We start from the raw sequence: 72089 nt of genomic DNA on the forward strand, positions 1-72089 counted from the left end.
ATTCGTTTTACTCAAATATATACTACAAGTTCTACCTTGTTACAATTATGTGATCTCTTCTCTTTTGAATGAGATACACCTGCCATCTTCTCTAATCATTCCTCTTATCATCATCCTTCAAAATTTTGCTTAAAAATTAAATCTGCAAAGATATCTACTAAAACATTTCTCATTAAGTGGTGCATGTTGTTTCCTTTATTTAATTTATTGAAGTATAGTTTCTTTGAGGATTAAGACACTTTTTTTTTTTAATCGTCATATCTAAAGAATGTGCTCACATGGTTTGGTTGGACTTGCCTGCCTGGATCATTTGAATGGCTCAGGTGCTGGGAGTCCAGGGTGGGAATGAGGGTCTGTGATCCTGTGTACCTTGTTGTGATGCCTGGATACATCCTGGAGTGTGTTGGGCAGATGGCCAAAGGATATTAGCTGGGTCCCATGGGGGATGGGAGAAGAGATGTGGAACTCTTGGACTTTGCCACCTGGGAAACTTCTGGTGATGTGTCAGGCATCGAGGACTCCCAGGTCAGTAGGATGAGCCCTTGATCTTGAGGCTTACTCTTGTGGGGCTTGCTTATATTGTAGGGAGGCTTAGCCTACCTGTACGTATGCCTGGGGTTTGCTTCCAGGGGACCTCTTTTTGTTGCTTAGGTGTGGCTTCTCTCTCTCTGGGGGCTGGGCTCTGCAGGTGAAGCCATTGCCTTCCTCCTTGCATCCAGGGATGGAGGTTTCCCTGGGGGTGTGAGATGTGGCTCCAGGGGATGAACCTGGCTCTGGAGCTGTGGGATCAACAGTGCCATCCTGGCCGTGGGAAGCAGGGGTGGGGAAGTATGACAGGTGCGGTGTCAGTGGCTGGGAGAGTGCAGGTGGGGTCAGGGAGCTACTCTGGGGGCTGCTCTTGTACGGGTTTCGGCTGGACATTGCTGCCTGTGATGGTTTGCCAGACCCCAATCAGGGTCTGGAGAACCCTTAAGGCTTTGTGTGGAATTCTGTAGGGATTCCATGCACTATGAATGCTTTCTGGGGGCCTGAAACCTCCAGATGGGTTCCTGGGTCAGATGGGTCCTGGAACTCAGTGGTCTAGCCTCTCCAGGGTACCAGTTGGTTGCATCCCCCTGTTCTGTGTTGCCAGCAGCCCCTTCCAAATGGGGAGTTTGGAGTGGACATGGCTGGGGTGACCCTCGGGGTGGGAGAAGGATTGGAGAAGATGGTGGATTTGTACAGGGAGGGTAGGGTTTGGGGGATGTGTGTGATTGCTGAGTCATTATATTGATGCTTATTTTGGTCTCCTGTGTCTTGGAGCAGCTAAGGAGTTGTGGGGTTGTGACCCATGCCTGACTCTGGGGTCTGTTCTTCGGCTGGTTGTTACAGTGTGTTTGACGTTTGTTGTTTTTTTTTTTTTGCATATGTGTTATTTTTCATAAAAAAGAAAAAAAAAGTCAATTGTGATGATGAATACACACCTGTGTGGTTCTGTGAACCATTGATTGTACACTTTGGATGATTACATGGTATGTAAATATATAAAATTTATCAAAATAGCATTAAAAAATTTAAAAAAAGATGTGCAGTCAACAACTCACAGTGTCAGCATGTAGTTGTGCATTCATCACCACGTTTAATTTTCAAAACTTTCCATTAATGTGTATGTTTTTAATGGATAAATATGGCATTGTTCTATCTTCTATACGGTATTCTTACATTTTCACTCAGTACCATGTTTTTAAAGTCGTCTATGTTATTTTCTACACATTGAGTTTGAACTTACTAACAAGTGCATATTATTACTAAAGAGAAAAATAATGTTAATAAATATTTATTTAATGAATACATTCTAAGAATTTCAAAATATTTTTGGTTAGTTGAAAATCAGTTTTACAACTTCTGGAAACATGTTCAATAAGTTACCTGTGTGTGACTTTGATTTAATTAATCTGAAAGGGTTCTCTTGAAATAAATATTCTACATTCATGTAAAGGCAGCTTAATCTAAAATAGCACTTCCTATTTTCCTTATTTTTTTTTGTTTTGCTGAAAGCTAGCTATAAGAACAAAAGACCTACTCGATTAAAATAGCTTGCCAAAAATTACCTTGCCCAGTGTTATTGGAGACAACTCTTCTGCTTCCCTTAAAATCATTCTAAGAGGTAAAACTTTATAGAACTAAAATTGAGTAGATTGAAATGCTAGTGGTCAATGAGAGGGAGAGGTAAGGGATATGGTGTGCATGAGTTGTTTCTTTTTTCTTTTTTCTTTCCTTTTCTGGAGTGATGCAAGTGTTCAAAAAAATGATCATGGTGATGAATGCACAACTCTGTGATAACATTGTGAAACACTGATTGTATTCCATGTATGGAATGTTTGTATGTTAAGAATGTTTGTACATTTGTATGTTGTTTTACAATAAAAACATTTAAAAAAACTTAATAGAATTAGACTTTAATGTATATGTGGTGAGGGAATGGGCTGTTGTTTTTGTCATTAAACACAGCTAACACAGCTCCTGATCTTCCAATAGCTAGATATGCTTCAAGATTATGGATCTTCTAGATTGAGGAATTGTCCTTTGATTACTAAACTGTCTGGATGAAGCATATAGAAGTTTCAACCATATGGACATCCTTTGAGAACTCATTTGACTTTATCTGGAAGATCTAATTTTTAATGGGTCATAAGCTCTGTAGGACAGGGACAATATCTTTATTGGAAACATATTATTTCTAGCATTTAGCACAATATGTAAAAAGGTGAATAAATGAAGGTAGGGAAATATTTCTGTAATCTCATTCATTTGTTTCATTGATCAATTTTCTTAAACCAGGGAAATTTAAAATTATTCTCTTATATAACTTGATGCTTGAAATGATTCCATAAGTTAGATTTCATTATTGTTATGTTATAGATGAGCATAAGAGGCCTACAGAGAATAAGCAGTTGTTTAATTAACATTGAAAGTAAGTGCCAGAAGTTGGTTTTGAACTCAGTTCTAGTCAACTCCAAAAGTCAAAGCATTAAACCAATTAGCTTCAGAACCTCTCTTAACAGTTTTCATTAACACTGAAAACTGTTTGACCAGCCAATGAACTTTTCATTTTCCTCTGTCTTTCCAACTTCCTCTTCCCTTTTTATTCTGAACTTTATGATGATCTGTATAGCTTTGTTGGTTTTATTTTACCTGCTATACAGGATTCCAATATCAAGTATATCATGGTTTACTTTCTGAGTCTCTTGTTGATGAATATTTTGTTGTTCACATGCTTTTTTATTTTCTAACAAAATTGAATGCTTTGATGAATAACATTGTGCATGTTTTCTTAAGGATATATTGTGTGAAAGTTTCACAAGGATATATATACCTACAGGTGAAATTTCTGATCTTATATATGTACATATGAGAGATGTCATTACATTGCACTCTGAAGAGTTTGAAGCAATTTACCCTCCAACTAGTGGTGCATGAGTTTTCACATTTTTCTATACTTTGTCAATACTTGGTATTATTGAATATTCATTATCTAGCCAAAAAGTGCTTTCTGTTTGTTTTAACTGGCATTTCCTTAAGGAAGATTGAGCAGGTTTTCATATATTTTTTGATTATTAGAGTTTCCTCTTCTGTGAATTATTTTTTTATAACCTTTGTCAATTTTTTTCTATTTCCTCATTTTTTACAATTTGAATTGCATTCTTTACATATTTTGGTTACTAATTATTTTTCTGTCATATATTTCATATATTGTTCAAATAGTGTCTGTGTCTTGAAGTTTCAGTTTTTTTTTTTTTTTAAGAAATCCCATTTTTTAACTTGCGGCCATAAATACATGCTATATTTTGTTCTAACAGTTTTGAAATTGATTTTTCACTTTGGGGTCTTTGCCCAACTGGAATTTAGTTTTGCGTTTGGTGTGAAGTAAGGATTGTATTTCATTTTAAAAATATAGATACCCAATTGTTTTACCCAGTTATCTGAAGTAAATGGGCACTTTGGTTCTAAGATCACTGAGCTTCTTCCGAATGGCCTCGCCTCCTTCTTTACTCCTCTGTTCTTTCATCTTCTCCTCCAAATTTGCCTGGGAAGCATGGAACTCAGACCCACATTTCAAGGCAAGGGTTCTCTCGATGCATACTAACATTTCTAAAACTGATAGTTTTCTTCTTATAGCCATGGACAAAAAATTATAGTTCTCAGATTCTCTAATCTGAGATATGGTTCCTTGTAGTAATAGATAAAGTCACTTCATCTCTCTAAGAATAAGTTTTTTAACTGTTTAATGCAGGGACTGAATTGGTCAATTTCCAAAACTGCAATCACATGGTTCTGAAACCATTTCAGGTTAAGTTTATATGATGCCGTGGATCACTTGCCCTCATTTTTCCCCTTAGTCTTTTTAGAGCAAATCTCCCTTTACAGCAGTAGAAGTTCTTAGCCATGACTAAAACAAAATTACCTGAAGAACTTTTATTTAAACGTTCTGTTGCCTGGTTCACATCCCACTCAAGAAGCACTTGAACTATAGGAAAGGATGTAGGGGGAAATTTGAGTATCTTTTTTTCTATCTTGTAATTTAGACAGATAATTTTAATGCATAGAGAAAACTGACAAGCATTGATTTATAAGGTACTGATTTTTTATATACTCTGTGTTAGCTTTCTGAAAAATAAGAAAACGCAAAAACACTGATCCAATATGCAGCATCAATATTTTTTTTCACAGATTGATTCATTTTATGAATCCCTGCATTTGATTCATATTACTCTTTTTTCTTCTTTTACACTAAATAGTGCAAATCCTATATCTCTAATTTCCTCTGCTTCTCCTTGGTATTATCTTTAAAATCTTATTGAACCCAGAGAACATGTCCCTTGTTTTTCTTTAAAACAAAGACTTCACTATTTATTTACTCTTTAGCACCATGAAAATGTCTGAATAATTTTCATTCTGATCACACATGTACTTTTGGTTCATAATTTTGAAACATTACTCTTTTAACAACCTAAACTTCCACACTCATACTCTTCCCTAAACTATTCTGCAGGAATCTGAAGTTCCTATCCTACTAGAAATAGTAACAATTTTCAATTTATTTTTTATTGGAGGAATAGTAAGGGAATGATTATTTTCAAAAATTTAATCTGGCATATTAGAGAAGGTAGATTAGAGGGGAGAAAATTTCTTTCTTTACCTTTAAATGATGATTCAAGGGGAATGAGTAGTTTACTTTGTGGAGTAATCAAATATCAGAGCACTCTGTTCGTGATGCTAAGGTCCTGGGTGCTTCTGATGTCACAGGAAGTGATGGAGCTGAGCTGAAGAGAAAGCAGCAAATAGAAAGAAGAAGCAATAGGTGTGAGGTGAGTTCTTCCCTTTATATGATGTCAGAATAAATGCCCTATTTTTTTTTTTTACTATTATTTTCTTAGGTCAGAAGGATTCCTCATCTCTTTGCTATAGTTGCAAAGAGATGGTCTTCCATTTTTGATCATCTGGCTTTCTCTGGTGAGTGTAACGAAGCACGAAATGATATTATGATGCCTGATCTTTAATCTTAATTCTTGACTCATCAATGGCTTCTTTTTGTTGCCTTCTGTTTAAAGCTCCCCAAAAGCAATGCATAAGAGGGAAAAATACAACTTATGGGGTCAAATATGGTGTCTTCTCTGTAGGATTGAATGCTGTCTTTCCTACAATTGCTCCTTCCCCCAAAGCTTGGCAGGTGGTTAGGGGCTCCTCATCTTGCGTTCTGCCTCATGCAGGCTGTCTATTTGGCTCTTCCTTCTGCTCAGTCAGACATATCAGCAGAGACAATGGCCTAACAGATGCTGATATTCAGCCTGGATCAGCCTATGTTGATTTTATGCTTATTAGTTTGAGCTAGTCACAGCCAGCTGGTTGCTGTTTGCCTTGACTGAGCAGTAGAAATACACACAACGGCAACGGCCCCTTGTGTACATACATACCCAGGTGCTGGCAGCAGTAGCAACAATCCCTCCCAAAGCATGAGGGGTATTTTTGGATTATTTATGTGTGGGTTTTTTTTTTTAATCTCTGAACAGGCACAAAGAGGAAAGAACTAGGGCCCTGTTTATGAGACATCTTTATTAAAAACAATCCTGGTATTGGCTCTGTGGTAACAGGAAAAAGAAGCTAAAGTTTAGCTTTGTTTGCTTATTCGTTTCCTCTTGCTAGCGGTGAGAAGACGGTATAGATTTATAAACACCCATAAGCAAGCTGCCTTTTAAGCGTCACAGATGAAATGTTTCCTGGGTAGCCGGGTGTCACCCTGTCAGTGCGTCAGTGTTCACAACTTACTCTTTTATTGGTCCCAGGAGTCAAATGTTTTGAACTGGCCGGTAAGCCCCGTGAGCTTGCTGAGACCTGCCCCACTTTGAAGATAGGAAGCTGTCTGAGTGCCGTAGGTATTGTCCGACCTAAAATAGAAGAAAAACGGAAAGTCCTTTTCAGAATTGCAATTTAGTTTTTATGGTCTAGCTGATGCTCTTGCCTTGATTTATAGAATACTAAAATAATTTGTTTAAAAATCGTTTACTTGGCTCATAATATGATTTCTTCTTCCTGTGGCCATCCCCTTCCATTAACAATTTTTCTATATATTCTCTCCCCACAACTGCTTACTCTTTCTTCTGCCTGTTTATATTGAATAAACAATAGCATTTTTTAAAGCAAGTACATGTGATTATTCTCCTTGCATTCATATTACGATGAGATCATATAAAAAAAGATATTGGTGAGGACGAGCATAAGACTTAGACCTGTTATTTTATTGCTATTAGATATACTCTAGCACATGAAACAATATTTGCTTTCAGTTCCAGTTTAGGAAAAATGTAAAGTAGAGATTATTAAAGTATTAATGATTAAAAATGTCCTTGTTCTACATTTGGAAATTTGTTATACTTTTCAAATTTGTGGCTGTCCTATAAATATGAAGAATAACAAATACGTTTGACCTCAGAAACAAGATTTTTGAATAGGGCAACAGACTAGAAAAATGGGTTCAAATAAATAAGACATCATAATTATAAATGTGAAGTCAATCACTTGGATTCAGAAAAAAATTAATTGTGCAGTTTCAGCATTGGAAAGATCTGGAGTAAGAGGAAGTTAGAGAAAAAATAAGAAATATGTGGTGAAAGTGGTACCACTTTCCATTCCTTTTTCCAGGGTGAAGATTTTTAATAGTCATAACTTTCTTTCTTGTGAAACCAGTATATAATTTTAGACACTGCTGAACAGGAGAGCTAGCAATTGATTGGAGTTGGCGCTGGAGTTAAAACATTGACCCACTGGTTTTGGACATGGGGCCCTGCTCCTGGTGGAACTAGGTCCAAGGAAATGATCTGTGTGACTCTAGTAAAATTGTTTTCCCCTCTAGTTTGCAACTACTATTTTCTCATTTGTGAAAATGGGGTTTGGACTAGGTTTCTAAAATTGTTTTTAGCTCTAATACTCTATTTTTTTTTTGATTTGATGAGTAAAACAAATACAAAACGGTGATGTGCTGGATTTAATGTAATCAGTGCAATCTACAGCTAAATCAGACAAAGTGATACAAGATTTCTGAAACAAAATGCTGATAAGCCTGTATCTGGATTTTTGTATTATTTCCTAATCATTATGTTAGAAGAATGACATTAGTGAGTTGAGGTTGTACAGAATCATAAAGGGTTTGGAAAAAAATAATATGTGAAACAATTGAATATGTTTTTCCCACAAACAAATCAGGGGGTATAAGTATATTTCAAATATGAGTGTCTATTAGGTAAAAGAGACTCTAGATTTCTTTTGAAAATATAATTGTGACTAATGTTTCCAGCGAGCAGGTTTGAGTCACTTTAATGGATTTCTTTCCCATGTTATAAAAAACTATCCAAGAAAAGAAGGCTACCTTGTGAGCTCACAGGTATGGAAGATTGACTACGAGCCAGGCAATGTCCTCTGAGATAGGCACAATTCTGATCTCTGTTTCAAAAATGAGGAAATGTGGGCCAAAGAGATTGATTAATTTGCCCAACATTTCAAAGGTACATTTAGTAAGTTGTCTAGGGTTGTGAAAGGAGGCAAGCGTAGGACTTACCACAAAACAATACTGTTCATGCTCAAAGTGATTGTCGATTTGATACTCATCTCCAGGGATACTGAAGAGGCAAGTGGGAAGTTTAATGTATGATATCCCACTCTACAATTAACACTAAATTGGAATTGTCCATATTTCACCCTTTCGAGTTTATGCAAATATGTTAATTGGAAAGACTTTAAAATTGCAAGTCATTTCAGTTTGTTTTCTTGATGTTCTACGTTAGTTTTATTAGTACAGTTGTTGAAAGTAACTCAAACTATATACATAGTTGCAATGATGACATAAAGGTAAAATTACCTAAGTTTTATACATGTTTTCTCCTGTTTGATGACTTTTGATAATCTTAGCTAGAAAAATCAAGCTTTGGTAATTTTAGAAATGGAGGTAAATAAGGAACAAAATTTATTTTTTAAAAAGATAGGTCATTGCCTTCTTGAAGAAATCTAACAAATATCCCTTTCTATAAAAATGCATTAGTACTGCTCATGGAATTCAAAGCTTGAAACAACTTCTGATTTTTGTAGCAACTCTGTCTAGGGAAAATGTAATTTTATTTACTATTCCTCATTCATTCTGGGTCTTTTAGAATGATATGCATTGTCCGCAGCCGTCTCGTTCGGCTTCTGATCCCCGGCCGGCGAAGGGAACAGGAGGGGAGAAAGAGACAGGCGCAGGCAAACCGACTCGAGTGATAAACACGGGTTCGAGGCACGCAACGGTTGTGAGCACAGACCTTTACTGGAGTTAAGCTTGCATTCTCTGTTACAGGTTCCACGCGGGCCTAAGCACCCCGCGGGGGAGCAACCTCTATGCGGCCGTCAGGTACGGCTCCCTGCGGGTCGTCTCCCCTCCTCGTCTGGGTAACGCCTTTATATACAAAATCCAAACCCAATGGGCTAACGCCACGTATACAAGGGTGATTGGTAGACAGGGCAGGCGGGCGCGTACGTCATACGCGGAGGCAGGATGCGGGCGCCATCTTGGCTCACTCGATGGGCGGGGGGAACTCTAGGGCAGGCTGCGGCGTGTCCACTAGGCCCGACCCGGGAGGCGGCTCTCCACAATGCATTTCATTTTATGTCATTTTTTTATTTCCTAATCAATTTAATTAATAACTCAATGATTATTAGTAAGATGATTATTGCAACAATTCAAAAATTAATCCAGAGGATGATAGAGATTTTTATTCTATAATCAGGTGAGTCTGTGACTATTGGTGCTATAATTCTTTTTCTCAACCCTTTTATCTCTCTTGGATCATCAACAAGCCTCCATGACCTCTGTGGATGAAGCTGGGGTCCTGAGCCTCATTCATCAAACTGCTTCTTTGGTTGCTACTGAGTCTTTAGAGTAGCTTTCTGGCATCTTTCCAACAGAAGTGAGGCCAGTGTTATTTATTTATTTGTTTCTTAATATTCCCCTTTGCTTTGAAGTTGTCTCTTATTCTTTGTTCCTTGGCATTGTAAACTTTTCATGGGCATGGGCATGTTCTTCTTGATTTTAATTTACATGTATATATATATATATATATATGCATATTCTATGTCCATGTGTCCATTCAGATGACTTTAGTTCACAAATTGAAATGTATTATTTATTATGTAAATCTTACCAACATTTTCTCTCCTAACAATTGATCAATAAAAGGTGAAGGATATTTGGTTTCTCCTCAGTCAAGATAACATTAAGCTTAGTTGATATATGAGTTTGGTGATAACATTGGCCTCTAAGACTGCTGAGCGAAATGAAAGGTTGAAATGATATAAATGAATGCTGCTGTTGGAGAAGTAACATTATCACTTCTATTACTTTGCACTAAAGAAGTTTATTAGAAAAACTAGCTAGAGTGATTGAGTTTTCTCTGTGAAACTCATCCTTTATTCATTAAGTTAATTAAATACTAAAACCCTCTTGGCAATGTTTTCATAGTTAAACTCCATGCCTTGCAGAGTTATTGGTATATAGTAAATGTTCATTAATTGAGTGGAATGAATTAATGAATAAACAAGTTAATTTATAAGAAGGTGTAACATCATAACATGGCCACTGTTTAACCCAGTTGGCATACAACAGAAAGTACAGCCTCTGAAAAAAATAGAACAGGAAAAGCACATAATATATTGGGATTTCAATATGTTTTTCTGATGCCAAATTATAAATGTTTAATTACGCTTGAAAATAAAAATGTCTCTGGCTCTAAACAAATATATTAGCATGTTAAGAAAATGGAAAAAATAAAATTTTATCAGGTACTCTTAGTTGGGTATATAGTCTTATTTACCACCCATAGTTCTTATTCAATAAATAAATGTTTTGTGATAGATTAGGTGATCATCAATCTTATTTGAACCTTAAATTTCCATGGTTTGGTAATTTTATGATATATATTTTTCCAGTTAAAAGATGAAAGTAGTGTTAGTAAAGGGGAAGCATGTTACAGATGGAAACCTAGGAATCTATAGTCATAAATCTCAGGGTCAACAAATCATCAGAATTTAGATCTTTACAAGATTTTGGTACCCCTTAAATCCAAATCCTTTAATTGTCAAGTAAGGAAAATGTGGTTTCTACGTATTCAATACACTACTATTGATAAAGAGAGTGAGATGGTGGTAGAAAAACACTTAGAACTTTGTTTTCCTAGAACTGAGATTATCATTATTTCTTTTAATTAGCTTAATGCCTTCCACAGATATTACACTGATTGTTACAAGTTCAGTTTAACAGATTGTCTTAGATTTTGTTTTTCTTAAATCTGTCAGGGATAGATTTATTAGTCTAAATAGACTTGTATTAGTCCAAAATAGACTTGGACAAGACTAATAGACTTGTATTAGTCCAAAATAGCTAGTGGCTTGTGAGTTCAGTAATTCTTGGGTTGAGTGATGTATGGTAGCATGTAAAAATTACAGTAAATCTACTTTGCATCTGCTTGCTTTGCACCTATACAGCTCCTCTATGGTGCCCTTGAATAGCATCCAATTTCAGCCAACATCAAGACTATCCCCTACCTCATGTTTGTATAAAGGTACTAACTACTGTCTTCATATCAGGTTTGTTTCATATTCAGTTTTCAGCGGCTAATTTGGGAGATGGTAAATAAAAGCTTAACTGTGTTCCCGTAGACATATTAATTGCCCATTAATAATTTTCTTTCCCCCTTCTGACCCAATTAAGCAACCAAATACAGTCTCTGATACCTGCTCTAAGTTCATGCTGGAGGTCTCAGAGCCCCAGGCAGAAGTGAAAATGATTAGTTATTTGCAAAGAAAGGAGAATCCATGGGGACTATTTGATACTACTTATTGACATCTCTAGTATGCGATACAGCAAATGCCTAAGTATATTAAATCTCTCTTTTCTCCCTAATATTTTCTTAAATTTTCTTGGGTTGTAGTGCTCAACTACTTCAAATAATTCTGCTTCTTTTTATGTTTTACATAATTGTGCCCTTTTTTTTTCTAGCCTATTTTAATCTCATTCCCTGAGCAAGTGTCTGCCCTTAATTTTAATATTATTTCTATTATTTTATCTTTATTTTTTATATTTTTATTTCTTTAAAGGAACATTTTTGCATTTTTCTCCCTTTCTTATGTATTTATCTTTATTTTGGAATTGGTATCTAACATTCTTTGATAACACATCCTTTAAGAACCAAAATCTAACTTTTCAACTTTTCAAGATAGAGATATTATTTGAAGTTGGTTCCCAAGAGACCACTGGAGCTGCCAACTTTTCTTACAGGCCAAAATAGGTAAGTTTTTATCTGGAAAGCAACCACATATTTACTTCGGGTTTGCAATAGAACACTTTTAATTTATATTCACTGAGACAATTGGAAGAGAATATGAAGATGAAACTGTAATATCACCAGGGGATTTACATTAGGGGATAAAACTAATCCTAGCAATTAGAAGGAACACACATGCACAAACACAAATATACAGATGCACACATTGGTTTCAAATGAAGATTCCAGAAAGTGTTGTTCTTTTTGGACCCCCTTCACTTATTTCCTTTTGGAGCTTCTTTGGTTCTATTCTAGTTCTCCAAATCTTATCTCCACTCAACTTCAGGTTCTTGGGAATGGAATTGCCTTCATGGTGGTGGAACTTAAAATGTGATAAAACATAAAAACTTACTGATTTGAAAACCACTTTCCAGTCTGGGTAGAAATTTACCAGGGTTTTAAAGTATCAGTTCAACTGGGAGAGAGAGAAAAAAAAAAAAAAGTGGAATGATAGCATAATGAAAGGAAAATGGAAGGGAAAATTCAGAGGAAAGAAGAAAGAATGTTTGTGAGTACTGTGGTAGTAGTCATTAGCAAGTAAATCAGCAATCAATTCAGCTTAAGTCCCAAAGCCTGTTAAATATTACTTGGTCAGATGTTAACATTTAGTCTTATAGCTCTTTAAGGACAGCTTGTAAATAGTATATTTATTAATTTTATCATAACTTTTCATGAACATCTCAGAAGAAAAGGAAAACATGAAACCACACAATACCAAAGGATTTAGTACAATTCCACTAATTAATGCGTCATAATAAATCTGAATGCTACAAAGATGAACCCTAGCTTTAGATTAAGAGAACAAGGGAATAATATTAATACAATATTTTTCTGGCTATGGGCTTTGAGGTGTGTGCGGGATTCACTTGGTTCACTGAAACAGGTTTCACCAGAATAGATGATCTGATTAGCCAAACCATTGCAAGAATGTTTGTCACTGTTTGTTGTTTCTTCTTTTTTTTTTCTAAGCTGTTATTTCTCCCAGCCTCTTTGCCTCTATCCAGTGTACTTTAACTCCCACGCCTCCTTGTGAAATATTTTGGATAATTTGAGTCTGGGAACTGAAGTTGTAAACTAAGTAATAACAATAAGATACTTATGGGCTAGATGTTGATTTTGCCACCGACTTGCTCTGTGAACTTTAATGAGTTATTTGATCTCTGCTTTCCTCCTTATCATAAAAAAGTGTGAAAAAACCTTCAATAAAAGCTGTGGTGTGCAAGCTCAATATTATATTCTATGTAAATATATATGTACACTCATGCATTTAATATAAAAATTCTTAATTTTTCTTCAAGTTTCTCATTACTTGAAGTTTTACATTCCTTTCTAGTTTGTTTAAATTCCCCAATTATTAGATTATTACCCACCCTTACCTGACCTTATCTAATTTGAGAAAGTATATGCTTTACAACCTTACTATTACCTTTCTTCTCAGTTCTTTAGCCTATATCTTTTTGCTAGATTATCTCAGTGCCTTCATTAATTTAAATACACATTTTATTAGAACGGATTTTTATTATTGAGTCATCATGTAGTGCGGACCTGTATAAAAAACTCATTATCCATAGAAGAGCACATCTGTGACAATGAAGAAAAAGCTTACCTTACAATGAAGTAGACCACATTGCTGCCTATTTGGTGTGCTTTGAATAGTGCACAAAAATCCAATTGCCTTTCAGATATAACTCCAGAGCCTGCACTGCCGTGGGAAAAAAAATGAAATAAAATTGCTGGGAATCTCATCTAACTTTTGCACAACCAAATTTAATCAATATACAAAAGCCAAGGAGTTGATGAAAAATATATCATATGTTAAAAATAGTTTATTAGTTTAAATCACATCAAGATAACTGTAGGTAAATAAGCCTAGAACAAAAGTAGACAAATCATTAAAAAAAAAATCCAGGTAGCAAATAAACATCTGGCAACAAGAGCAAACTATCTAGTAATCAAAGGCTTGCAAATTAAAACAATGAAAAGGTACCATTTAAAACCTGTTACATTAACAAACATAATACCCTATGCTAATCAGGTTGGAGTAAAACTGGTACGTTTATACATTAACCGGTAGCATTGTAAATTGCTACAAAACTTCTAAAAGCAGCATCACAATTCTGAAAATCTTGAAAATTATTCCCGCACATGGATTTCTGAAAACTTTTTTAATGAATTAAAAAAATAATACAGAAACAAAGCAAAACTTTTCATCTCTTTGATACTATTTGCAGCATTAAAAAGAATTGCCAAAATAGTGGAAAATGATTTCATTATCCAAAATCTTACAATTTCAACATTAAATGAGAAAAAAGAAGCAGTGTCCAAAATCATATGAACATGTATATATGTGGTCAAAGATTAAAAGGTAACACAGTTTGCAAAGGCGTTGTTGGTGAATTTGTGTGGGGATTATTATTTAATTGGTTTGTTTTCAAAAGTCTCTTTACTTACATAGCTTTAACAATAGTTTGGATAAATGGACATTTTTTATATGGAATGTTATTAAAATTGTTAACACTCCTAGGGGATATAATATACTAACATTTTAGCAGGAATATGTTGACAAGGAACTGAAATCAAGTTATGTGCAGGAGGGAGAATTGTTTAGGAAGAGAATAAATTTCAGAAAGAGTAAAGGGCTTTTGAAGGAAAATTGTTATGAATCAAATTCATAACTTTTCTACTTTGAAATTTAACTTAGTACTGAATAAAGGCCAAGTACTAATAATCTTTAATGTAGCCATAAAGTGAGTGAAATTCATCTTGTTGGTGCTAGTAGAGTTAATATTTTACCTAAGTGCCAAAGTTTTATCATTTAGTCCATTTTATCTCTATTTATTTCTACCTTTTTTCCTTCAAGTTATTCTTTCAGGTTACTTCAATATCAAAGAATGTTGTACACATTTTTAAAATATAAATACTACATTATAAACATTTTAAGCATGTTGTCTTTTTATTCTAAATATCCTTTATGATTTTATACACATTTATTTTATTTTTCCACTTAATGGATATCTGTTATAAATATATTTTAATTGCCATTTGAATTTTGAGTCTTGTTTTTTTTTCTATATATATATAAATAATGGTTTTATTGCCAGAAAAATACAAACACCTCTGTGTTAAGGCACAACACAATTATACTGTCACTGGCAAAAATCTCTGCTGCTTAACCTTTGATCTCAGTAGGACTGGTGGTCCACAGGCTGACAGGCACATGAGATTCTCCCTCAGCTGAAGTACAGGGAAGGCACCTGAGAGCAGAGCCTCTCGGGATTGTCCATGCTATTTAGACCTCTGTCCAAATTTATGTGTTACCACTGGTATTGAAGATGGATGTTAAGAATTACTAAAAAAACCAGTAAAAGCATCTCTTTTAGTGTTCTTCTTCCTGAGTTCACCTTTGGCAACAGTCCCCAAAGTCTGGGCCCTTAACAAAGGTGCAACTTTATATGCGGCCACTCTAAGGATTCAAGAAGAGAATGGCCCAGGGTTAAACAATAGCTGGAATGTTCTTTGCAAGCCATGCACATATGCAGGGGTGAAGTGCTGTTATATGGTGGCACACACGGTATGACTGTGAGCTCTTCGTGCACAGAGAGGGCAGGTGACAAGGGCATCAGCTCATCTGTCCCTCCTGGTCTAGCCCATCCAGTTCAGGGGCATCAAAGGTGCTGAGGCCTCAGTAGGCACTGTAGACCCCGTGACTGGGCCTGGCACTACCACTTGGCTATGCTGGCAAATGCAGTCCGTAGATTCATCAAACTTCTTTTTTCTTATGTTTCCAAAATGTGAAAATCCTAGTTTCCTTGACTGGACTTTGACTGTGGTGGTCAGTGTGTAAGCTGGTGAGACTGTTTTCTCTCACTTTTCCTGTTCAGCCTCCAGACCTATCAGGGCATTAAATTTTGTGGTTAGATGGCATCTGAGAAGCATCTTTTGTGGTGGGATATTAGGAAGTATAGCCAGCATATCTCCAGTGCAACATGGTTCCATGATCATGAGACCTCCACGGACACCACTCCCATGAAGGTTGGGTGCATACTCTGCCAGGTCCCCAGATTGCAACCACTCCACCCACTCTGTGGTTGGACCATTTCACAACTTCTGAAGGCAAAAGGTTACTCTCATCAGCCAGCCATTGGTGCAGGCAGTGTGGGTTGAACTTGTTGACATGTAGCACATAAATGCAACACTTGATGCTGAGATGATGTAGTTGGCTGGTGACTTTTAAGAAAAGTAGATCATTCACAGTTAGGTATGACAGAATTTACCCATTAACTCTGAATTCATGAAATTGGTCTTTGTATTGGGGTAAGCCAATATCATCAAGCCACTGTGTCACCCAAATGTGGTCTAGCAAGGCAGATTTCTCCTCCTGCTTGGTGCTGATGGCTTTCACTGCTAGAACCAGCTTCTTCCTGTGTAGAGGGTGCTTAATTCCTAGCTCCTTTTCCATATCCTGAGGAGTAGCTGTCAGTAATGTGTGGCCAGAAGCCACCCACTGCCTGGCAAAGATCACGTACTAACTCAGGCCAAAGTCCTCTAGCCATACACACACACACTCTGTGCTCCACTGGGCAAAGGGGGCATTGGAGTAACTTTTCTGACCCTTGGAGTCTATGGTTCTGGAGAGTCTTGGCCCTGCAGGCGTGCAAAGACTACCTCATTGGAACTCTGCCATCCCTAGTGCATCAGTGTTGAAATTTTCTGACTGAGTTCTTCAGATTTTTCCCCAGAATTTCTTGATGGCTTTGGGGCTCCGCTTACCATCTGGCATCAGTGGAGACTGGGGACCTGGCTTAGCTCCAGACGATGTGGATGAGAGGTCATTGGCCATGGCAGTGTTATCCCAGCTATTTTCTGTTTCTCTCAGCCTCAGCAGGTTATTTCCCACGGTGTCAGGCTAGGAGGCAGCTGGAGTGGATTTGGCAGCCTCTCCATTGGGCGTGCCTCCTGAAATCTTCTCAGGTAATGTGGGATATTTGTGCTCCACCAGCAAAGGGCTCTCCTTGGGTTTTACCACAGGGCAGAGCTGGTTCCCATTGATGTACTTTTCCATAGATTCACTTCTCAAGTCTTCCAGACTACAGGAGAGTGTTTTCTGAGCCTTGGTTTCCAATGATTTCTGTGGGAATGGAGGTGGCCCCACTGTAGAAGAGCTACATCTTGGGGGCATTTCTGGAATAAATAATTTTTCAGTGCCTTTATTTTCAGTGTTCCACTTTCTGGAACTTCCTTCCACTTCTTCTCTATTGATTGCAAGAGTTCTTTCTGAAGCCTCTTGAGTTGCCATCACAATTTCTTGCACCTTCTAGTACTGGTTTAATAGCCGAGTAAGCTCCTCTATCTGATGATCTTTATCTTCATTGGCAACAAGCAAAGTTTCCATCACCATTTTCAGACGTTGACTTTCTTGTTCTCTCTCTGTGTGGTCACTATGGGCCATGGGCTGGGAGAGTTGGCTGTGCAGGCATTCAATTTCTGCATCCTTCAGGGCACTTGCTCCTGCAGCTGGGCCACCTCAGCTTTTTGGCCTTCAATTTCCACTCATTCTGATTACACTCATTTTCCAACTCTTCCAGTTTGATTTTGAGGAGCCTGAGTTCCTGCAGTAGCTCCTCTGCTTTTTTCTTCTTCTCATCCTGTTCTCTCTGCTCCTTCTCCATGCCAACCAGCTTGAGTTTCAACTGACACTTCAGTCATCAGACTAAGCTTCTGGGTTTCAAGATATGTGTGACTTAGAAGCTTCTGTTGAAGCATCTCTTCAGCAGCATTGAGTTTCACCTGCTGTCCTTCCAGACACAATTCCATGTCCTGAATCTTCTCTCCTTGGGCCTCTACTTGGTTTGTGAGGACGCTCACCTATAATATGAGGGACTCCTTATCTCATAGATGTGCCAGGAGTTCCTGGTAGTTTTCATTGCTAGCAGCACGGTGGTAATTTACCTGGGACCTTAGCCAAGAGGGCCTCAGTAGAGCTCCAGACTCAGGGGTTCTTCACTTGACGTGTTGGGTCTGGTTTAGTTGTAGGCACAGCCTGCCAAGCACCTATATAAGATGGAATCCTTCTTCTGAATTTTATAAACTTGGGAGTAGAGGGTGGTGATGGTGTTAGTGGTGGTGGTAGTGCAAGAAGGCCATGTCCTCCTTCATGTGGAAGAGGCAAGCTGTCCTCAAACCACTCCTTTATGTAGGCAGCCACTGGGTCTGGGATTTGGTTCTGCAGGGCTTCTCTCTCCTGAGGATGCTCCAGCATCTCCAGGGCCAGCCTCAAGTCCTGGACAAGATGGAGAACGAGGAAAGGGTTTGTGTAGGAGGCAAGGGAAGACAGTCCAGGCTCACAGGTACCATCACTAATATCTGTCCCTGACTTAGTACCTGCTATGATCCCATCCATTTGCTCCAGGGCAGCTTTCGGGGCGTGACTAGCATCAGAAGCCATGACCCTGTTTGCCTACTTAGTCCTCTCCTCTTACTAGGTGCTGGGCCACAGTTCCTCTATGGGTGACTCAGGTACACATGCTGCTCCCGTGTCCCTCCCACCTTGGAACATGAGAGCAGAGAACCGAGCTGCAGGCCACTGACCCACAGACCAACTGACTGACCAACCAGTGGACCCACCGGCAGCGGCCGGGTCCGGCATCCACGTGAGGTGGACAGGGGGCCTTGAGAGGCATGTACCAGAGCGCCGGATCCCCCAACCCCCAGGACCTTCCCCTTAGTCTTACTTTCTTATGTGAATTAGATTTTCTTTCATTTATTTCTTCATTCACTTTCTTTCATTAATCACGAATAAGTTAACCAAGATGACAGCTTAGATGAGTTACAGATACTTCAGGAAGTTCATGTTCATATATTTTATCAAGTTCATTAATATAAGAAATGGCAGCTGGTGTTCTTAAGTCCCTGAATTATGATTGGCCAACTCAGTCGTCTCAATTAACTTGTCTAAAATAAAATCCTATGATTCTGCTCAGGGAGGTGGTCCATCATCTGCACTTAAATTTCTTGTAGTCACCACACCTGTGAAATTGTCTCCCTGCAAACTCAGCCTTTCTCAAGATAGTTTTTAGCACAAAATATTTTGGGGTATTCATTAATCTTTATTTTCTAGGTATTTACTTAGAAGCATTCTCCATAGCAACAAATATCTCTTGCAAGAACTTGAACAAAAGCACAGATTGTCTAATTTTCAAATGCATATTTTAAAAGTAAATACAATCAACAAAAACTCAGTGAAGCTGAACAGGTTGATTCATTGTTGTAAGGCTCTATCTTCACATGCGGCCATTATTCTACTTGAGACAGAGGAGCTTGACACTACTGAGGAGCATTTATCCATTTTTTAACATGAAAATGTGGGCTAGTCTAAATAATGTTTAAGTATTTAAATGTGTTTTCATGTAAATGACTCATCAGAAAAATTGGGGTGATAACAAAGACATAAAAAGGGAAATAATGAATTCTTTGGATTCCACAATTTGCGCAACACTTCATCTAATGCTTAAGAAAATTCCAAATAAGGAAAAATAAACATACTGTAATCAAGATATTAAGAAATAACAAATAATTAATTACTGAATCATTATATAAATGCCCTTCTTACTTTCTCATGTATTAAAATAGCCAGAAGGAAGTACTTGAAATTAATGAGCTGTGGTCCAGCCACCTTGATCTTTGATAATGATTATACAACGATATAGGATATGACTGTATAATTGTATATAATAATTGTATAATGATTGCATAAGTATCTTGTGATTGTAAAAACCTTGTAACTAGCCCCACTTGTACCCCCTTATCCTGTTTTCCAACTTGAGTCATGTTCACAAAATTCAGCCCCTAATGCTTATTAATGTAGGAACTTGAGTCAGTCCAGAAGTAACCCACCCCTACTCCTAAACTATCTTACTAGACAATGTCGAATCTATCCAAAATTGGCATGCCTGATGTGTAGCAGCTTAAACATTAACCTGTAAATGACCTATACCTTGTTATAATACTTAAAATCACACCCATCATTATGTTAAGGTCACCATTTTCTTACTCACAATCTGTGACTAAGCAGGTAATCTACCTGCACATGTTCAATAATTAGATCACCTTTTTCATCATCTCAATCCATTGTCCTCATTATCCTAAAACCTGCCCATCTTTTAATACTATAAAACTATTAGGGTTTTTGTACTTTGGGAAGATAGATGTTTAGGCTGATAGGCCATCTGATCTCCTGCTTCATACTTAGCTATAAGCTCTTGCTCTTCTTAAAACCCTTGTGTCTCAGGAATTGGCCATTTGAATAAATTGGGCAGAGAACCCCCCACTTTTAACTGGTGTCAATTCCAATTACTCATCAGACACAGACACCATCTGATCTCACTGTAACTGGGGGAAATGCAATCTTCTAGAATGACAGCACACAAGTTCTTTCAGGAAAACATAATCACACACCTTCGTTCCATAAATTTGCAATTCGTTGTCAAAATCTCTTTCTCCACACATATAAATATGCTTTTGTGTGTGTATTTGTGTGTTGTATTTGTATAATTTTCCAATCTGCTCTCTTCTTATTGAAGAAATATGATCCCACCATGTATTCACCCTTTTAGTTTTTATATTCCTCTCAAACTTTATATCCAATATATGAAAAAGTCAGTTTCTGGTTAGTTAGCCATCATTATATTCTTTGGGCTTTGGGACACAATCTAACAGTAGATACTCACTGGCTGCCAGAATGTGATAGGGCTTTAGAGATTAACTCTTACTTAACGGGTGAGAGAACTGAGATCTGTAGAAGCTAATTAATGAAGTCACATTGCTAGTGATTTCCATAGTTGTACTGGACACATTTCTAGAACCTAAGCTATATTAGTTAGGGTTCTCTAGAGAAACAGAATCAATAGGAAACACTCGCAAATACAAAATTTATGAAAGTGTCTCACATAACTGTGGGAATGCAGAGTCTAAAATCCACAGGGCAGGCTGTGAAGCAGATGATTCTGATGGAGGGTCTAGATGAACTCCACAGGAGAGGCTCACCAGCCGAAGCAGGAAGAGAGCCTGTCTCTTCTGAATCCTCCTTAAAAGGCTCCCAGTGATTACATTAAGCATCACTCATTGCAGAAGGCACACCCCTTGGCTGATTACAAATTAAATCAGTTGTGGATGCAGCTGACATGATCATGATTTAATTCTATGAAATTGCAACAGACAGGCCAGCACTTGCCCAACCAGACAAACAGGTACTACCATTTGGCCAAGTTGACACATGAACTTAAACATTACATAAACCAAGGGAGTTGTTTTCTTAAATTTTCTCTCTTATTCATCTGGTAGGAGTATTCCATTTTCTGCTGTGAACAGCCAACAGCCTTCTTGTTCAACCAAAACTTTTAATGAATGGAGATACCTTAGGTGAATCTAAAGTAAATCACCCAAATTTGTCTATGTTTATTGTCCCATTGCCCCACACCTAAATTGCTGCCATACAATTGTATGCACAAATGCAAATGCTAAAAGAAGGGATGAATGAGTGAATGGCTTTCTCCCAAACCATTCCAATATATATATTATTATAATATATATAATGTAATATATATATATATATACATTATTCTTTCATGGGATTATTTTTCTATTCACACATAATCCTTGAAGCTTCCTCTTGTCCTGATTCACATTCCTATGTTGTGAATTTAATGCCCATTATCATTTTCCATATGATAAAATGTAAAATTTTACTCCTTCCCCAAAAATTGTTTTCATTAAATGCATTGTTGCTTTACCTAGGTGAAAATATGACATATTTGTGGATCTTTTATCACTTAAGTTACTATGCATGCTACTTTCTCCTTGAACTACTCCATTCATCAAAACATTACTCTCTCACTTCATATCTTTTTCGTGGAGTCTTTCAGCCTTAATTAGCTTTTTGCTCTAGTTGTTTGGTTTTTCTTGCAACCACAAATCTGAAAAGAAAAAAAAAATAACTTGACATACGTTTTTATGTGTGTGTGTATTGATTTAATTTTCAAGTCACTAACTCATCATATTATATTCAAGACGATAACATCTGAAACTAGGTTAATTTTAATTTAAAGCTTGGTTCTGCCACCTCCTACTTGTTTGCTTTAGTTAAATACCTTAACATCTCTCTCTGCCTCAGTTACTCATTCTTAAAATGAAGATAATAGTAGATTCTATCTCATAGAATTGTTGAGAGGATTAAGTGAGTTAGTTCAGAAGAACAAAGCCTAGCAACAGTAAATTAATGCTGGTAAAACTTTTTCACTAAAGACTGTCTGAAGCAATATCATGCACACTTCACATTGACACTGTTCTCATCCATTATTCCAACTCAGAAAACCATCTATCTGTCTTCTGTGGACTTCCTATTTTAGTTTGCACACTTACTCTTCTAATAGTTTCCAATCTCTCAACCCCCATCTTCACAAAGAATGACCTAGCTTCCTACTTCACTGAGATTAGGTTCACCCTGCCCCTTGAATTGTCTTCTAACTCAAAATTTTTGACCCATTTACCTCCTTCTTATTTCTTAATAACAGTTTCCTCTGCCCTTTTAAGTCCAAGTACTTCCTGCTCCGGCCTCTCAACCCTTTATTTTCCATCCCTTCTAGACCTTGATACATTTATTATACTTGTTCTCATCTTTAACTTCTCCTATCTTCAGTGGATCTTTCTCATTTATTTATAGGGTTCCAAGTTCATCCTTTTCTGAAATTTTCTTTACTTAGATACTATTACATTTTTGTCTCTTTCTGACCTATTTCTTATCATATTTTGCTATTTGACAGTGTCCACTCAGAACTAACTAATAAGTGTCAATTAACAAATCTTAATTCTCAGGGCTTTTAATGCTAGTAGCGTTTTTTTTTAAGCTTCCCTTTTTAATCCTTTTCAATTATTTCATTTTTCCCTCATAAAAAAATAAAAGAAAAGCATTTATTGAGTGTCCACCAGGTACTAGGCTCTATAATCAGGAACATACAAATATTTGAAGCAAAAGATCTCTGTCACTCAAGAATCCCCTATCTAGTAAGTGATGTTAGTTGTACTGTTTACAAATTGGAAAATGATCATTCTATTAAAAGAGATATAATTATTCTATTTCCTTGACACAATTTTTTTCTTCCTTTCAGATTTTTATTTGGAAGCTATAGTAAATGAATGTCTTTCACTTTTGGAAGCCATTGAAATATGACAGAGGTATTTTTATCAGATTGTTTATCCATTCTGTATGACAATTGGATGCATAGTACTCAAAAGTGAAAGATATCTTTGGGAATCCATCTCCTTGGATAAATTCAAAGCTACACAGGTACATCAGGATATATTTATCTTGGTGTATATTAATATGTCTCCACATAGGAAACATATATTTTCATTTTAACCAAAAGAGAGAATCCACTTATTGGAAAGAACACTGGCTGGAGATTAAGGAGATTAGATTTCTAATCCTGGGCCTGGAAATCATTAGCTGGATTAGTGTAAATCCCTTAATTAGTCTGGACATCGATACACTCATCAAAATGAATTAGCTCAATTCTTGAAGGTTTTCTCTTCTTCATTTACATTTATGACTAAATGATCTCATCCAGTAACATGGCTTTAACTGTTGTATTTGTAGTGACAAATTTCAAATGTATAATTCCAACACAGACCCTTTTATCTTGACATCCAGTTCTGTATATTTAACCCACTCCTAACTGTCACCTCCAATTGGATATCTAATAGAATTTCAAACTTTTAATATCGAAATTGAACTTTTAAATATCCTGAAATCTCCATCTCGGCAAATGGCAGCCCCATACTGTCTGAAGCAATGTGTTTCTACTCCAAATTGATCTTCTTCTGACTCATTCTTTATTCCAACTCAGAAAATCATTTGTCCATCTCTGGTAGAGTTTCTATTTTAATGAACGGCAATTCCATGTTTTCAGTTGTGTAGATCAAAAACCTCAGAGTTATCCTTTACTCCTTAAATTATCTTATACTTCATGTCCAATCTGAGAACACATATTCCTAGAACTATTTTATATATAAATCCAGAATCTGACCTCTTCTTACGATGTCTGTTTCTAAAATTAAAGACCCTGATTCTATCATCTTTAATCAGAGCTCTTGCAATAAAATTATTTCTATTTGTTTCCACATTTGCACCCACAACTCCTGATTATGCAAAAAGCTTTAGTAATCCTTTAAGAATGTATGTAAGATAATGTAATTCTGCTGCTCAAAATCCAATTGCATTCAGAATAAAATTCAAAGTCCTCATCATAGCCTACAAGACTGCAGATGATCCACTTGACTACCTCTCCAGTTTCTCTTCTACTATTCTCATCCACATTCACTCACACTGGCTTTCTCGTTACCCCTCACATATATCACATTTACATGAACATATGAGCCTTTTGTTTTTTGTTCCTTCTGACATAATCTTCCTCCGTTAACTGCCTGGCTTTTTACAAAAATTCCTTCAGACCTATCTTCAAATGCACCCTCCTTTCAGAAAAAAAATTCTATCACTTTTGGGACTCTATAGACCCTTTTTCTACTTAATTTTTTTCCTTGCAATACTTTAGTGCTAATTATACACACACACACATACTTCAAGAAATATTTATCTCCCACACTGGCATAAAAGCTTGGTGGCAATAAAGATGTTATCTGTTATGTTTCCTACCAGGGTAGGAACATAGTAGCACTTGGCATTTCTGAAAGTCATTACCTGTGCATATTAGAAAAGCCTTGAGAAAGCCCTATCAGAAAAGCTTCCACAAAGAAGGTGGTCTAATATATGAAAGTTGTATTTACTAGCTAGAAGATTGTGAGGGATCGTTATAGGAGGGAACAATCGCAGGTGCAAAAGCCAAACACACCTGGAAGAAAATCTTAGTTACTTAGATAAATTGTTCTGAGATCTCTAACCTCTTAGAAAGGAATTTCTGCTGCTCTATTCCAGACTAGTTCTAAATAACTTGGGTATCTGTAAATTTCTGTATCTCATTGTTTTAAGGATGTGTGTGTGTGTGTGTGTGTGTGTGTGTGTGTATATATATATATATATATATATATGCTTTTGGTGGTTTTGAGGTATTATGTATCCCAGAAAAGGCCACTTTCTTTTGATCCATTCCTGTGGGTGCAGACCTGTGGCAGGTGGGAATTTATTTCAAAAGACATGTGACCTAGCCAATTCAAGGTAGGTCTTAATTCTTTTTCAGGAATCCTTGATGAGATGATTATGAGAGGATAAAATCCAGAAATAGCCCAAAGAGCTCAAAGAGAAAAGCCCCAGAGAAACCAAGAACTCAGAGAGAAGAGAGAAGGTTGCTGGAACTAGAAGGTGAAAGTAGTAAAACCCTGGAGTGAAAGACCAACAGATGCTAGCCAAGAGCCTTCTCATGTGACAGAGGAACCCCAGATACCAGTAGCATCTTCAGAGAAGGCATCATCCTGTTGATGCCTTAATTTGAACATTTTCATGGTCTCAGAACTGTAAATTTATAAGCTAATAAATCCCCATTGCAAAAGTCAATTCATTTGTGGTATATTGTTTTATGGCAGTTTTATCCAAACAAAACAATGTTCTTAATTGATGTATGATGAGATTTCTTTTCTTTACCAAGGATAAAACTTATGGGAAGCATGGGACAAAAGCTAGTTATTTTGCCACATTATTATTTATGTTGTCAAGTGACTGATATATATTCTTTGAAGTGTTGCTACATGATGCTGTTTTTCAGAATTTGCTGATTTTTTTAGATTTATTCTTTAATTTATTTTTCATCATATAGCTGTGCATTTATCATCACAATTGACATTTTTCATTTTTGTGAAAAGTAACAAATACATGAAAAAAACAATAAATTTCAAAGCACATCACAACAATTTGTTGTAAAACAGATTTCAGAGTTTGGTATGGGTTACAATTCCACAATTTAGGCTTTTGCTACCAGCTGCTCCCAGACACTGGAGATTAAAAGAAATATCAAAGTAATGATTCAACAATCACAGTCATTTGTTAAACCCTACCTTCTTCGTATAAATCCAACATGAACTTTCTTCCTTCTCCCAGTTTTTAGGGTTATTTGGGCTTTTCCCATAATGACTTTTTCATGTTGGAAGGGACTATCAATATATGGAATCAGGATATGGAACCAGTTGATGTTCTGGAGAGGCTGGCCCCTCTTTATTTCAGGACTTATCTGGTCTTTGGTATGGGTTACAATTCCACAATTTAGGTTTTTGCTACCAGCTGCTCCCAGACACTGGAGATTAAAAGAAATATCAAAGTAATGATTAAACAATCACAGTCATTTGTTAAACCCTACCTTCTTTGTATAAATCCAACATGAACTTTCTTCCTTCTCCCACTTTTTAGGGTTATTTGGGCTTTTCCCATTATGACTTTTTCATGTTGGAAGGGACTATCAATATGTGGAATAAGGATATGGAACTAGTTGATGTTCTGGAGAGGCTGGCCCCTCTTTATTTCAGGACTTATCTGGTCTAGGGACCCATCTGGAGGTTGTAGGTTTCTGAAAAGTTACCCTAGTGCATGGAACCTTTGTAGAATCCTATATAATGCCCTAGGTATTCTTTCAGATTGGCAGGAATGGCTTTGGCTAGGTTTTGGCAAACTATAATAGGTAGCAACGTCTAAATGAAACTTGGTAAGGGTGACCTCCAGAGTAGCCTGTCAACTCTATTTGAACTCTCTCAGCCACTAATACCTTATTTGTGCACTTCTTTTCCCCCTTTTGGTAAGGATGGCATTATTGATCACATGGTGCTAGGGCCAGTCTCATCCCTGAGAGTCATCTCTCACATCAACAGGGCGACTTTCACCCCTGGATGTCATGTCCCACCAAAAGGGGAGGGCAATGATTTCATTTGCAGAGCTGGGCTTAGAGAGGGAGAGAGAGAGGCTACATCTGAGCCACATAAGAGATTGCCCAGAAGTGACTCTTAGGCACACATGTAGGTGGGCTAAACTTCTTCAATACATGCATAAACTTCACAAGAGCAAACCTTAAGATCAAGGGCTTGGCCTATTGGTTTGGGTTTTCCTAATGTTTGACATGGTATCTGGGGTGTACCCAGTGATAAAGTTTAATAGTTCCATATTTTTTCTCCCATCCCTCAAGGGATTTTGCCAATACTTTTTGATAATCTTCTCAATATACTCTGGGATTTATCTTGGCATTGCTTTAAGCTATACAGGATGAAAGGCCCTCATACTTATTTTGGGTTCCCTGTGTTTGGATTGTTTAAATGATCTATCCAACAGGTTGAGTTAGATTATATACTACAGGAAATTTATGTTTTGGACAAAATCAAACTCTCTTCCTGTGGTCTCAAAGAGTAGGTAAAGTTCTAAAATGCAGACAATGTCTTCCTTACCCCTGTATTCAGAATTCCTGCATTCTGAATTACCTAATCTTGACCTGATCAGCTCGATTCTTATCTCTAAGTGCCAGGTTAAACATATAAAAACAGCCTCTCAATATCCAGAAATAACAATTACTGCTCTGGATTAAATGTGAGTGCTATAGAATTTGCTGAATTTTAAATTCTCTTTTTTTATCCTACTTAGGAAGCATAATGAAATTGGCTTTCAAAAGAGGTAGCACCCCATTCAATTGGTGTGTAGAGACAGTTTGGCACTCTGTTTTAAAAAGTCACTGGTGCCTTGAAGATATGATTTTAAACAAGGTGATATGTAGAAGCAGCATGTAAAGTACTGTTAGAGGGAAATTGGAAGCCAGCATGTTGCCACGAAGGAAACCCTTGATCTATGAAGGCCAGATGGTCACTTCAGAAGAGAGTCAGCATGTGGATGGAGCATTACCGCCCCACATGGTTCCATATTTAATTTAGAATAAGAATGAGCAATGAAATATTACAATAACAAAGACATAGACCAAGGAGCATACCTTATTACTCTGATCTTTAGCTTCTAATCTCTATGGAGGCAATATATGCAAGAGGAATGCCCTTGGTTTAAGAATAAAAATTACTTTAAAGGCCTTCTTTATCTTCCACCCCAAATGATAAACAAAACAATCTTCTTCCAGGAGACAACAAAATAGGAATACTAGAAATCTTTCTTTTTTACATGAAGGTAAGAGTAAATAGCAAAGAATTAGAATAAGTGCATATTCATACATGAGATATAGTCTTATTTAGTCATTTCAACATATCAAATTTCCATTAACAAGACAATTTTCAGGAATGAGCAGAATGCTGGATTGTCATCTGCATAATTATACCTTACATTTGAAGAGCACTGTATTGTTTTCAAATTGCTTTTACATTCATTATCTCATTTTATTTTCTGACAGTCTGTTTTGGGGCAGCAATTGGGTTATCATTTTCTGGTTTGGGCTAAAGGGCAGTGCTAGATATGGTGGCTTAGCTGTGCATATATGTGTATGAGGGGGGAACAATGGATAAATGAGTTCATCAAAGGTAGGAAGAAAAATGTGAGAGTCATAAGTGAGATGTTGTTAGAAAACATATAACAGAAAGGTTATTAAGCCAACCTTATCTTAGAAGGATAAAATGAGGCATTTAAAGGTTAAAGCTTAGGGGTAGGGAACTCATTATTGTCTATCATGGTTAATATTTTATCTTTTTAGAGAATTCTGTCAGATTATTTGTAACGTAAAAAAGTTAGAATGCTTATGTTACTGTTTGGTATATATGAGATATTGTTTAAATGCTCTAACCATTAAAATAAATGACCATTAAAACCCTGCAATGGTTTGGCTTAACAACAGGATTTGTTGTTTCATGATTTTAGAGGTTAGGCTTGATTCTTCCTGGGGTTGGTATCTTCTGGCTGGTTAACAATTTTCTAGTTTGAAAGCTGCCAGAATAAACTATAGAATGGTTTTTAGGAAGGGGAATTTAATGTTACAAGTTTACAGTTCTAAGCCTATGAAATTGTCCGAACTAAGGCATGCAGGGAAAGATACTTTAATTCCAGGAAGGCCAGTGGATCTAAGAATGGTTTTTATAAAGGGAAATTTAATGTTACACGTTTGCAGTTCTAAGCCTATGAAATTGTCAAAGCTAAAGCATTCAGGGAAAGATACTTTAATTCCAGGAAGGCCAGTGGGTTTAGAACATCTCTGTCAGCTCAGTAGTCGCATGGTGGGCATCTGCTGGTCCTTTGCTCCTGAACTCTGTTGCTTTCAGACACTGTTCCTGTGGGGGTTCCTCACTTTACTTCTCCAGGGCTGGCTTTCATCTCTTGGCTTCCCTTGACTCTTTCCAAGTTCAGGCTTGCTTAACATCTCCTGGCAATATCTTCTGGGCTCCAAGAATCTCCAAGCATTCATGTCTCTGTTCTTCACATGTCTGCATCTATGTTAGCAGTGCTGTGAAGTTTCTGTCAGCTCTGAAGCTTCTGTCATTTCTGTAGCCTCTGCTCTGAAGTTTATGTTGGCTCTGTCATTTCTGACTCTCTCCAAAATACTTCCACTTTTTTTTTTTTTTTTTTTTTTTTTTTTTTTTAAAGGAAAGAAAGTTAGAAGGAAGGAAGGATAGAAGGAAGGAAGGAAGGAAGAAAGGGAAACATTTTTAAACATTTTCTTGTTTTATTGTATTCTGTTTCTCCGTTTTTGTTACATGGGCTGGGGCCGGGAATCGAACCGAGGTCCTCCGGCATAGCAGGCAAGCACTTTGCCCGCTGAGCCACCGCGGCCCGCCCCAATACTTCCACTTTTAATCAAGACCCACCTAGAATGGATACAGTCACATCTTCATCTTATCAAATGTCACACCCACAACTGGGTATGCCATGTCTTTATGGAGATAATCTAATCAAAACTTTACAACATACATTATTGAATCAGAACGAAAAGAATCAGCTGCCTCCACAAGATTGAATCAGGATTAAAACATGGCCTTTCTGGGGTTCATAATATTTTCAAACAGGCTCCTTGTCATTTCTGTCACATGGCAATAGACATGGTATCTTATCTTTTCTTTCCAGATTCACCAGCTTCGAACTTCTGGATGTTCCCTATGGCTTCTTCTTTTTGTGACCAATTTCTTTTGCTTATAAAGGCTTCAACTATATTATATTAAAGCCTCCCTTCTTTCAGTTAGGACATATCTTAAATAATAACATCTTTAACTATTTCCAAATGACCAGGGGTTGAGACCTGAACATGCCTTTTGTGATTCAATTCCCTAAAAATATCTAACTAGAAATCCCAAGGACGTTGGATATTGTGTTAATGCATTGAGGAAAACCTGAAGTACAACAGCATTAACTTTAGTGCTCTATGGGCATTAAAGCACTGATTAAGAAATGGTTGAAGATATGAAGTAAATTCATTCCAATCAGTTATTGACAATAGGTATTAAAATAGCTAAAAGGTGTTGAGAATTTACTGTGTGCAGTATACAATGTTAAGAACATTGTAAACATTTTCTTATCTAACTTTAACAACCTACCAAGTAATCATTATTATTTTCCCCATTATAAGGAAACTCAGACTTAGATTAAATAACCTAACCAAGGTCAAAGAGATTTTATATTATGGAACTGGAATTCAAACAAAATATGAATTTTTAACTATGAAATTATTATAGTTATTGATATACTATGTGACAGACCCCTCAAAGATGCCCATATCCCAAACCCAGAAATCTGTGTTTATGTTAACCTGTTTGGCAAAAAGGACTTTGCAGATTTCATTAAATTAATGATTTTGAGATGGGTAATTACCTTCACTTATTATTGGGTGGTCACAAAGTGACCACAAGGGTCCTTCTATGAAAAAAAAAAAGGGAGAATTAAAGTCAAAGGAGGAGAGATTGCAGGATACTATGCTGTTATCTTTGATGGGGTGATGAGTCATGGAATTCCACAACGTGTGGAAGCTGGAACAGTTAAGGACGTGAATTCTTCCTTAGAGCATCTGGAAGGAACACAGCCCTGGATTTTAGCAGAATAATACCATTTCACACTTCTGATTTCCAGAACTGCAAGAGAATAAATATGTGTTGTTTTGAGCCATTAAATTTGTGGAAATTTGTTACAGCATCAATAGGAAACTAATGCAGCCTGTATGGAATTGTCCAGTAGAAAAAGGAAGGATGAACACCCAACTTATGATGGAATAGTTGTGCTGGAGCGGTGAAGGCAACAAAGCAATATTGGACCCTGAGCAAATGTTAGTCTTAGGTAGGAGCCTGTGAAAGTGCCCTGTAGAAGTACAGAAAAGCTTTCCAGAAAGGCAAAGTTACATTTGACCCTGCAGATACATGAATGTGAGATTAAAGAAGAACATAAATGAGACATTAGTTTTCTTCATTAAGTAATGTATGAGGCTATCTACTAAAAGTTAGGGTAGTAAGGACATGCAGATTTAGAAGCACTAAGAAAATTTATTTTAGAGTGTATGGAGAATTGCAGATATATGGTAGGGACAAAGAAGAAGCTTATTAATTGCCAAAGAGAGCAATTAAAGCTAGAAATTTTCCAGTTTTAACCATCATTGCTAGATTGTGTGACTTCAGCAGCAGCCCATTCACTGAATTGCAACTCAAGACACAATTGTAAGAGATGACAGTTTTTGCATTTTTTTAAAGTTAGGTAGTTGCAGTTAGATATGGCAAATGAACAAAGGATATGGAAAGATAAAGAAATTGAAAGGCAAGTGGGAAAAGAGTGATTGAAGGTGCTCTAACCCTGGGGAATTTCTATCCCAGCTTCTAGTTGAAGTGTTGGGAAGGAGTTAAAAAACCACCACATGGGTTAGGGAAATTCAAGACTAGACAGAGACCTGTGCCATGCCCCCAAGCAGAGTCGAACTTCATGGAGAGGGGCAGGTAGACCCAAATTGGCAAAGTTTTTGTCTATGCCACCCAAACAGAAACTGTGTTTAAGAAAATAAAGGAATTCTTTTTATTATAGCTTTGAATTTGTAGATTGAGCTTCAAAAGTTTTTCACTACTAAACAGATAGAAATTATAAAATTGGAAGAGGGATTTTCTAATTGTAAATGTAAAGTTTTTACTTTCTGAATCTAAATTACTTATATTTCTTTATCAAACTAATAATTAGTGGGAAATAGATTTTCTAAAAAATGAATATATTTCTTTCCCAGCTTGAGTATACAGAAATTATTCAAGAAACTATATTGGTTTAGATTAAGAAACAGTGAACTATCACAGCAATAACTTGTCTCCAATTTGTCCTTTTTCTTTCTCATCAGTTACAATACTCTGGTTGTGGTAGTGAGTAAAATGAAGGAAAATGAAAATTTGGTTTCTCAGAAGCACTGTGATTACCTTTAGCGTTACGATTATAAATAACAATGTGTATAGCCATAATGCTACATCCTTTAGGAATAAAAGGTATACTGGATCCTATCAGCCACCTTAGTTTCCCTCCATCTTCCTGTCATGTGCACTGAACAAAAGATACATGTGTGACAGGATGATAGAACCTCTGGCATTCCAGAGCCTGATTCCAAATGTGAAATCATGAAAGATCAATTCGAAAATTGTCAAACTATCCAAAAATATAAAAAGTGTCAGAGTTCAGAGACAAGGGGTACTTCATAAAGATCTCCTATTCCCATCCTCACTCAAGGTAAGTAGAGTGGGAGAAGACAATCTCCTTCCCCTCCCTCTTGAAAGTCAAAGAGATGTCCATAGAACTGCTTAGTGTTCTCAAGTTGGAAGACACTGAGGGCTCATAGCTGACTCATGGCTCAGAGACCACCTGCAGCTAGAAAGAAGTGGTTGCATATAGATCGGTCTGGACCTTCAAGTTTCACATGGTCAGCAGAGGTATGTATGTGTCCTGTGAACTAGATGAAGGCCGCATGGGTTGAGAGAAATCTACTGTGATTATTTGGGGTTCAGCAGAACAGCTATGGGCTAGAAGGACATTAATAGCAAAAAGCTGGATGTGAGCTCTGAGATGACTCTGAGATGTCAAGTGGCTGAGGTGGAAATTGAAAATTACCACCCAGAAATAAATTCATTGGTCCAGATCAAAACAACTGCAGGAGAAAAGTCATCAGCAATATGAACTTGCAAATAAAGCATTAAAATACCCATAAGGAAAAGAGTCCATTTAAACTCTATGCCCAAATAATACAAAACTATCAGAAAATAGGAAACCCTTTTACCTTGCATTTCTACTCTTTATTCTCAGAGTTTCTGAAGCAGTTTTTGGTAATGAGACATAGAGCTGTGAAAAAGAAAAGAAGTCAAACTTCAAATCCCATTCCCAGTAGAATTTTATGATCTGAAGAAGGCTGGAGTTTAGGTAGAGAAAGCTACCTAAATGTAATTAAAATTTTGAATCTTGCGCATTATCTATAACTTGTCATTCTACTTTTTAAATTTGTGACAAAATGATGACAGGACTAGTTGTGTGCTGGTAAATAGCAACCAGTTTCCCTCAAAAATAAAAGTCCTGATTTGTTGCATTTGTCCTTTTCTTTGGGATAAATTCTCTCACCATGGCCAATTTCAAGCAACCAAATGATGTCACTGAACATAGAGTTGGGAAGATAATGGTACAATTGGCTCTCCTGAGACTATCTACGAGCTGGCTCCAGAACATCACCCCTTTTGATAAGAGCAGAGGCAGATTTACTGTGGTGCAAATGCAGGCTTCAGGACCCCTCATTGTCGTTTGGTTTGTATATTTTTGTAGATGACATTTTAACCAGAATAGGTTAGCACTTTTGTCTCTTTCCCCTCCGATTTCCCACCACCACATGTGCCTAGTTTTGAAGTAGCTGTGGGCACTTTTAGGATCCAGCTCAGAAGTTGAACTGGGGATACTTTAATTTGGGTTCATTAGAATGTGTTATGCTCTCAATCACTTCCTCATGGAATTAATGTATTGCGAGCTATCCAGGTGTAGAAGTGGCTCCCAGCAATCCTCCTGCTGACAGGTATACACATTCATTTGGCACCATGACAGAAAAGTACAGAGCCACAGGTCACATTGTAATTTGAGTTTTTCCATGCTGCATCTGACACTAGAAGTAGGCAGGCAATGGAGGAAAAAGCAAGATTGTAATGACAGAACCAAAAGATTGTCTGTGGAAAATTCTTCCACTTTTGACAGCTTATTATTAAAAAAACTTTGATAGAATTTCCTCAAATTAAAATGATCTTATCACAATGTCTGAAGCAGAAAAAAATTTCTAAGCTAAAAATAATAAAACTTATTTTTTTGCTAAATCATGATAAAGGTTGGGTTATATTATTATGAGAAAGTAACCCTACAAAATCATTGTGTAGGTGACACAAGAATGAATAGACCCAAAACTGCAGGAAAGAAGGTATTACACAGGTGTTTCAGGCAGTTAATTGATACAAATATGGTGACTTTAAAAGATAATTGTGTTTTTTTGCAAAAACTTAAAAAAGTTTTTAAATTAAGATTTCTTTTCTCTTCCTAAATAAACACAAATTTTTAAATGTAGTTTTTATTTCTGTGTTCATTTTCTTAAAGAAGGTATTCAAACTGTATAAGTTTTAGGCCCTATAAAGCCAAATATGCCACTGCATAAGAAAGAAGAAAGAAATCTTGTGACTTTCTCATATTTAATTCAGAGGCATGAGGTGATAAATAAATTTTGAAAGAACAATGGGAAACAAATGTAATTTTGTTTGATTATGTCACACACACACAAAAAACTTGCTTGATATACTAGTTGCTCTCACTTTGGTGCTATTTCTCTCTGAAATTCTTCTTAAGAAGATTTTGTGATGGATTAAATTATGTAATCCAAATTAGACATGTTCTTGGTCTTAATCTACCTTCCTGAGGGTTTGAACCCATTGTGAACAGGATTTCGTGAAGATGTTACATTTGTTGAGGTGTGGCCTACCTAAATAAGTTTGACACTTAATTTGGATTACCAGAGTTTTTCATAAGCAGAAGAAATTCAGGCAGAGAGAGAGAGAGAGAAAGCCACAGGGAGGAGCTGGAAGGAGGCAGTCCGTGAGCATCTGGGAAGAGGTAGGAGAGGACAGCACCATTGTGACGGGAAAGCCAGGGAACCCAAAGCTCGCTGGCTAGGCGGCGAGGAAGCAAGTCTTCTAGCCCCAAAACCATGAGCCAATAAATTCTCATTATGTAAGCCAACTCGTGTTTTCTTTATAAAACATTTATGCTCCTGTAATTTGCTTGCAAACCATATTTATTCTGGAGTTTATGGGGAGTGGGTTAGGAGAACAGGGGCCAAGCATCAGTAGGTTTGATTAGGTTTATTGCCAAGTTAATTAGCCTCTTTGAGCTTCCATTTTAACATCTGCAAAATAAGGACAATGGTAAGTACCATATTCTGTTATTGTTAAGATTAAATGACATACAAAATATGAAGGTGTTAGGTGTGGCTGTTATATTATAAGCACTAATTACATAATAGCTATTATTACTGTTATCATTTTATTATTCTCATCAATTATTTTTTACATAAAATTTTATATTATTTTAGTTGGGAAGTGTCTGCGTGATTTAATATTACCTTAAAGAATGTGTGCTTCAAAGTACACGTTAAAAATCAAATAGTTTTATAAAACTAACTTTAAAAATCTGTAAACAAATAACTCTATATTTCTCTTTAGAAACACTGTAATGTTTGATTTAAATTCTCCAATTATCCTTAATAGGCTTCCTCCACCTTTACTTGGCTGAAACTTATCCTAAGTTGTCCTAAATTACCATCATAAAAAAGGAGGTTGCCTATTTTGCAGAAAGTACAGGTCAAATTGAAGTCTTCATCTGGAAGAAGTAAAACCAACACTCTAGTGAACTTATATCATGTAAAATGTACATGATGAGAAAAGAAGAAATTGTATAATTGTTTTCACATTTGACACAAAGGTTAGTGGTAGGGCAAGCAGCAATTATTTTTTTTCCAGACCACTCCTATTTCTGTGGCATGTTCTGGAAGCTAATGGATTCTCAGATGTGAACTGGACCCTCCAGGCAGAAGGGAAGAGGAGACAGAGGAAGAGCAGAGGAGCATATTAAAAATTCAGCATTTTAAATGGACAAATGGAACTTCATTTACTGTAAGAGAGAGCTAAGATTCTGTAAAGTGACTCTTTAAAGTATCAGATTCTCTCTATGAATCAGAATTTTATCTAAGTGTAGCTTTCTTTACGTGTGAAGCACTATTGAAAAGTACAAAGTAATTTTAAATGTAAGTGAAGTGCTTGATATTAAATAATCTTATGTTTTTTTGTTAATACCTGAGTTATTTATATGTAAAATTGAAAGAATTTTCTACTGTCTTTCTGTCTTAAATGTGTGTACGCTTTCTATATGACATTAGATTAAAAAAATTGATCCAAAATTTTCTATACTACACTTTCAGTTATAATTTTAATATGCCATATTTGTATGTAATATAAACATAATTTAACTGGTTTAAATGTTTTGGTTAGTTAAAGTGATTTTGTGTTGTCATCTGGATAGTTCTCCTTTCTTTATCCAGTAGAATTTGATAATTAATATAGGAGGAAATGGATAGAATGATTTTATCTACAAGGTCACTTCACCAATGGAGGTGAAATTTCAGGTTCTGTGTGTATTTAGTTAGTTAGGCTACATTCTCAACCAGACCACGGACAAATGTTCATGGTTTCTTTTCTTCACAGTTCATAAATTACTAAGTATTTTTTAACTACTCAAGGCTGGATTTGTATCCCATACTGTGAATAAAATGATTACAGAATGTTGATCTGCCAGTGAATAATTACTGTTTGAAAGGCTTTTGAGAGTTCAAAGAATACTGAAACCCTGTTGTTAAAATTAGGCCAAATGTTTTCAGACCCTAAAAAAAGTGAACTCTTGATTCTTGGACTTTTGTAGCAAAATTGAACACTATGAAAAAGAACAGATCAAATCAAAGATGCTCTTTGTGAGAGGAATCATTTTTCAGAGGAATTTGTTTTACAGAGAACTTTCATTATATGTGTCTAAAGAATCAGAAAACTTTATAAAAAGGAAAACATTACCAGTACGACTTATATTTGAAAATCCAAAGATTATTATATTTTTCTGTTTCTCTCTGAATTACAAGTAAAGACTAATGCTGAACACCAGAGGCACTAAATATCCAATATTTGAAGTTTAGAGAGCCCTCTTCAGTGGAAGCCAAATACTTCTCTATCTCTTTTGAGCCTTAAGAAGCAACCAGAAATGGTCTTACCCTATTTATACCACCCTGAAACCCAAAACAATATGAAATAAGAACTAAGAAAATAGGAGCCTACCACCTTTGAAGCATGCAGAATTCTAGGTGACACAACAAGGAAAAAAGACCTCGAGACACAGGCCTGCTTAGCCAGCATTCTTTCTGCTCTACCCTTTGTTTGCTAAGCAGAGGAATAAGACTGGTCAAGAGATAGTGGAGTCAAGGGCAAAGAAGTCTGCCCATCTCAGAACTGCACTTGAAGTAAAATAGATAGGGAGTTTCCCTGTGTCAAACAAATACCATGAAAGATAGCTGCGAGCCCTGCATTCTCAATTTCTCACTCAAAAAAGGTTATCTACTAACTGAAGGGCCCCTATTTTAGTTTCCTAGACTACTCCGAGAGAACACCATGAAATGAGCTGGTTTAAACAATGTAAATGTATTAGCTTATGGTTTTGAGGCTCTGAAAATGTCCAAATCAAAGTATCATCAAAGCAATGCTTTCTTCTTGAAGACTGGTGGCTGCAGACCCTTGGCTCCTCTGTCACATGGCAAAGCTCATGGTGGCATCTACTGATCTCTCCCTTCTCTTCCAGGTTTTGTTAAGTTTCTTGCTTCTGTGACTTTCTCTTTCAGGTCTGAATTTCATTCTCTTATAAAAGATGCCAATAATAGTATTAAGACCCATCGTGAATGAGGTGGGTCACACCAGAAATTTCCTTATCAAAAGGGCCAACTTATGATAGGGTCACACACACAAGGATGAATCAAATTTAAGGACATGTGTTTCTGGGGTACACACAGTTCCAAACAACTTCAGACCCCAACAACAAAAGTGATGGAGTGGAGTTCCTCCATATAAGGAAACTGTGCAGCATCCTGCAAGTCACGTCTCAAATGGCCACATGTCAGTATTAGCCAGAGAAGCAGAAGTATTGACAGAGAGATATTTATAGTTCGCTCAAGCAAGTATGAAGTTTTGCAGTTTTCTATTTCCCTCCTTTTCTGCCCAAACACTGAAGGAGCTTATAATTAAATGAAGAGGAGGTATAACCTGAAAGTTACACCAGGTGTTTCCTGTAATCTAAGTGCTAAAACCATGGTATTAGCTTGAGTTAGGGGAAGGGAAGAAGGGAACTTTGAACTGAATTTGAGCTGGAATTTTGAAATGAACAGGTCCATTTGGAATAAGATCAGATTTTCTTTATAATCTGAAGTGGATAAGCAGTTATGAAATTACATCAACTTTCTTCAAAGCAATTTCTACCCAATGGCAAGAGGGATTTCACATAACATATTTTAGGGTAGAAATTGGAGAAAGCATTTAATTCTTGGTTATAATCCATCAAGTTGAAAATACTCAATAAATTGATAAAACTATTTCAAATTTAAATTAGAAACAACTCTAATGATTTACAAATTTTCTAATCTTTGAGGCTCTGGGTATAATCTATTTCATCACAGGAGAATAATAATATACCTTAAACTGTCTTTCCCAAAGAGTCCTTTAGCGTATTCAGATACTAAAAAATAATTTGTAAAAGCATCTGTGACCAAATGTTTTTGGAAAATATTATGATTAGCAACATATTTTTGCTGAAGGAATTCTCAGAGTCAAAAATTCCTCTGAGAATTTTTAAAGGGGAGTGCAAATCTTTTGGAAGAGGGCATAGTGTGTCGTATTGCCTAAGGGTGTTTTATTGCAGATACTTCATGTATATTTTTGAGGAACATTTCATAAGATCTTTGTAAAACAGAATTTTTTGAACTGCACAGGAAAATCTGGTCTAAGGCAATTATCTCCCAAAGGGATATCTTTGTGTCATATTTGTTTGGAAATTTTAAAGCATAATTATAATTACAGGGTGTTCTAGTTTGCTGGCTGCTGGAATGCAATATACCAAAAACAGAACAGCTTTAAAAAAGGGGAATTCAATTAGTTGCTAGTTTACAGTTCTAAGGCCGAGAAAAAGTCCCAGTTAAAACAAGTCTATAGAAATGTCTAATCAAAGGCATCCAAAGAAAGATACCTTGGTTCAAGAAGGCCAATGAAGTTCAGGGTTGCTCTCTCATCCGAGAAGGCACATGACAAACACAGTCACGGTTTCTCCTTCAGCTGGAAGGGCACATGGTGAGCACAGCAAGATCTGCTAGCTTTCTCTCCTGGCTTCCTGTTTCATGAAGCTCCCCAGAAGGTGTTTTCCTTCTTCATCTCCAAAGCACTGCTGATGGACTCTCTGCTTCATGGTGCTGCAGCATTCTCTGCTCTCTCCAAATCTCCTTCAATCTCCAAAATGTTCCCTCTTTTATAGGACTCCAGAAACTTATCAAGACCCACCCAAATGTGTAGAGACATGTTGTCTCTACGCAATTTGGTTTAACACCACTCTTGATTAAATCACATCTCCAGGGAGATGATCTAATTACAGTTTCAAATGTGCAGTATTGAATAGGGATTATTCTGTCTTTATGAAATGGGATTTTGATTAAAACAAGGCTTTTCTAGGGTCCATACATCCTTTCAAACAAGCACACAGGCCCTGTCCCACATTGAAGAGTATACTTAACTGTGCTAAAAAGATAAGCTCTTAAGAATTTAAAATATTTAATAAGTAGAATTTCAGAGTGATAATATGTGAAGAAGGGTTACTGAGGATTTTCAGTGGAACTAAGAAGGTGGGTGTTGCATGAAGTTCAGAGTTGTGAAAAATAATTGTTGCTAATTTGCATAAATAAAGAGTATACTGGAATAACGAAAACAAAACAATAATAAAAATTGGTGTGCTGCCAATTCCAAAATATGGCTTTCATTTTACTGTCTAATATGGTATCATATCCATGTTTCAAAATAGCAGGAAAGGAAGTCAAGAAGATTTGGAGGACTTCCAGTTTTACTGCCTAAATTACAATAAGAAAAGACTGAACAAACTGAAAATCATGAATTTCTTGGCTCCATCTTAGAACTAGAGTTGCAAGGCAAACTGCCAACCCAAATCTTGAGAGAGAGAGGTGAATGCCTAGAGTCCCAGCCCGGCTATGCTTTCCTCAGATAGAAGCAAATGGAAACATAACCTGGTAGGCACATTTAAATGGCAATGTTGATGAATTGCTGGAGGCTGTGTATAGACTAGTTTGAGAATGAGGAACTCCTGAAAGTCGTAGTTTAGAAACCCATACACTTTAGGGAGTTTTATCTCCAGGAACCCTACCAGGTTCTCACCATAAATATCTGATGAAGATTCCACTGTGTCTCTGGCAGGATCATAAGAAAGGTAATCATCGTGAAATATTCCTAGAGTGTTCTCCAAAACAAAGGCCTGCTCGCCAGAGGAAAGGGATTTACAAGAGTTCTTATCTTAACTGGGACCAGGGAAGAGCATTTCTCCCAATCTAGCCCTCTCTAGCTTTCCTGTCTTGCCTAAGGGAGAAAAACAAAAACAAACAAACAAAAAAAACAATTATATCAGTAGAAAAACACTTGTGAAGGTCACAGCCCAGAAACACACGTTCAATAAAAGACAGATTTAATCGTAATATTATGTGATTCTTCTCCTTCCCTGTCATGATCACCATACCAACAGGGTTCCAGTAAAATAGTGGTGGATTGCCGCTGCAAGAGCTGCAAGTCACAGAATCTTTATGAGAAGAATAATTTAGGGAAGTTCAGCCTCAGGAGGGGTGACAAAAATGAGCACATTGGGGGAATTTAAAGACTCTGACACCTATAGCAATAGCAAACAGTAAGCACAAACCAATTGCTACCCAGATTTAATGTAAATCCTCACAGTAAAGGCCTATTTAGCTAAGTTCTTATTACCCAAAACAACATGACTGATTTTCAACCAAAAATTATAAGACAGCCAAAAGGTAAGAAAAGGCACAATCAGAAGAGACAAAACAAGCATCAGAACCAGACTCAGACATGACACATATTTTGAAATTAGCAAGGAAGGAATTTAAAATAACTTTAATTAGTATGTTTTTTCTAATGGAAAAAAATACACAACATCAAAGAACAGATGGGCAACATGAGCAGAGGGATGGGCAACCTAATAAAAAATGAAAAGGAAATTCTAGAAATAGAAAACACTGTAACATAAATGAAGAATGACTTTGATGGACAAAAATGTTCAGTAGACCAGACAAAGTTGAGGAATTGGTTAGCTTAGAGATAGATCCAAAAAAACTTCCCAAACTGATATTCAAGAGAAAAAGAATGAAAACCCAGAACAGAATGTCCAAAAATTATGGGGCAATTTCAACATTTATAATATATGCATAATTGTAATACAGTAAGAAGAAAACTGAGAAGAAGGAATAGAAAAATATTGGAGGAAGTAATAATAGCTGAGAATATTAAAGAATTAGTGTCTGACCCAGCCTACAGGTCTAAGATCTCCAGAAAATACCTGGCAAGATAAATACTAAAATTTAAAACAAATAAAAGATTATGCCTACACATGACATATTCAGACTGTAGAAGATGAAAGACAAAGAAAAATTCTTGAAATAATTATCCTTAATAGAACAAAGGAGACAATTACAGTGGAGTCCTTGTTAGAAACCAGGCAGACAAAAAGACAGTGAATTATTCAAAGAGTTAACAAAAGAAAAATTGCCAACCAAGAATTTTATATCCATAAATATCCTTCAAAATTGAGGGAGAAATAAAATTTTTTATCCATTATATCTTTCAAAATGGCTAAGAAATGAAGACTTTCTAAAACAAAAACTGAAAGAATTCATACAGACCTCTAGCCAGGATAAGCAAGAAAGTGAGTAGATGCAAATGAACAATACCAGAAATGAAAGAGGCTCATCACTACTAATTCCATGGACATAAGTAGGAACATAAAGTTATACTATGTACTACTCTATGCACACAAATTTATTATGTTATATGAAATGGATAAATTCCTTGAAAGCCACGAATTACTAAAATTCATAAGGAAGAAATAGACAATCTGAATAGCTGTACACATATTAAAGAAATTGAATCAGTAATTAATAGTCTTCCAAAATATAAATCACCAGGTCCAGGTCATTTCGATAGTGAATTTTACCAACACCTAAGGAAGAAATGATAACAATTTTCTACAATCTTTCCAGGAAATAGGAGCAGAGGAATACTTTCAAACTATGCAGTGAGTACACCATTATCCTTACAACAAAATCGGATGAAGATACTATGAGAAAGGACAACTACATACCAATTTCTCTCATGAACATAAATGCAAAAACTGTCAGCAAAGCTTTAGCAATTCAGCAATGGATACAATGAATTATACCCCATGATGAAGTGTGATTTATTTCAGAAACACAAGGCTGGTTCAAAATTAGAATATCTATCAATATAATCCACCACTTCAACAGATTAAAGATCAAAAATCATATGACCATATCATTTGATACATAAAAAGTATTTGGCGTAATCAATCATCCATTCATGATAAAAACTCTCAGGAATAGAGAGAAACATCTCCAATTTGACAAAGAATATCTACAAAAACCTAAAATCAACATCATTAATAATGATGAGAAACTAGAGACTTTTCCCCTAAGATCAGGAACAAGGCATGGATATCCCTTCTCACACTCTTTTTTGGTTTTGTACTAGAATTTCTAGCTACTGCACAAAGACAAGAAAAGCAAATAAAATGAAAACAGATTGGGGTAGAAAAAATAAAGCTGTCTTTGCTTACAGATGCCTTGATTGTTTATGAAGAAAAATCACAAATAATCAACAGTAACTATCTTGGAACACATAAGCATTTAATGAATGGTTGCAAATATAAGGTAGATAAACAAAAATAAATACTTTTAAAAAAAATATTAGCAATAAAAAGTTGGAATTCAATATAAAAATGCCATTTAAAACAGAGTCAAAATTGAAATACTTAGATATACATCTAAAAATATCTTCAACATCTATATGTGCAAAACTACAAAATGTTGATGAAAGAAATTGAAAAATCTAAACAAGCAGAGAAATACTTCACGTTCGTAGATTCTAAGAGTTAATATCATTGAGATGACAATTTTTCCTAAATTGATCTTAAGATCAATACAATCCCAGTAAAATTCCCAGAAACTATTTTGTAGATATTGACAAACTAATTCTATAGCTTATATAGAAAGGTCAAAGACCAATAACAGCACAATAATGAAGAAGAAGAACACAGTTGGAGGATACACAATACTCAATTTCAATTTTTCAGCAAAATGACAATAATCAGGACAATACAATGTTGTGTAAAAAAAGCCACATAGATTAATAGAACAGAATATAGAGTACAGAAACAGATCTACCTATAGAGTCAACTCATCTTTGATAAAGGTAAGCAAAGGCAATTCAATGGAGAAAGAATGGTAGCTGAACAATTGGGCATTCATAGGCAAAAAATGAACCTAGACACAAACATTACATCCTTCAAAAAACTTAACTGAAAATGGACAATAGATCAAAATGTAACATGTAAAACTATAAAACTTCTAGAAGAAAATATAAGAGCTAATATATGTGACCTTCGGTTTGGTGAAGAGCTTTTAGATATAATACTAAACACAAAACCTATGAAAGAAAAATATATTAGATTTCATTAAAATTAAAAGTTATAACTTCTTCTATGTCAAGAGAATGAGAAGACAGAACATAGGTTAGAAGAAAATATTTTAAAACATGTTTCTTATGAAGTACTTGTGACCAAAATAAATGAATATCCCTTAAAACTCAACAATAAGATAACAAACAATCCAATTTTTAAAATGGGTAAAATATGAGCAGACATCTCAACAAAGATTTGCAGATGGTAAACAACCATATAAAAAGATGCTCAACATCATTTGTCACTAAGTAATTTCAAATTTAAGCAATATTATATATCACTATATACATATGTAAATGGCTAAAATCCAAAAACTTGATAATACCACTTGCTGATGAGGATGCAAAGCAAGAACTCTCATTGCTGAGACTGTGAATTGTACATACACTTTGGAAGAGCTGCAGATTCTTACAAAGCTGAACGTAGTCTTATATAATCCAGCAATTGGGTTCCTGTGCATTTACTCAACTGATCTGAAAACTTGTATCTACATTAAAACCCACATGGAAATATTTACAGCAACTTTATTCATGAGTTCAAAACAAAATAAAACAAACATACAAACAAAAAAGATGTAATGAAGTTGTCCTTCAATAGAATGGTTAAACTGTGATCATCCATATAATGGAATATTACTCAGTGATATAAGGTAATGAGATATCAAGCTATGAAAGCACAGATGGAGATCTTAAATGTATACAGTTAAGTGAAAGAAGCTAGTCTGAAAAGACTGCATACTGCACAGTTCAAATTATATGTCATTTCTAAAAACATGAAATTATAGTGACAAAAGAGAAATCAGCGGTTTGCAGTGATTCAAGATGCAGGGAGGGTGGGTAAATCGGTGAATCACAAAGGGTTTTTTAAGGCAGAGTCACTATTTTATACATTATTGCGGTGGTGGACACATGATACCACACAATTGTCAAAACCAATAGAACTTTCCAACACAGAGAGTGAACTTTAATGTATGCAAATTAAAAAATAATTTCGTCATACAGGGGATTCCATGATGAAAAGTAGTGACAAAACAGTCTAAATATATTACAATTGTAGGATATAATCTTGCTGAATGGGATTGGAGGAAAAGTGCTGACCTAAGTAACTTTGGAAATGAGTCATGTCTATAAGACAGAAAGTTAAAGGGATTGTACGTAAGCACTGTATTTTAATTGATAGAATAATTTCCCATGGACATATGGACTATGAATCCTGATACTGTTATACTGAAATAGAACAATTAAATGAAGTATGGTGGATGGTGGATCCCAGGTTTCTTACTCTGGCAGCAGGAGGTTATATATAAGCAAGGGGAGGAAGCTAGCATGACCCAGGCTTGGAAAAGGAAATATCAATATTAACATAAGTATAGCCTAATATAGTTTTATATGTTTACACATAGAGATTTTATAGATATGTATGCATATACAATATACCCTGGTTAGTGGGCACTCATATGTTTCCTTGCTTTGTCAGCTGAGAGAGCCTACAGACAAGGACACCTCAGTGCTAACAACCACATAAAGCATCTTGATTTTACTTTCTAATACCACTCTCCAATAAAAGGAACCAGAAATCCTTCAAGAAATGGCTGATCTAGGACAGGCCAGGAATTATAGAAGATGAGCTTGTAATTTTATAAAGTAAGGAAGTGCTCAAAGAAAGAGAAGGAGGATGGGGAGAAGAAGTAGAGGAGGAGGAGGAGAAAGAGGAAGAAGAAAAATAATAATTATTATTATTATTGATGGGGTTTGTAAAAGGGAGAGAGGATACAACTTATAGAGATTCCAGTGGCCAAAGTTGGGACAATTTGAGCAACAAAATAAAGCAGTGAAGTATATCATGAAGACCTTGAGTCCAAAATGATATAAATAAATGAGTGACTGAATAAATAAATAAATGTGGAGAGTAGTTAAATACCCAAGCAGAAGAATTTTGAAAATTTTATGTAGATACTCAAACTTTAAGAAGGTGGAATTTAACTTCTCACTTCTTAAGCGTGGGCTGTACATGACAACTTTCTTCAAAAGGGTACAATATGAAAGGCGGTGGGATGAAAGCATAACTTTATAGTGAAGGAATCTGAGAAACACAACCACAGCCAGAGGATAAAGTGTAACATCAACAGTGGTGAGTCACTGTGGTAGGTTGAATTATGTATCTGGAAAAAAAAATGCTCTTAATCTTAAAACATTCCTGTGGTGTGAACTCATTGTCAATAAGATCTTTTGAAGATGTTATTTTTAGTTAAGGTGTTAACTCAACACCTTAAGTAGTTAAGTAGTAACCTCAACAGAATGAGGTTGAGTCTTAATCCTATTATTAGGGGCTTTTAGAAGAGAAAACCATGTAGAAGAGCAGAAGCTTAGAGTGAACTTGGGGGAGGATGAGAGCACATCATCCTGTTGATCGCCATGTGATGGGAAAGTCAAGGACCCAAGGATTACTGGCTGCCAGCCCCAGAATGCCACCGTCTTTGAGGAGTAAACATTGCCTTACTGATGCCTCGATTTTAGACTTCTCCTAGCTTCAAAACCATTAACCAATAAATTCCTATTGTTTAAGCCATCCTTTGTGTGGTATTTGCTTTAGCATCTTGAAAACTAAAGCAGTCATGATAATATATACTTTTCATAAGATGTGATGAAAATGGCATTTTGCCTTTTTGTTCTTCCTCTGAAAAAGCACAACCCCACCTCATCATGAGAAAAACATTACATAAATCTCAACTGAGAGAAATTCCGTTAAATATCTGCCCAGTATTTCTAATGATTCTCATGGTCCTCATAAACAAGAAAACACAGAGAAACTTTCTTAGCCAAGGGGACATAAGAAGTATATGCAATGTGTTCTCCTGGAAGGACTCCTGGTAATAGAAAAAGAAGATAAGGTAAAAGCTAATGAAATCTGAATGAAGTATTGTCTTTTGTTAATATGCATTAATAAATATTAGTTCATTAATTACAACCAATGTACCATAATAACGTAAGATGGTAATAAGGGAAACTGGATGTGATGTATGAGAACTCTCTGTACTGTCTTAACAATTTTTTCTATAAATCTACAACTGTTTTAAAATTAAAATGTTATTTAAAAAATGGAAAAATAGTAAAAAAAAGAAAAGGAAAAAAAACAACAGATGTGGAGTGCATGCTACATCCCTTTAGTAATATGACCCAGAGGTTGCTTACATTACTTCTGCTCATAATTTATTAACTAGTTCTTAGTCATTCAGCCAGACCTAACTGAAAGTATTAGGCTACAAGCTGAAGATTATGGGTTCCATTGCTAAAAAGAAAAGAAAAGGGAAAAAATGGATTTAAGAGAAAATATAATAGTCCATTCCACAACCCCATGTGACTATTTTTCTATAGAAGAAATTTATGTAAGCTGGAAAAACTAAGAAATAAGACCAGAATTGGGGGGGAGGGGGAAGGAACTCTTTTGAAAATTAACACATAATGAAAGATATGATATTTAAATTCCTAGATAAAAGCTAGGTAATTGCACATAATAGTTCAGAACAATACAGTCAGGTGGTGAGCCAGGCATATTTTAGAATTGAGAGTAAAGAGAGAACAGATGAGCCTTGAGTAGCTCATCACAAGGTAGGTGTGTATTTCTTTGTGCATTTCTTTTAGTGAGGCTTGGGGGATGAGATGAAAATCAGAAGACCATAGAACCACAATCCTTGTGGGAAGGTCTGGTAGAGATACCTGGAAATACTGGGAACTGATGACAGAGAACTCAAATTGTAATCTCTTTACTGCTTTAAACCCATTTGAAACAACATGAATTAGGTAAAACGAATAATTGTTCTCAATTTCATTTAGGTTGAATCCCATAATTCCCTTTCATTGTAATGGCTCCCTTCCCATCACACACACCCACACCTACACACGCTTTCTGTATGCAATTAAATTTTCGGGTACGTGTAATGGAGAAATGGGCTCTAAATCCAAGCAAAGGTAAGGACAGGTGACCTAGTAAAGGGCATGTGTTTTAGCTAACATCTTGGTTAGAGAAATATAGAGTACAGAATTGATTAAGCAGGTGATAAAAGCAAATGCATATCAGGGCTGGAAGCTGGTATCAGGCCCTAGTAAAGATCTGAAAGTAATAACAAAGAAAGTTGGGATGATAAAGTTGTTCAGGGGAAGTTGTAGGGTTGGCATGGTTTAGGATGTCAAAGAGGAAGCTGAAGAAGCTCAACGTCTCCCACTTTAACTCAACCAGAGCAGCTCTGCTTTATATTTTAATACTGGGTTTCCCTGTGAGGTTTCTTTTCTTGTAAAATGGTTCGGTTGCTTTTTAAAAACATAGGAAATATTTGAGTTAGAGAATGCAGATGCAGGCATAGGCAATCCTCCAGGTGCTGGGGAGAAATGATATTCTAACAATATTTGAAATCAAGTCAATTAAATATTTATTGATGCTCTTCTTCAGAGTATACTGGGGATCCAGAGATGCTAGAAGATCTGAAATGAGTTGAAAGCTTTTTACTTTACCGTCCTGGGCTCATCCAGTTTGTCTCTATAGTCTCTTTTGCTTTATTCTTTTTTTTTTTTTTTTTTTTTAATCCCCTCTCTGATCTAATGGCAGCAATGATTCTTTCTCAATCTTCCATGTCAGAAAGTTGGGTCTTCTAATTTGACAGCATGTATGGTTATCCTGGGACACAGTTGGTACATGTTTGCACTTAAGGAAGTAGGAAGTATAAATTGAGCACAGCATTTTTTCTCATTCTCATCATTAACCTAGAGATTGCAAATTAAAAGTAAAATGTACCTCTGTGAACGGGCCCAGCAATAATGAGTAGTAGTTGTTAAAAGTACCCAAATTCTGATTTTTAAAGTCAGTGTGCCAACTAAGCAAAAATATGCATGAATATTAAATGTGGAACTGAGTATAATTTTAAAAAGTATGCCCTGTGGAAAGTCCACCTTAATTGGACTAGGGACAGGAGGGCGATTTGAGGAAGATGCTTTACTGGAACATTTGAACTGACTTGGGCTATACTGTGTGGAAAGTGATAGTAAACACTGCAGAACATGGTGGTGAGAAGGAAAGGGTCAAGACATTGATTGTGCTTGATACTGTCAAAGGGTGATTGGTAAAATAATAACAGCTTAAGACTGACACCAGGCAGGCCGATGAAAGGTCAGGCTAGCTGGAGCAGAGAGGGTGGTCAGACTTGAGGAATTCTCAGCTTGTCAAAATACTGCTGGGATCTAGACATAAATTTTAAGTCTGGATTTGTAGCACCATAAATCAGAGAAAGGCTCTAGATCAAAATCAGACTAGCAGTTAGAGAAAGGAAAGCAAATTTGTTACTGTGTGAAAAATCATGGAGGCAAAAAATCAACACAATCCTAAATAGAGACAGCTAAAGCAATGAGATCAAAAGAAATTTAAGTGGTAGTGCAAAGTATAGCTCTGATATCATCTTTCTGGGTCCTTATTCCCTTGGGTCAGAGGCTTGGAAGAACCTTCTATAGTGCTTCAAAATCAATGTAAAAATAATTCATGCAGGAGACCATGATAGCAACCAATTGGCTGAAGATAATGCATCTTCTGGTACTCATTTGGCTTTGGGCAAATAAATTCTCACAGTGCCTATGAGTTTGCAACCACCCATTTTATTTGCAGAAGAGTGGCTGCAAATTATGTAGGAAATTTTCTGAAGTCTTCAATCAAAAGGAAGTTGGCAAGGACATAGAGGAGAAGGCATTCACAAGGGAATATGAGTCATTTTTTTCAGAACTGTCACTTCACAAATAATAGTTTTCTTTAATCTTGTGATAAGGATGAAATTCTGTTCTCTTGCATAAGTTTTCCATCCAAAGTATACTTTTCCTTACTTCCACAAAAGAATAATGTAGAGTAACATCTGTAAAGGGAAATTGGACCATTTAGGCACATAACCACTATGCAAACATAGGTTTCAGTAGCTATAATAGAATTGCTGTCTTGGGAAACTGTATGGAATTCAATGGGATTTTAAGGTGTAAGTTTTTCATTGTTATAGGAGCCGCCTATGTAGTATTTAATATTTTATAATTTTGAATTTCAGTTAAACTTTTTCTAGAAATGACAGAAGGAATGGATTATGATTTACTTTTCTTTAGTCAAAAATACAGCTGGAGCATCATTAATAGAAATAATCAAACGTTATTATTATTATGATATTTTGAACATATTATTATAGTTTACTTCCACACACCTTGACCTTGTAAATCAATTTCTGGAAAGTCTTGACTCTTAATCTGAAGGCTGAATGCATTAAAACATATACAATATCATTTTAACTTCTATCCTTGTACATAAAATTTAATAGAGATTGGATATTTCACAACTTCTTTCGGTTCAAGTTTCATAATTTGCACTTTCTGAGAAGACAGATTGCATCTGTCTGAAGTAAAACTATTTAATGGTAGTTTTCAGGATGCGTTCAGATCAGATCCACTCATACCCTTGGGTTGAGTGTTACATAGCTGAAGGCATGTCAGTGGGAGTGTAGCTGTTTAATTACCACCTCAGTGGTATTCTCTGACTGGATGTAGTGACTTCATAATACCCTAAGTCCAGGGTCTTTCAACTTTCCTTCTATAAATCATCTATATATATGTGGATGTATATGTATATAATATATGTATATGTGAACACATGTATATATGCACATGTACATAAATATGTATAATAAACATACATTTCAAAGTGGGAATTCATGAAAATATTGCTAACCAATACCATGTAACATGATGCTTTTTATTTTAAATGTTATTTGCTTTAGTACTAAATGCATTTAGTAATTTGCATTTAAAAAGTTATTACTTTTTAAATAAGTGACACAGTGACAAAATAAGATTAACTGGACTGGACAAAATGAATTCTATAGTACAATAAAGTTGCTTGTTAGGCCCTTAAAAGGATATTTGAGTATATTAATTATATTAGGTTAGATAATTCTTTCTTGATCCTCAAAGAACTTTCGTAAAAACCAAAACACATCAAAACAATAAATCCACTTTAAATATATAGAATAACTCCTTAATAAACTCTAAAATAGATGCAGTTCTTTAAAACAAAGTAAAAAAATGTATTGTAATTATTAATACAATCTATGCACATGTAAGCATGCTTTACATTCTTGGAACCTCTCTTGTTACCTGAAGTTTAATTGCTTTAAGTACTCTTTTGAGTAACAGAAAAAATGTTCTTTAATAATTTCCATAGTCTATATTTTTAAGAAACATATATAATTTTATCTTTGAATGAAAAATAATTTCAGTGTATAATAGTCATGTAAAATAATTCCATATAATTTCTCCATTCTAAGATAAAGTCAAATTTATGAGAGGAGAAATGGGAAAGAATAATATATAAAAATAAAAATAGAATTGCATTTTAGTACACTACCAATTTTACTTTTGTTAATCATTTGATTACTTTCAGCAGTTCTCTTTTAACAATGAATCATAATTGATTTTGAATTAACATAGAAGAAATAATGTATATTTGAATCTATACCATATCGTCCTTTTTATTTAGCAATTCATCATTGCATAGATATAATCTTACTTTAAATATTATAATAGGATGATGCACACCATGGTATAAGAAATGGGGGTGACTACAAAGGACTTAAAGATAGTGTTTTGCTATAGATTATCCAATTGGTAGACAGTCACCAACAATTATTTCCATCTCTTTCATCAAAATATGAAATCTATTTTCCCTCTTCTTGAATCTTTTCTGGCCTTATGACTTGTTATAACTAAGAGAATAAGGCAGAAGTGATGTTGGCGTTTTGTGTCCTGCAACTTAAGAGGCTTGACAGCTTCCATTGTCACTCTCTTGATATTTGGCAACAAAAGGAAAAAGCTCTGGTAGTGTTACTGGGTGACACAAGAGTAAATGACACAGCCAGCCCTTGGGATTCCAGATACCACAGTGGAGGTTCCATGAGCTTGAATCAAGTTATCTTGGACCTGCTGTCCCAGCCACACTCCCAGTTGAAGGCAACCAATTAGATGCCCGTGTATAACATTGGCTGGCATCCTTTGGCACTGAAACAAAATGCCCTGCTGAGTCAGTTAATTCACTGAATCATGAGCTATAAGGAGAAATTATAAATTCTCGTTGTAAGCCACTGAGTTTTGGATTAGTTGGTTATACTGGAATATGTACTGAACATGTTTTCTTTGAGTATGTACATTATTTTCAACTATACATTTTTGAACCAAAGAATTTTTTGTTCCAAATTAAAAGTATCAAGCAACCCCCAGCTTCATCTTTATGAGTTGGAAATTAAGAGAGTTTAATTATAAGAAAACTTGGATTGCTAGGTTGTATCACTTAGGGTACTTACAGCTACAAATAAAAAATTCCTTATGTATCTTTGCTTAAAGCAATAATAAAGTCCAATGATAAAAATACATTAATAATGTCAAATGATAAGAAGTGTAGAGATAGACAGTACTGATGCAATGGCTCAACAACATCATCAAGCCACTAGGCTCTTTTCACCCTTCTTTTATATCATCTTCAACCAGTTACTCTGTATTATAAACACAAGATGGTTACCTCAGTTTCAGATATTGTTCTCAATCAAGTTCAAGACATGAAAGGTGTGGCCATCTGAATGTTTCCCTGTTGATGGAAAGTAAGTTTTCCTAGAAGGGACGCCAATCAAAGAGTGGTCATGCCCTGTTTTCCATTTGCCGTGTGGATTCATACGGCTATAACTAGCTGCAATGGCAAGTTTTTAAATTCTAAATCTGTCAAAGGATTACAGAATTATCATGATGGTTTATCCTTTTTCTTTCTTTCTTTTTTTTTTTTTTGACATCTGTAGCAGGATACCTGTGCCACTCTGAGTAAAACTAGATTCTATTAAGAAATAATGGATGATAGATTGGCAAACAAAAGATCTGGTAATTTAATGAAGTCATTATTACTAATACATATTACAAATTTGGAAAAAAAATGTTTGGTTTGTTTTTAAATCTATGACAGTCATTATTTACTAAAACACTCTGGTAAAAGGGCCTACAAACTTTTAAAGTCAATGAAAAGACATTCCTTTCTATTATGAGTTTGCTGAGACACTGCTTAAAAACAGATAAATGGTCTTGAAAATAATCAGATTCTTTTTTCTTTGCATATTAAGATTTTCTTGATGAATTGCATCAATTGATTTTTTTTAATGAGAAACAAATTTTGCATTCCTGGGCTGAATTTAATTTTGTCATGATGTATCATCTTTTTATATTTTAAAGTATTTGCTTTGCTAACATTTTTGTTTAAAATGTATGTATCCATATTTTTGAGTGAGATAACCCTCTAATTTTCTATTTTTTTTTTTAGTCTCTTTTTCTGACTCTAACATCATAAAATAATTTGAGGAGTGTTTTCTTTATTTTTTCAGAATTTTTTGTGCTTGATTATATTATTTCTTGAATGGTTTCTCTGGTGTTTACATTGAGGGATTTTTTTGTCAGGTTTATTGTAGTAAATTATGAATTTTGTTGATTAATATATATAGTCATGTAACCACAGCTGCAAGCAAGATGTAAAATATTTTCATTACTTTGTAAGCAATTGCTTATCCAACCCCCACCTCACTAGGTGGCAAACAGCTGGATTATTTCTTATAGTTTTGCCTTCTTCAGAATATCCAGAATTATAACCAGAATTCTGTGATACAACACTTTTAACTCAGCACAAATAAATACCCTTTCCTTTTACCCCTACCTATCCCTGGGCTAAAATAAAACAAACCTATTGTTTCTAAAAATTGTCTCACAAAATAGACTTACATGGCCTCAGAGATTCATGACTCCTGATATATATTTATCTATGCCCTTGTATAATTCCCTCCCAATGGATATAGGCTAAATTTATTACTGTACTTCCAACTATTTGAATGTGGCATATGTAATGGGATGTCACTTCAAAGATGAAGTTAGGGAAAGACTATGGCTTCCAGCATGGGTGCTCTCTGTTGTTCTCCTTCATATCCACAGTAGTTAGTGTGCTTGTTCTGTTGAATCTCTGTGGTGTGCCCTACATAAGTGAGGAAATCAGATCATGTGATGCCTACCAACAGCCAGGCAAAGGAGTATGGAAGGTGATATTCTTGCTGGGGAACCTTGAGATGTCTACAGATAACCTGATTGCATATTTCTAGGAGACTCTGAGGCAGAATAATCCAACTAAACTACTCTTAAATTCTTGATCCCCTAAACAGTGAGAAATATAAATGGTTTTTGTTTACAGCTGCTAAAGTTCTGGGCTGTATTAGTTTCCTATAACAAAGGTAACAAAAGTCCACAAACTTGGTAGCTTAAAACAAAAAAAAACCTTATTCTATCATGGTTCTAGAATCCAGATGTTCAAAATCACTGGGTCAGAATCCAGGTGTCATCAGAGACACACTCCTTCTGATGCTGCATATGATAATCTGTGTCTTGCCTCTTCTAGCAGCTCCCAGAATTCCTTCATTTGTGGCTGTAGTACTCTCATCTCTTCCTCTATCTTCACGTCACTTTCTTCATCTCCTATAAGGACGCTTGCAGTAGCACTTAGAATCCATATGGAAATTGAGGATGATCTCATTTCAAGATACTTCATTTAATTACATCTGGAAAATATTTACCATATAAGGTAATACTAACACACTCCATGGATTGAACCTATGATGACTAATTTTCACATCAACTTGACTAAGTTATGGTGCCCATTGCTTGGCCAAACGCTGGTCTATTTGTTGCTGCAGAGGTATTAATTAGATTTGATTAGCATCTACAACCAATTGATTTTAAATAAAGAAGACTAACCTCAATAATAGAGATAGGATTCATTCAATTAGTTGGAAATCTTACAAGTGAGAACTGAGGGTTCCAGGGATCAGAAAGAATCTATTCCTTCATGATTTTCCAACCACTTGTGTGTACAAAGAATTCAGACATTCCAGTCCCATAATCGTATGAACCAATTACTTATGAATCTTTATGTATGTATATATATATATGCACATACATATATGCATGCATATACATATATAGGATATATTTTACATATATATATATGTATCTTGTTCATTCTTTTTCTCTGAAGAACGCTAACTAATACAGATTTTAGTACCAAGAGTGAGGTGCTTGCTGTAAAAAAAAAAAACAAAAAAAACTAAAATGTGGAAGGTACTTTGTATTTGGGTAATGGTAGAAGCTGGAAGACATTTGAGGCACTTTATAGAAAGAATAGATTGCTTTGAAGAGACTGTTAGTAGGAATATGTACATTAAATATGTTTCTGGTAAGGCCTTAGAGAGAAATGCTGAATGTATACCAGAAGTTGGAGGAAAGGAAATCTTTGTTATAAAGTGACAGAAATGTTGTTGGAATTCTGTTCGAACATTAGATGGGAGGCATAATTAGTCAGTGGTGAATCTGGATATTTAGTTCAGAAGATTTTCAAGCAAAATATGGAAGATGCAACTCAGTTTCTCTTTAAAGACTCTGAAGACTTTAAGGTTTGGGTAGTGGCTTGCTGGAAATCCATGTCATAATTCAGTCTCTGCCTCCATCAGATGGCCATCTTCTTTCTGTCTCCTACTGTCTCTGCCCAAACTTATTCTCTTTGTAAGGACACTAGTCAAAATGGATTGGGGCCCACCCTAATCTAGTTTGGCTTCACACTAGCCTTCAGAGTCTGCTGAAAGCTTTATTTCATATGTCTAGCTTCAAAAACTGTGAAACAATAAATTGCTATAGATTTGGCATATATTATAGCAGCCCCAGCAAACTAAGAAAGGAACTGCTATCCTTAGAGCTATCATTTAGCCCACCACATAGGACAATTTGCTACACAGCAAAAGCTAGCTAATTCATTGGCCTTTATTGAAGGTTGAATATTCTTGGGTCTTTGACTCTCACAGTCACTCTCAGTCTTACATCTTACTGCTTTAGGTCTAGAAACAATTAATTTTTCTGATTATTATCTGACAAAAATTCTTTTTGAAATCTATTTACTTTTATTTTGGCTGGCAAAATAAGTTTTATTTGAGGTCATATTTACCTTGTGATATTTCACCAAAATCAGATACCAGTACACACATTTAGCTGACTTTTTCACCCATTTTATTTATTACAAGCATCAGAATCAGAAAACATATGGCCTTTCTTCCAAATTACCATAGATCAAAGATCCCTAAATGTTTTCCTAGACATTTCATGGTTTCCCATCTTTCTAGTCTTTACCACCATTTTCTTCATCACCTGAGGCAGGATTTTTAAGATAATATCATAAATTTTAAGTTTCCTTTATTATAGCATACAAAGTCTGATACCAATCACTGTATTAGATAAAATAACATTAGTTTTGTGACATACTCTGAAATCTCAGTGAGTTAACAAAATATAAGTTCATTTTCTTTTCACATAAAACCTCAAATATGTGCTCATGCTTTGAAAGATGTTCTTCCGCAAGCAGTGATTCAAAATTATAGGCATGTTTCATCTCATGTCTCTATTATCTTTGCATCATCATCAAGCTGGTATGGTAATGAACACAAGAATAATTTGTGTGAGTTGTTTATAGTTCCTCCTTTGAAGAAACATAAATCACTTCTGCTCATTTTGCTGAATAAAATGAGTGTCTTGTCATTATTGCATGCACTTATTGGCCTCAATGGAATCATATTTGAGAAATGTAGCCTAACTATTTTTTTTTTAATTTTTTTTTTATTAATTAAAAAAAGAATTAACAAAACAATTAGAAATCATTCCAATCTACATGTACAATCAGTAATTCTTAATAACATCACATAGTTGCATATTCATCATTTCTTAGTACATTTGCATCGATTTAGAAAAAGAAATAAAAAGACAACAGAATAAGAATTAAAACAATAATAGAAAGGAAAAAAAGCAAAAAAAAACAAAAACAAAAAACCTATACCTCACATGCAGCTTCATTCAGTGTTTTAACATAATTGCATTACAATTGGGTAGTATTGTGCTGTCCATTTCTGAGTTTTTATATCCAGTCCCGTTGTACAGTCTGTATCCCTTCAGCTCCAATTATCCCTTCTCTTTTTTTTTTTTTTAATTAACGGAAAAAAAGAAATTAACCCAACATTTAGAGATCATACCATTCTACATATGCAATCATTAATTCTTAACATCATCACATAGATGCATGATCATCATTTCTTAGTACATTTGCATTGGTTTAGAAGAACTAGCAACATAACCGAAAAAGATATAGAATGTTAATATAGAGAAAAAAATAAAAGTAATAATAGTAAAATCAAAACAAAACAAAACAAAAACCTATAGCTCAGATGCAGCTTCATTCAGTGTTTTAACATGATTACTTTACAATTAGGTATTATTGTGCTGTCCATTTTTGAGTTTTTGTATCTAGTCCTGTTGCACAGTCTGTATCCCTTCAGCTTCAATTACCCATTGTCTTACCCTGTTTCTAACTCCTGCTGAACTCTGTTACCAATGACATATTTCAAGTTTATTCTCGAATGTCCGTTCACATCAGTGGGATCATACAGTATTTGTCCTTTAGTTTTTGGCTGGATTCACTCAGCATAATATTCTCTAGGTCCATCCATGTTATTACATGGTTCATAAGTTTATCTTGTCTTAAAGCTGCATAATATTCCATCGTATGTATATACCACAGTTTGTTTAGCCACTCTTCTGTTGATGGAGATTTTGGCTGTTTCCATCTCTTTGCAATTGTAAATAATGCTGCTATAAACATTGGTGTGCAAATGTCCATTTGTGTCTTTGCCCTTAAGTCCTTTGAGTAGATACCTAGCAATGGTATTGCTGGGTCGTATGGCAATTCTATATTCAGCTTTTTGAGGAACCGCCAAACTGCCTTCCACAGTGGTTGCACCCTTTGACATTCCCACCAACAGTGGATAAGTGTGCCTCTTTCTCCGCATCCTCTCCAGCACTTGTCATTTTCTGTTTTGTTGATAATGGCCATTCTGGTGGGTGTGAGATGATATCTCATTGTGGTTTTGATTTGCATTTCTCTAATGGCCAGGGACATTGAGCATCTCTTCATGTGCCTCTTGGCCATCCGTATTTCCTCTTCTGAGAGGTGTCTGTTCAAGTCTTTTTCCCATTTTGTAATTGGGTTGGTTGTCTTTTTGTTGTTGAGATGAACAATCTCTTTATAAATTCTGGATACTAGAACTTTATCTGATATATCATTTCCAAATATTGTCTCCCATTGTGAAGGCTGTCTTTCTACTTTCTTGATGAAGTTCTTTGATGCACAAAAGTGTTTAATTTTGAGGAGTTCCCATTTATTTATTTCCTTCTTCAGTGCTCTTGCTTTAGGTTTAAGGTCCATAAAACCGCCTGCAGTTGTAAGATCCATAAGATATCTCCCAACATTTTCCTCTAACTGTTTTATGGTCTTAGACCTAATGTTTAGATCTTTGATCCATTTTGAGTTAACTTTTGTATAGGGTGTGAGAGATGGGTCTTCTTTCATTCTTTTGCATATGGATATCCAGTTCTCTAGGCACCATTTATTGAAGAGACTGCTCTGTCCCAGGTGCGTTGGCTTGACTGCCTTATCAAAGATCAAATGTCCATAGATGAGAGGGTCTATATCTGAACACTCTATTCGATTCCATTGGTCGATATATCTATCTTTATGCCAATACCATGCTGTTTTGACCACTGTGGCTTCATAATATGCCTTAAAGTCAGGCAGCGCGAGACCTCCAGCTTCATTTTTTTTCCTTAAGATGTTTTTAGCAATTCGGGGCACCCTGCCCTTCCAGATAAATTTGCTTATTGGTTTTTCTATTTCTGAAAAATAAGTTGTTGGGATTTTGATTGGTATTGCATTGAATCTGTAAATCAATTTAGGTAGGATTGACATCTTAACTATATTTAGTCTTCCAATCCATGAACACGGTATGCCCTTCCATCTATTTAGGTCTTCTGTGATTTCTTTTAGCAGTTTTTTGTAGTTTTCTTTATATAGGTTTTTTGTCTCTTTAGTTAAATTTATTCCTAGGTATTTTATTCTTTTAGTTGCAATTGTAAATGGGATTCGTTTCTTGATTTCCCCCTCAGCTTGTTCATTACTAGTGTATAGAAATGCTACAGATTTTTGAATGTTGATCTTGTAACCTGCTACTTTGCTGTACTCATTTATTAGCTCTAGTAGTTTTGTTGTGGATTTTTCCGGGTTTTCGACGTATAGTATCATATCGTCTGCAAACAGTGATAGTTTTACTTCTTCCTTTCCAATTTTGATGCCTTGTATTTCTTTTTCTTGTCTAATTGCTCTGGCTAGAACCTCCAACACAATGTTGAATAATAGTGGTGATACTGGACATCCTTGTCTTGTTCCTGATCTTAGGGGGAAAGTTTTCAATTTTTCCCCATTGAGGATGATATTAGCTGTGGGTTTTTCATATATTCCCTCTATCATTTTAAGGAAGTTCCCTTGTATTCCTATCTTTTGAAGTGTTTTCAACAGGAAAGGATGTTGAATCTTGTTGAATGCCTTCTCTGCATCAATTGAGATGATCATGTGATTTTTCTGCTTTGATTTGTTGATATGGTGTATTACATTAATTGATTTTCTTATGTTGAACCATCCTTGCATACCTGGGATGAATCCTACTTGGTCATGATGTATAATTCTTTTAATGTGTTGTTGGATACGATTTGCTAGAATTTTATTGAGGATTTTTGCATCTGTATTCATTAGAGAGATTGGTCTGTAGTTTTCTTTTTTTGTAATATCTTTGCCTGGTTTTGGTATGAGGGTGATGTTGGCTTCATAGAATGAATTAGGTAGTTTTCCCTCCACTTCGATTTTTTTGAAGAGTTTGAAGAGAATTGGTACTAATTCTTTCTGGAACGTTTGGTAGAATTCACATGTGAAGCCATCTGGTCCTGGACTTTTCTTTTTAGGAAGCTTTTGAATGACTAATTCAATTTCTTTACTTGTGATTGGTTTGTTGAGGTCATCTATGTCTTCTTGAGTCAAAGTTGGTTGTTCATGTCTTTCCAGGAACCCGTCCATTTCCTCTAAATTGTTGTATTTATTAGCGTAAAGTTGTTCATAGTATCCTGTTATTACCTCCTTTATTTCTGTGAGGTCAGTAGTTATGTCTCCTCTTCCATTTCTGATCTTATTTATTTGCATCCTCTCTCTTCTTCTTTTTGTCAATCTTGATAGGGGCCCATCAATCTTATTGATTTTCTCATAGAACCAACTTCTGGTCTTATTGATTTTCTCTACTGTTTTCATATTTTCAATTTCATTTATTTCTGCTCTGATCTTTGTTATTTCTTTCCTTTTGCTTGCTTTGGGATTAGTTTGCTGTTCTTTCTCCAGTTCTTCCAATTGAACAGTTAATTCCTGCATTTTTGCCTTTTCTTCTTTTCTGATATAGGCATTTAGGGCAATAAATTTCCCTCTTAGCACTGCCTTTGCTGCATCCCATAAGTTTTGATATGTTGTGTTTTCATTTTCATTTGCCTCGAGGTATTTACTAATTTCTCTTGCAATTTCTTCTTTGACCCACTCGTTGTTTAAGAGTGTGTTGTTGAGCCTCCAGGTATTTGTGAATTTTCTGGCATTCTGCCTATTATTGATTTCCAACTTCATTCCTTTATGATCCGAGAAAGTGTTGTGTATGATTTCAATCTTTTTAAATTTTTTAAGACTTGCTTTGTGACCCAGCATATGGTCTATCTTTGAGAATGATCCATGAGCACTTGAGAAAAAGGTGTATTCTGCTGTTGTGGGATGTAATGTCCTATAAATGTCTGTTAAGTCTAGCTCATTTATGGTAATATTCAGATTCTCTATTTCTTTATTGATCCTCTGTCTAGATGTTCTGTCCATTGATGAGAGTGGGGAATTGAAGTCTCCAACTATTATGGTATTTGTGTCTATTTCCCTTTTCAGTGTTTGCAGTGTATTCCTCACGTATTTTGGGGCATTCTGGTTCGGTGCATAAATATTTATGATTGTTATGTCTTCTTGTTTAATTGTTCCTTTTATTAGTATATAGTGTCCTTCTTTGTCTCTTATAACTGTTTTACATTTGAAGTCTAACTTGTTGGATATTAGTATAGCCACTCCTGCTATTTTCTGGTTGTTATTTGCATGAAATATCTTTTCCCAACCTTTCACTTTCAACCTGTGTTTATCTTTGGGTCTAATATGTGTTTCCTGTAGACAGCATATAGAAGGATCCTGTTTTTTAATCCATTCTGCCAATCTATGTCTTTTGATTGGGGAATTCAGTCCATTAACATTTAGTGTTATTACTGTTTGGATAATATTTTCCTCTGCCATTTTGCCTTTTGTATTATATATATATCATATCTGACTTTCCTTCTTTCTACACTCTTCTCCATACCTCTCTCTTCTGTCTTTTTGTATCTGACTCTAGTGCTCCCTTTAGTATTTCTTGCAGAGCTGGTCTCTTGGTCACAAATTCTCTCAGTGACTTTTTGTCTGAGAATGTTTTAATTTCTCCCTCATTTTTGAAGGACAATTTTGCTGGATATAGGAGTCTTGGTTGGCAGTTTTTCTCTTTTAGTAATTTAAATATATCATCCCACTGTCTTCTAGCCTCCATGGTTTCTGCTGAGAAATCTACACATAGTCTTATTGGGTTTCCCTTGTATGTGATGGATTGTTTTTCTCTTGCTGCTTTCAAGATCCTCTCTTTCTCTTTGACCTCTGACATTCTAACTAGTAAGTGTCTTGGAGAACGCCTATTTGGGTCTAATCTCTTTGGGGTGCGCTGCACTTCTTGGATCTGTAATTTTAGGTCTTTCATAAGAGTTGGGAAATTTTCAGTGAAAATTTCTTCCATTAGTTTTTCTCCTCCTTTTCCCTTCTCTTCTCCTTCTGGGACACCCACAACACGTATATTTGTGCAGTTCATATTGTCCTTGAGTTCCCTGATACCCTGTTCAAATTTTTCCATTCTTTTCCCGATAGTTTCTGTTTCTTTTTGGAATTCAGATGTTCCATCCTCCAAATCACTAATTCTATCTTCTGTCTCTTTGAATCTATCATTGTAGGCATCCATTGTTTTTTCTATCTTTTCTACTTTGTCCTTCACTTCCATAAGTTCTGTGATTTGCTTTTTCAGTTTTTCTATTTCTTCTTTATGTTCAGCCCATGTCTTCTTCATGTCCTCCCTCAATTTATCGATTTCGTTTTTGAAGAGGTTTTCCATTTCTGTTCGTATATTTAGCATTAGTTGTCTCAGCTCCTGTATCTCATTTGAACTATTGGTTTGTTCCTTTGACTGGGCCATATTTTCAATTATTTGAGTGTGATCCGTTATCTTCTGTTGGCGTCTGCGCATTTAGACAGATTTCCCTGTGTATTGGATCCAAAAGTTTGGAAGATTTTTCTGTGAAATCTCTGGGTTCTGTTTTTCTTATCCTGCCCAGTAGGTGGCGCTCGTGGCACACGTTTGTCTGCGGGTCCCACCAGTAAAAGGTGCTGTGGGACCTTAAACTTTGGAAAACTCTCGCCGTCCTGGGGGTTCGCTAGCCGAAGGGGCTTGAGCCGGCCCGGGGTCCGAACGCAGGGAGGGTTGCTGGTCGCCGCAGCCAGGGAAAGAGCCCGTCCGAATTTCCTAGTCGGCCCTGGGCAACAAGCGTGGTGGGAGGGCGCCAGCGGCAGCGGCCCGCCCGAGAGAGTGCACGTTCCCCGGGAGTCACGGGTTTGGAAGGGGCCTCCCGCACCCGTCACCGTTCTCCGCGGCCTGGGGGTTTCCGATCCAATTCTCTCAGTTGGTCCGGGGGCTGCGCGTGGTGTGGGCGCCAGCCGCCTTGGTTTCAGGGGACCACCTCTCCAATTCTCCCAGCCGGCCCGGAAAGGGGGAAGGGAGTAACTCCGGCCGCTTGCCACCCCACCCGGTAAGGCCCGCGCGCCTCGGCGATCTCACCCGAGCTGCTTCTCTCAGCCAGCCAGCCGTTCCAGGATGGGGTACGCTGTCTTTTTTATCTCTGTTGTGGCTTTGGGCGCTTTCTGTATCGTTTCTACTCCCCTAGTAGGTGTCCTGGAGAAGAAACTAAGATCCGCGTGTCTTACTAAGCCGCCATCTTCCAGGAAGTCCCCCTAACTATTTTTTATAATAAGTTTTAAAGTCAGGAAGTATTAATCCTCCCACTTTTTTCTTTTTTTTAGGAGGCTTTTAGCTGTTCTTGGTCTCTTTCCCTTCTAGATAGATTTGGTAACTAGGTTTTCCAAGTCTTTGAAGTAGGTTGTTGGAATTTTGATTGGTACTGCGTTGAATCTGTAGATCAATTTGGGGAGAATTGACATCTTAATTATATTTAATCTTTCTGTCCATGAGCAGGGAATGTCTTCCTACCTACTTAGATCTTCTTCAATTTCTTTTAGCAATGTTATGTAGTTTTCTGTGTACAGGTCCTTTACATTCCTAGTTAATTTCATTCCTAAGTATTTGATTCTTTTAGTTCCTAATTTGAATGGATTTTTTTCCTTAATTGACAACTCGATTAGATCATTGATTATGTATAGAAACATTACTGAATTTTGCACATTAATTTTATATCCCACCTCCTTGCTGAATTTGTTTATTAGCTTAAGTAACTTTGCTGTAGAGTAGTCAGGATTTTGCAAGTAGAGTATCATGTCATCTGCAGATAATGAGAGTTTTACTTCTTCCTTTACAATTTGGATAGCTTTTATTTCTTTGTTTTGACTTATTGCTCTAATTAGAACTTCTTGAACAATTGGTTGAATAATAGTGGTAATAAAGGACATCCTTGTCTCATTCCTGATCTTAGGGAGAAAGCGTTCAGGCTCTCTCCATTAAGTACAATGCTGGCTATTAGTTTTTAATATATGCCCTTTATCATATAAAGGAAATTAGCTTTGATTCCTGCCTCTTGAAGTGCTTTTATCAGAAAAGGATGTTGAATTTTGTTGAATGCTTTTTCAGCATCAATTGAGATGATCATGTGATTTTTCCCTTTCAAGGTGCTGAACTATCCTTGCATTCCTGGTATAAACCCCATTCAGTTGTGGTGTAATTCTTTTAATGTGTTATTGGCTTGTTTTGCTAGTATTTTGTTGAGAATCTTTAAATTTGTGTTCATTAGGGAGATTGACCTGTAGTTTTTCTTTCTTATAGCATCTTTACCCAGTTTTAGTGTTAAAATGATATTACCTTCAAAATGAGTAAGGTTGTGTTCCTTTTTCCTCAATTTTTGGGAAAAATTTGAGCAGATGTTAATTCTTTTTGGAATGTTTGATAAAATTTCCCTGTGAAGCCATCTGCCCTAAGCTTTTACTTGTAGGAAGACTTTTGATGACTGGTTGAATCTCTTTTCTTGTGATTGGTTTGTTGATATCTTATATTTCTTCCTGAGTCTGGGTAGTTTGTGTGTTTCCAGTAATTTGTCTATTTCATCTAAGTTGTATAGTTTGCTGGCATGTGGTTGTTCATAGTATCATTTTATGATTTCTTTCATTTCTTCAGGGTCTGTAGAGTGTGCTTTATTTCTGAAGGGTGTGTAACACACCCCTTCTCATTTCTGATTTTGTTAATTTGCATCCTCTCTCTTTTATTCTTTGTTAGTCTTCCTAGTGGCCCATACATTTTATTGATTTTATCAAAGAACCAACTTTTGGCTTTACTGATTCTTTCTATTATTCTTTTGTTACCCCATTCATTTAACTCTGCTTTAATCTTTGTTATTTCTCTTGCTCTATTTGCTTTGGGGTCAGTTTGTTGCTTTTCCTCAAGTTCTTCCAGGTGAGAAGTTAAGTCTCCATTTTTTGCTTTTTTCTTGTTTTTTAATATAGGGATTGTCATGGTCAGGTTCATGCGTCAGCTTGGCCAGTTGGTATTTCCTGGTCCTCTGGTGTTGGGCAAGCACTGGTCTGTCTGTTGTTATGAGGACATTTCATGAACTTAAATCATAATTATGTTGGCTGCATCCACAGTTAACTGCATTTGCAACAAGTTAAGGGTAGTGTCTTCTATCATGAATGATGCTTAATCCAATCACTGCAAAGCTTTTAAGGAGGATTCAGAAGAGACAGTCACTCTTCCTGCTTTAGTCAGTGAGCCTCTCCTGTGGAATTCATCCGTACCCTTCATCAAAGTTGCCAGTTCACAGCCTGTCCTATGGATTCTGGACACTTCCATCCTGTGGTTTTCCAGCCAGCTTCTCCTGAGAGTTCATTGAGGGATATTGCCAAAGTTACCAGCTTGCAGCCTGCCCTACAGACCTTGGACTCTTACATTCCCATGGTTTCCCAGCCAGCCTCTCCCAAGAGTTTGTTGAGGAACTCGAGCAGAGTTACAAGCTTGCAGCCTGACCTTTTCTACTTTACATTACCATAGTCATGAGATACACTTTTATAAATTTTATATCTATGGATAGCTCCTGCTGATTCTGTTTCTCTAGAGAACCCTAGCTAATACAGCTTGATACCAGGAGTGGTTCTTAAGAAGCAGAATCTTAAAAATGGGGTTTTATAATTGGTTTTCTACTCTGACTGCACTCAAATGCAGTAAGGACTCTGTTTCCCATAATCAGAGTGACACTGCCAATCCGTGGAGTGAGCTGACAAGAGATAGCCAAAATATCACCATTGGATTCTACTAATGCTTCAGTTGTATGAAGCCAGACTCTGGGGGATAATATGTTCAACACCTTTACAGAGTTTTTTTGAAAATAAGAAGTACAGAGATGTTGACTGGTTGTTGTTAGATATACTGTATTCATTAATGAGGGAAAGCAATGAGCTGTAGGCTTCAAATGATAAGCTTATGCACCATATGACAGATGTAAACATTTCAATGAGTGCCCTGAAGCAAAATCTTATTTCCTGTAGCCACAGACTTGAGGTGTCCGTAAATCAAACTCAGAATCTTATTGTTAGAGTAGCAACTTTACAACATAAACTGAAATCTCAGTGTTGCGTGTCCACTGTTAAAGTAAGTTCATTGACTGGAAAGGAGTGGGACCCTGAAATATGAACTGGCAACGTATGGATTGATAATAAAACTGGTGGAGAGGTTGAAATCCTAGGTCATGCTGAGTCTTTCACGAATAACCCTCTAATAGTCTTCCCTGAGGACATAGCCACCCCACCTCCAGCCTGCCCTGAGTAGTTGGCCACCCAACCTCTACCTGAAGGGATTAACCCTAGAGTGATTAATCATGTTTCACCAGATGAAACTGCAATTTAATACTTTGAAGCAATTGGCTTGGGAGATACTTTTAATTCTTTGCATGACCCACCCCCACCACCCCTCATTTCTTCCAGATCTATAACTAGACTAAGTCCCATCAGGCCCCAAAAGGTGAGGTACAAAGTGTCATTCATGAGGAGGTACATTATACTCCAAAAGAACTGCATGAGTTTTCCAATTTATACAGAGAGAAATCAGGGGAATATGTGCGACAATGTATTTTAAGTGTGTGGGATAATGATAGGAGAAATATAAAGCTTGATCAGGCTGAATTTATTGATACGGGCCCACTAAGCAGAGATTCTGCTTTCAATGTTACTGCTCAAGGGGTTAGAAAAGACATTAACAGTTTGTTTGGATAGTTGACTGAAACATGGATCAAAAGGTGGCTGACATTACCTGAGGTTGAAATACCAGAACTGCCCTGGTATAATGTAGATGAGGGAATCCAAAGGCTTAGAGAGATTGGAATGTTAGAGTGGATTTATCATGGAAATCCAGTTCGTATAACCCAGGAATGTCTGGAGGATGCAGAACTCTGAGAAATAAATTTTTGAGACTAGCTCCATCATCCCTGAAGAGGACTATAGTTGCTCTTCTCTATAAGTCAGATATTACTACAAGGACTGTCACTGAGCTGGAATCCTTAAACACAATGGGACATTGAATCTCAAGTTTGCAGAAGCCCAGTGGCAGCACTTAATTGCCAAATACAAGGTGGATGTGGCTATCGGACAGGAAAATCAAGGTAAGAGTCAAGATAATTTGACTTGCAGAAACTTGTGGCTTAGCTAGTAGATATTGGGGTACCTAGAAGAACAATAGATGTGCAGTATACTAAATTCTTTTTTCTTTCTTGTTTTTTTTAACATGGGCAGGCATTGGGATGTGAATCCAGGTCTCTGGCATGTAGGCTAGAACTTTGCCACTGAGCCACCATTGCCCAGTCTACTAAATTCTTGTTTGAGATATATAAGCCAAAGAGTTCTAGGTCAAGTGAACAGAAGTCTAACTTGAATTACAAAAACAGAGAGTCATGGTCCTTCAATCAATTTTCAGACTTGAGATAGTTTGCAGACACAGGGCCCCTTGAATAAAGGGGAATCCAGGTCCCTTTGGGTGAAGACCTTGCTACACTGCCACAAATTTACACTGTTGATCTTCCTCTAAGCCTTCCCCAAGGACACTGATGGCCTTTTACCAAGGTAACTGCAGTATGGAATAGGAAATGATCAGATATTTTGGGGATTATTAGACACTGGTTCAGAAGTGAGATTAATTGTAGGGGAACTAAAACATCACTCTGTTCCACCAGTCAGTGTGGGGCTTGTGGAGGTCAGGTGATTGATGGAGCTTTAGCTCAGGTCCATCTCTCAGTAGGCCCAGTGGGCCTCTGGACACATTCTGTAGTCATTTCCTTAGTCCAGAATGAATAATTGGAATAGCCATACTGAGCAACTGGCAGAATCTTCACATTGGCTCTCTGACTTGTGGAATGAAGATATTATGATAGGAAAGGCCAAGTGGAAGCCACTAGAACTGTCCTTACCTAGCAAAATAGTAAAACAGAAGCAATACTGGATCCCTAGAGGGATTGCAGAGATTACTGCCACTCTACAGGACTTGAAGGATGCAGGGGTGGTGATTCCCACCACATCCACATCCAACTCTCTTATTTGCCCTGTGAAGAAAACAGATGTATGGTTCCAATTGCAGCTGCTGTTCCAGATGTGGAATCATTGCTTGAACAAATCAATACATGTCCTGGTACCTGGTATGCAGCTATTGATCTGGTGAACAATTTTTCCTTAATAGCTGTTAGTAAGGACTATCAGAAACAGTTTGCTTTCATCTGTCAAGGTCAGCAATATACTTCCACTGTCCTACCACAGGGATATATCAACTCCCCAGCCCTATGTCATAATCTTGTCTGCAGGGAACTTGATCATTTCTCCCTTCCACATGACATCACATTAGCCCATTATATTGATGATATCATGTTGATTGCACCTAGTAAGCAAGAATTAGCAATTACTCTAGACTTACTGGTAAGGCATTTTTGTGTCAGAGGATGGGAGATAAATCCAACAAACATACAGGGGCTTTCCATGCCAGTGAAATTTCTAGGTGTCCAGTGATGTGGGACATGTCGAGATATCACTTCCAAGGTGAAGGATAAGTTGCTGCATCTGGCCCCTACTTGACCAAAAAAAGAGGTACAACACCTAGTTGGTTTCTTTGGATTTTGGCAGCAACATATTCTTCATTTGCATGTGCTACTCTGGCCCATTTATTAATGGACCAGAAATGCTGTTAATTGTGAGTGGGAAACTGTAAAAGAGGAGGCCATGTGACAGGTCCAGGCTGTGCACAAGCTGCTCTGACAGTTGGACCATGTGTTCCAGCAGATCCTTTGGTGCTGGGAGTGTCAGTGGCAAATAGAGATGCTATCTGGAACCCTTGGCAGGGCCCTATAGGAGAATCATAATGCAGACCCTTAGGATTTGGGAGCAAAACCTTACCATCTGCTGCAGATAACTACTCTCCTTTTGTGAAACAACTTTTGGCCTGCTACTGAGCCTACAGAGACTGAATGCTTAACCATGGATCACCAAGTTACCATGAGACCTGAGTTGCCTATCATGAGGTGGGTGTTTTCTGACCCACCAAGCCATAAAGTTGGGTATGCACAGCAACACTCCATCATAAAATAGAAATGGTATATATGAGATATGTCCAGGGCACGTCCTGAAGGCACAAGTAAGTTACATGAAGAAGTGGCCCAAATGTCCATGGTCTGCACTCTTGCCACCATTACCTTCTCTTTCCCAGACCAGAGCTATGACCTCTTGGACAGTTCTTTACAGTGAATTGACTGAGGAGGATAAAACTCATGCCTGGTTTACAGATAGTTCTGCACAAAATGCAGGTACCACGCAAAAAAAGACAGTTGCAGCACTACAACCTCTTTCTGGGATGTCCCTGAAGGGTAGTAGTGAGAGGAATGCCTCCCAGTGGGCAGAGCTTTGAGCAGTGCACCTGGTTGGTCATTATGCTTGGAAGGAGAATTGGCCAGAGATGCATTTGTGTACTGACTCATAGGCTGTTGCTAATGGTTTGACTGGACGTTAGGGACTTGGAAAGACCATGAATGGAAAATTTGGTGACAAAGAGGTCTGGGGAAGAGGTATGTGGATAGACCCTTCTGTGTGTCCTAAAAATATGAAGATGTTTGTGTCCCGAGTGAATGCACAGCAGAGGGTGTGTTCAACAGAGGAAGGTTCTAATAATCAAATGGATAAGATGACTCATTCTGTGGATATCAGTCAGGTTCTTTCCCCAGAAACTCCTGTCATTGCCTAATGGCTCATGAACAAAGTGGTCATGCTGGAAGGGATGGAGGTTATGCATGGGCTCAGCAATGTGGACTTCCACTTATCAAGGCTGACCTGGCTACATCCACTGTGAGTGCTCAATCTGCCAGCAGTAGAAACCCACACTCAGCCCCTGATATGGCACCATTCCACAAAGTGATCAGCTTGTTATATGGTGGCAGGTTGATTATATTGGACCACTCCCTTCAAGAAAGGGGCATACTATGGTTTTGCTTTCTCTGCACACAATACTTCTGCCAAAACTACAATCCATGGACTTACAGAATGCCTTATCCATTATCATAGTATTTCACATGGCGTTGTTTCTGATCAAGGAACCCATTTCACAGAAAATGAAGTGCAAGAATGGGCACATGCTCATGGGATTCTCTGGTCTTACCATATCCCCCATCATCCAGAGGCAGCTGGATTGATAGAATGGTGGAATGGGCTTTTGAAAACTCAATTACAGTGCCTACTAGGTGGCAATACCATGCAGGGTTGGGGTGATGTTCTGCAGTAGGCTGTGTATGCTCTGAATCAGCATCCACTGTATGGTGCTGTTTGTCCCATAGCCAGGAACCATGAGTCCAGGAACCAAGGGGTGGAAATGGGAGTGGCACCACTCACTATTACCCCTAGTGATCCACTATGAAAATTTCACTTCCTGTCCCTGTGACCTTGAGCTCTGCTGGTCTTAGTTCCAGAAGAGAGAGTGCTTCCACCGGGATAAATAACAATGATTCTATTGAACTGGAATCTAAGACCGCCCCCTGGTCACTTTGGGCTATTCATGCCCCTGAATCAACAAGCCAAGAAGGGGATCACTTTACCGTCTGGGGTGATTAACCCTGACTATAAGGGAAAATAGAACTGCAACTGCACAATGGAGGTAAGGAAGAATTTTCCTGGAATTTAGGAGGTCCCCTAGGGCATCTCTTAGTACTACCATGCCCTGTAATTAAAATCAATGAGAAACTGCAACAATCCAATCCAGGCAGGACTACCAATAACTCTCAAACTTCAGGAATGAAGGTTTGGGTCACCCCACCAGGAAAAAAAACATGGCCAGCTCGAAGTGCTTGCTGAGGGTAAAGGGAAAATGCAAATGGGTAGTGGAAGAAGGGAGCGATAAATATGAACTATGACTATGTGATGAGTTACAGAAATAAGGACTGTAATGCTGTTTCATTGATGTTGTAAGATATCAAGTTTAAAAGGGAATATTACCCAAAAACTTGTACCCTATTCTGGGGAGATTCAATGTGTTTCCATTTGATCTGGGATAGTTGATTATTGTTAGGCAAGGAAAAAAAGTTCCTGTTTTTGTTTTCTATTTAGAGATTAAGTATGGTCTAAGGTGATGTATCTAACTGCCAAATTGACAAGGGGTGAACTGTCATGATCAGGTTCATGTGTCAACTTCACCAGGTGGGAGTGCCTGGTAGTCTGGTTGGGCAAGGGCTGACCTGACCATGACAGTCCCTCCACTGGAGTTACCAGCTTGCGGTCTGCCCTATAGACCTTGGACTCTACGTTCCCTTGTTTATGTGAGACACTTTTGTAAATTTTATATCTATGGATATCTCCTGCTGATTCTATGTCTCCAGAGAACCCTAGCTAATACAGGCATTTAGGGCAATAAATTTCTCTCACAGCACAGCCTTTGCTGCATCCCATATGTTCTGATATGTTGTATTCTCATTTTCATTCATGTCCAGATAACAACTGACTTCTCTAGCAATTTCTCCTTTGACCCACTGGTTGTTTAAGAGTGTGTTATTTAGTCTCCACATATTTGTGAAAGTTCTCATTCCTTGGTCATGATTGATACCCAGCTTCATTCCATTGTGATCAGAGAAAGTGCTTTTAATAATGTCAATATTTTGAATTTATAAAGACCTGTTTTATGCCCCAGCATATGGTCTATCCTGGAGAATGTTCTGTGAGCACTAGAGGAGAATATATTTTCTGGTGTTCTGGGCTGTCATGATCTATATATGTCTGTTAGGTCTAATTTATTCAAGTTGTTTAACTTTATTTCCTTGTTGATCCTCTGGTTGTTCTATCTGTAGAGAAGAGTGGCATATTGAAGTCTCCTGCTATTATTTTTTGAACATTCATCACTCCCTTCAGTCTGTCTCATGTACTTTGGAGATCCTTGATTGGGAGCATAGACATTTTATGATTGTTATTTCTTCTTGGTGAGTTGTCCCTTTCATTAATATATAGTGACCTTTGTGTCTTATGATGTCTTTATATTTAAAGTCTATTTTATCCAATATTAGTGTAACTATTCCTGCTGTCTCTTGATTACATCTTGTGTGGAACATCTTTTTCCATCCTTTCACTTTCAATCTATTTGTATCTTTGGATCTAAGATCAATATTTGTAAGCAGCATATATCTGGATTATATTTCTTAATCCATTCTGCCAATCTGTACCTTTTAATTGTTATGTTTAGTCTGTTAAAATTCAAAGTTATTTCTTGAATCCACCATCTTATCATTTGGATTTTATTTGTCAGATCTATATATTCTTTTTCCTCTTTTTCTTTATCTCCTGTGAGTTATCTTTATTGGTACTCTTCAGTTCTGTGCCCTCCTCCAGACTTCCTTCACCTGTCTTTTTTTTTTTTTTTTTTACAACTGGCAAAACTCCTTTTAGTATTTCTTGTAAGGCTGACAATTTTTTTCTAGATTTGTTTATCTGTAAAAATTGTAATCTCTCCC

At 36.5% G+C, this 72089-nt stretch overlaps 1 pseudogene; it reads right to left on the reverse strand.

Moving 5' to 3' along the window:
* Positions 1-15504: 15504 nt before the first annotated feature.
* Positions 15505-18330, reverse strand: LOC143647885 (liprin-beta-2-like; annotated as a pseudogene).
* Between the last annotated feature and the right edge of the window lie 53759 nt (positions 18331-72089).

The sequence above is a fragment of the Tamandua tetradactyla genome, chromosome 10 (assembly GCF_023851605.1).
Source record: "Tamandua tetradactyla isolate mTamTet1 chromosome 10, mTamTet1.pri, whole genome shotgun sequence".
NCBI lineage: Eukaryota > Metazoa > Chordata > Mammalia > Pilosa > Myrmecophagidae > Tamandua > Tamandua tetradactyla.